The sequence below is a fragment of the Hyaena hyaena genome, unplaced genomic scaffold (assembly GCF_003009895.1).
Source record: "Hyaena hyaena isolate Hyena2069 unplaced genomic scaffold, ASM300989v1 scaffold_130, whole genome shotgun sequence".
Classification (NCBI taxonomy): domain Eukaryota; kingdom Metazoa; phylum Chordata; class Mammalia; order Carnivora; family Hyaenidae; genus Hyaena; species Hyaena hyaena.
This window is the reverse complement of record NW_024080762.1, coordinates 1,311,974-1,384,062: the sequence shown is the minus strand read 5'-3', so window position 1 is coordinate 1,384,062 and position 72,089 is coordinate 1,311,974. Positions and strand designations below refer to the sequence as shown.

Genomic DNA, 72,089 nt, shown 5'->3' with positions numbered 1-72,089 from the left:
AGTCAGCTCGTCACTGGACGAATACCTTTTAGAGTTAAGTAAGTATAAGGATCAAAGACAGATATGAGCATCAGGTGACAGGCTGAACAATTGTAGCTAAGGTGTGTATCTGACCAAGGTCAGAGAATATGTCCCAGTATTATGCAATTCTGAAAAACCTAGCTCAAAACTTCACTTTAACTCAAAGTTTAGTTGTTAAGCACCGAATGAAGTAGAATCATGGATAAAATTTGAAAGATACAGCCCACCTAGCTAGATAATTATATATACAGTATTTATTATTCAAAATCCAGGCAGATATTTAAACAAGCCCGTGCAAATACGGGTAGAAATTACTTAATTAATTATAGGATGGTGACAGGAGGGTTGATGTGATAACAGATCATTAGCCTTTTCAGTTACACCAAACTTTAAGATTAAAAAAAGAGATGCCTTACTTCAGAGAACATTTAAAATTTTAAAGTTTCAAAAAACTAAAGTGGAAAGAGTGCATGGATTGATTACTTAATCTATATTGTGCCTCAGGCATCCTGGATACATGAATATTTGTGAGGTAAAAAATAACAATAATACAGCCTAATTTGGAGAATGGGACAAGCAGAGCAATCACTACTGTGATTTATGTATTTATTGATTTTATGTTATAAAATCTGAAAAGAGAGGAAAAAATAAACAGGAGTTAAATGATTTTGAAGATTTTGCCTTAGGACTAAAAAATGCTTTTCTTATAAGATTGGTACTTACAACTTAACTTATTTTTTTGTACTTCCATAGCAGAGATAATGTAAGTTAGGAAAAATCAAATACAGTCTCTATGCTGAGCAGCAAATAAAATAGAGTTAAGAACTGTTAACTAACCTTGTGGTAACCATTTTGCAATATATACCTGTATCAAATAATCGCATTGCATATCTTAAATTTACATATGTTGTATCTCAATAAAGCTTGAAAAATAGGGGGAAAAAGACTTATTTAGTAACCATTCTATGAAGGGTTTGGGGATCCCGAGGTCTGACCTCATGTAATTTGAAGTTAACATTTTGAAATACATGAACCTTGAATTTTTATCCAGGCACATTTTAATGTTCACATTCAAATAAATCCAAATGCTGAGGAGAAAAGCTTCTGGCACTATGTTTGTTTTATGTAGAAATGGGTGCCTTTAGTATAATTAGGGTATTATTCCGTTTTGGAAATTAAGTGCATTTTCTTTCAAGAGTACCACTCAGTGCCACAGGATGTAAAATATAGGCATGGAGTATGGAGTGCATAAACTGCATGGAACTTAGCTGCAGAATTTATGGGAAAAGGCTGAGGTACATTCAAAGGCTGCTATAACATAGTCCATGAAGACCTGGATGCACATCTGACACTCTGAGTACCATCAAGGCAGCAAAGGATGATAGTGGAAGAAGAGGGCCTCCAGCACCTTCTGTCAGGCAGATCCTGTTGTGATGCTATTACTGCATTGTAAGCATTGACTGTACAAGTGTCACCAATAACTTCTAAAAGTACTACAACATACAGTGTGTTTAAAACACAGGTTACTTCAATCACAAATCTTATGCCTATTGATTAAAAAGAAGAGAAATACCACTCAGTTTCACTGGCATCAAAATTCAAGAGAGAATATAAAGTAACTATTTTCATGAAAAAGCTCATGTGTACACAATAGATTACTCCTATACGCAGATGGGAAGAAATGGAAGTCTTTGGGCCAAAGAGGCAAAACTAATAGGTTTGGTTAGGTTCTCACAGTGCTGGTCAACTTTTAAAAATTGAATTAGTTGAGGGGTGCCTGGGTGGCTCAGTTGGTTGAGCTTCCGACTTCAGCTCAGGTCATGATCTCACAGTCTGTGAGTTCGAGCCCCGTGTCTGGCTCTGTGCTGGCAGCTCAGAGCCTGGAGCCTGCTTCAGATTCTATGTCTCTCTCTCTCTGCCCGTCCCCCACTTGCACTCTGTCTCTCTCAAAAATAAATAAACATTAAAAAAATTTTTTAAAAATGAATTAGTTTGGACCCCTGGGTGGCTCGGTCGGTTAAGCGTTAGACTCTTGATTTTGGCTCAGGTCATGATCTCACAGTTTGTGAGATTGAGCCCCCCAGTCAGGCTCAGCACTGATAGCAGGGAGCCTGCTTGAGATTCTCTCTCCTCCCTGCCCCGTCCCCCCTCCTCATGTTCACTCTCTCTCTCTCAAAATAAATAAATAAACTTTAAAAATCGAATTAGTTGCCAACATTTAATATAATTAAAATATAAATTGTAATTAAATCATGACAGTCTCACCCATTTAAAGTTACCTTTCTGGTTCCTGTAGCATTTGAGTTGGTGATCCCTATTTTATGAGGGAAAAATCTAATACTTCTTTCCAGAAGAAAATGGTGGAATTTTGGAAGATTATACTATTTGCTTTGGATAGCCTTTAGACTAGGCCTGCATTGATATCAGTATTCTTAAAAGATATAGAAATCACTTTTAATTAGGGGCGCCTGGGTGGCTTAGTCCGTTAAGCGTCCGACTTTCGCTTAGGTCATGATCTCACGGTTCGTGGTTTCGAGCCCCGCGTCGGCCTCTGTGCTGACTGCCAGCTCAGAGCCTGGAGCCTGTTCCAGAGTCTGTGTCTCCCTCTCCCTCTGACCCTCCCCTGTTCACTCTGTCTCTCTCTATCCTAGAAATAAAATTAAAAAATATTTAAAAAAAAACAGCTTCTAAATATGTTTAAAAAAAAAGAAATCACTATTAATTAACTGTAAACTAAAGGATTTAATTTCAGGAATAATAAAAACACAAGCTTATAGGCTTAAATATATCAGGACAGGGGTGACCGTTAACTCTGAAGTTTTTTAAAATAATTTTTAAAATTTAAATTCAAGTTTGTTAACATACAGTGCAGTCTTGGTTTCAGGAGTAGAACCCAACTATTCATTTCTTACATATGACACCCGTGCTCATCCAAAAAAGTGCCCCCTTTAATGCCCATCACCCACTTAACTCATCCCCCCAAACTCTGAAGTTTTATAGAATGTTTAAGATCACAGAAATAAGACTTGAATAGGGCAAGCTGTCCCACACTGGTGTCAAATGTTACATTTCAAAAAAGCAAAATCTGATACCGTTTTAAAAGTTGAGTTTCTAAAGCTCTAATTTGTGTTAAAATTCAGCAGAGAGCTGAACTTACTTTAGAAGCAATATATAACATTGACGGAAAGGAATACTTTTTGATTAGTATCAAGATTATCTAACACAGATCAGTTGGTAGTTAAATACTAATAAATTGTAAGGGCCTAATGGTTCTGCAAGACAGTACATGTGCCTCCTCTCTCCAGAAAATGTAGCAGGGAGCATTTGGTGACTCTGAGTGGGAGCAGAAAGGGATTGAGAGATCTGGTCATCTAAACCTGCAAGGATTACTCATGAATGCATTTGGAGTATATGTGTGTTAAGAGCCATTACTTGTCAAGACATACCTGTGTAACACATAACTACTAAAATTATGAATTCCACTGCCAGGCAGACCTCTTTTCAACTAGATTTGCTTATCCTGCTCTCTTGAGCTGCTCTGAATCTGAACAGGTGTATAGGTGGGCTGCCACAGGTCACAGAATTTGTCAATGATGTGACACCTGAAAAACCTGTACAAAAAAGGGGAGGAAAATGATAAAATTCAGGCTGATACCACTGAGTGTGGCCCAGATGATGAGGGCAGATGGACCAGGACAAGCAGAAGCATCATCGGAAGCCTCCTTTGTACAGTTGCCCTCATCCCAACAAGTTGTATTGGATTCCAAACAGCAAGAGTGCCCCTTAAATTGTGAGCTGAGTTCCTGAACCAGACTCCAAGTCACTCATGTTCTGAACTCTGTGCACGCTATTCCCTCTGTCTAAACACTTGCTCCCTCTCACCTCCTTTCTCTATTTGACTACTTCTTGTCCATCCTTGAGATCTCAGCTTGAATATTAATATCTCTAGGAGCCCATCTTGACCTCCCAGACTAAGAGAGGTGCCTCTTCTTATTGTGCCCACAATCCCTCCAGGACTTGAAAGACCCTGGTCACACTGAATTGTAACCCCTTGTTTATTATCCCCTCATAGCTTCAGACTCAATGCGAGGGCTGCCTTGCCCACATTTCTATGCTTAATGTGGAGTAAGTTACTCAGAACATGTTGGTTGGATGGTTGAATAAACTCAACCTGTCTGCTTCCTAGCTCATTCAGGTACTCTCAACTGGCCTCTGCGTGATGGGACTTGCTAGTGTTTGTGGACAAGACTTAGAAGATGGCCAACAATAGCCAACAATGGCCTCAATGCCTAACAGCGCTTCCCAAAAGGTAGAAATCCTTGGGAAAAGTAAACCAGGGGTTCTGTATGGAGGCTGGAACTTCTCAAAAACCTGTCTGGAAAGAATGTGGTAGAAAAGGAGGACATTTGTGTAAAGGGGAGGAAGAAACTTGGAAATATCTCTTCAAGGCAAAGTAGAGGTGATAACATCTTGACCTGAAATTGAGAAGCACAGACCAAAGGTCAGATCTTCTAAAAAGATAAAAGAATTCTTTCATGGAGGAAAAAACTCCACAATGGAACTATGAAGCTACCAGAGCCCTCTTTCAGGTGTAGACAGTGAGCAGGAAGTCTGAGACGGTGTCAGAATTAGTAGGAGTCAATAAATGCCTGTCAATTAAATTCCATTCTCTCCCTGATCAGGGGCAGCTTCTTCCACCTAGCAACACCATGGCTGATCTTGGGTAAGACAGGGAGAGAGTTTTATCCATGGGAGAGAAATCAGCAGACACCAGGGCTATTGGCAGATAAACTGGAATGATAGAAGACCAAAAGTTGAGGAAAACACCAAAGAACTGACACCAGAAGCTAGCATCACTTTTCCAATATGGAAGCTGCCTGGAATGTAGCTGACTGTCAAAAAAGCACAGGCTGTCTACCCCTCCTGTTGTTAAGGAGCATTGGTCTTTATGCAACAGGAAACAGTACTTCTAAAAAAAAACAAAAAAACCTCTGAAGCCTTTCCATGGTCCTCAATAGAGTTAAATTCCTTACTATGGCCTGCAAAGTCTGTCTTACTAGACTCATCTTTTGCCATAAGTAACCAGATAGTTGCCGTGAAGAAATGAGTGGCCTCAATCCATAGTGGACTGGGTTGTCTCTGATCAGAAAAATATACAAAAGGAGAGTAATTCCAGCCTCGTTCTTCAAACAAATCTGGAAATTCCAACTGAAAAAACAGGAGTGAACTCTTTCAAGGGCAAGGTGTCAAGAGCTCCCTTCCTCTATCTCCAGCATCTTCCTGCCTCTTTTGTGTCTGGGGACCCTGGGGCCCCATCTCTCCTCAGTCTGAGCTGGGAAGGCTAAGCTGTTTCTGGTGCTGAGCAACTCTGGGCCCCGCTTTCCCTCCAACCCAAGGAAGCTCTAGTAATAAACCATAGGTAGGACTGACACGAGGAGTTGACCCACCATCCCCTACAAGGGTGATACCCTGGGGTTTGTCAGATAGGGAAGTTACCTCCTCGACCCTCACTGGCAGCCGGCTTCACTTGGATCGGACGATTCATCTGAAAGACATTGGACCAACACACCTAGTCAGCACAACTGCCTGGTCCTGGCACCCAGCTTCTCCTCCCCTGGATGTCTCAGGGTCTAAGCCCTGGCCCCTTTGAACTCTGCACTCCACCAGCTTCATGGTGGGCTATAGATTTTCTCCAAGATTCCTTCCTTAAACTGGGGAATTTAAGAGCTGCTGAAATCTGAAGGGTTGGGTCATAGAAAACTGGTGGCAAGCCAGGATGGACCATGGTGGTTAAAGAGATTTTGCTTTGGGCTCTGGGCTAGGACAATGTGCACCTGTCCCTCTGGCTCCTGGACCTCCTTAAAGGTTATGAGTGAGAGGAGTTGGGTGGGAGGGTGGAATTGATATCGAAGACTTGTGTTTTGTTCTAAAACTGAGAATAAAATTCTATATGTCATTTAGATTAAACAAGCTGGGAACTGGACTTAGTGCTGTCTACCCCAGCTCTGCCATTTAATGGTTGTATGACTTCGAGTAAGCCACCCTCTCTCAGATTCAGTTTGTTAAATGGGGGGAAGTTTTCCTAAGATTCTGTATTACCACAGTGTCTACACTCACCCCCTCAGCTTCCTCCCTGGACCCCCCTTCCCTTGAGGAGGCTGGCATTCTCCAGGGCACCGTCCTCAGCCTTGCTCATCCCTCTGTTCCCGTTCTTCCTCAAGAGTCTCATCCACACCCACAGCCTCAGTTACCATCCTCACAGGGCTGACTCAGATCTCTGCCTCCCCAACCCACACGTCCCTCCTGAGCTTCAGACCCGTGTACCCAGCTGTTTGCTGGACAGTCTGACTAAAAAGTCCCACTGGCATCTTCCACTCAACACATCCACACCAGAGCTTATCTTTTTGCCCCGACCTGATCCTTCCAGTCATCCAAGCTACAAACCTGGAAAGCAGCTTGACTCTTCCCTTTATCCCCTCCCCCGCCAACGAATTTCACCTTCTAATTCGGGGGTTCCCTGATCAAGGATAGATAAGAATCACCTGGGAATCATACCAGACTCTCAAGGTGGGGGACTGTATAATTTGTAAAATCTCCTAGGTGATTTCGACATACACCCCCACACATTCCCAGCCCCCAACCACCCTGAGAGAATTCATGATTGAATCCCCATCTCACCTTCCTCTCATGGGTGTTGTGGGGATCACATGAGATAATGGGGACGCAAAAGGTCTTTGTAAACTGCCAAAAGCTGGGTGCGTAGGAAGTGAGGAATTATTGTTGGGGGCAGAGAGCTGAGTGCCGGGAGGAAAGAACAGCGGCCTTCCCGTTATGGAGGAAGGGGTACTGATGCCCATCTGGCCTGAGAAGGTGATGATCTGACCCCCTCCCTTCAGGAAATGCACTGCTTCTGCACCAATCAGGGCCACTCCATCCTCTACCAATGTGCTCGTTGCCGAGACAACAGGCAGCTTCCTGTTACCATAGCCACAAGTGCTACCCAGTAACCATGGTAACGCCCTGGCAGTCACAGTTGAGCAATTTCCTTTGGATCAAATTTGGGGGTGGGGGAGTGGGGAGGGATTATTAAAAAAAAAGAGGAGAAGAAGAAGAAGAAGAAGGCAAGGAAAACAGGCCAAGCCTGCACCAGTGCAATCCCCCTCCCACCCAGGGCTCAGGTTCTTATACGCTCTGACACACCCACCCGCTGGTGGTGGAGCCCCTGCAGTGTACCGGGTTGTGGGTGGGGGCCGAGACACCGACAGGACTCAGGCTGCAGTCTAGAGGGGATGACTGATCAATCCAAGCAGATCAGGGCGAGCTGGGCAGGTCTGGATTGGCCGGGACCAGGGACCAGGAGGAACGGGAACCGTCCCTGGGCATGGCCACCTGTGATTGTGGAGGAGAGACCAAGAGACAGAGCCATGGAGAGCAGAGAAACAAGGAGAGATGAAGAGACACAGGAAGACAGAAACAATGAGAGAGAGAGAGAGAGAGACCTAGAAAGGGGCAAGGAAAGAGAAATACTGGTGGATATGGGAGGGAAACGAATGGATAAGGGGTCAGGAAGGGGATGCGGGAAAGTCAGGGAGGAGAGTGGCAGGGAAGAATGAAAGACGGGAAGAAGCCTGGGGTGGGGGGCAGTGAGGGTGAGCAAGACCATCATTATTTTATTAGTTCTTAAATAGACCCTGAGAATTTCTCTCTGGAACCTAGAGTGACGAGCACATGTGACAGCAGTGGTTTCCATGGCAGCTGTCTCCCTGGCTGGGTTTCTGGAGAGATGGAGCTCATCAGTGCTCTGGGGGACATCCCTTTCCCCCTCCCCTCCCCCACTCTTTCATGGAGAATGGGCATTAAGTGGTATATACATGTCCCACAGACCTGGCAGGGTCCGAGCCTCAGAGTCTTGGAAAGCACCTGGGCTTTCCACCATGCGGGCATTTTCTGAAATCTGTGAAGAGCCCCAGGCAAGGCCCTTCACAGGAGACAGCAACAACCTTTGGGAATCTGTCCTCAATGGCTTATAGAGGGAAAGACAGTGCCACAATTTCCTAAAAGCCCACTATACACCAGGCCCTTTCTGGGACACTTTACATGCATTCTCTCTAAATTCCTTCCAACTGCTCTGCAAGGTAATATCATTATCCCTATAGTACAGATGGGAAAGTTGAGGCTTAGGGAGGTTAAATCACTTGTTCAAGATCTCGTGATGAGTGAGCGGTGGAGCTGGCATTTGCCCCCAGGTCTGTCTGATGCTGAAGCCCATGTTTTTGTGTTGTGCTGCTTACCTCCATTCTTAAGACATGAACACAAGTAATGAGGCTCAGGGTGACCAGGGCCTTCGGAGGAGTGCAAAGTACAGTGTTGTGAGAGAGGCTGATCTTCAACTGGAGAGGTTGAAACAGGGAAAGCTTCACAGAGGAGGCAAAGTTTGACCCGGGCCTTGCAGGACTGGAGTCATTGGGCCACATGGAGATAATGGGAGAGGGAGAGCTGGAAGCTGAGCGCTCCAGATGACAGGGGGCGGGGGGTGGAAAGGGAACTGCAGGTCTAAGGGAGCAAGGATTCTGGTAGGCACCTGGCATGGAGGTGGCCAGGGCAGAGCAAATTGCAGTAATCTGAGTCATATAGATGTGGATTTAAATTGTGACTCCATCACTGGCAACTTCTTTAAGGTCTTTGAGTCTCAGTATTAGTAAAAGGGAGAATCATGATCCTACCTTGCAGTGTTCTGTTTGTTTGTTTTTAATGGAAGGGTGTAAAACTAAAAGGTAGCCAATGGCCAGGTTGGGGCAGGTTGTGAAAATCACAGGGAATTTAAACTTTGTTGTATTTCAAAGGCAGTAGGGATCCAGGGAAGGATATTAAGTAGGGAAAGTTCCCATGAGCTATCACTGTGCAGAGAAAAGATTGGAAAGGGAAAGATTAGAAATAGGAAGATCAGTAATCAAGGTAAGGGGCGAGGTGACCTGGACCAGGGCAGAAGGAAATGGATAAATTCAAGAGATGTTTAGGATGATTAACTGGACTAAGGTTCTATTGGATATGGGAACTGAGGGAGAGAAGGAAATATTGGCTGACTTTTAGATTTACGGCTTAAATGTTGAGGATGTTGGCAGTTTGGGAGTTTGGAGATGCAGGAAGTCCCCGGGGAGGAGGAGCCCAAGAGGCTGAGGACAGGGTCGGGGAGAGCTGGTTCTCCTTTGGTCCCCACTGGGAAATGGTTACAGAGGATACCTAGGATTTAGGTATGCTCCATGTGGCTGAAGGAGAAAGAGAGCTAGCCACATGAACTGCCTAAGCAACCCTATCCTGCCTTGTTCCTGCCACAGCCATCACAGCCAGGGGAGAGATGTGGGAGCAGGGTAAGGTAATCCCAGTTCCCCCTTTAGGAAAAGAGGGTTTTGCCTCCTTGGCCAAGAATTTGTCATGGGACCTCAGGTGAGCTCTTGACCTTGGCTGAGCACCTATTCCCTTGAGAGTTTCCCAGGTAGAGTCCAGACCCCTGTCTGCTTCAGGGCCAACTCTGGAGGGAAAATCAAAATAGAGAATGTCAGAAAGAGGAGAAAACAACTTATTCCAGGCAGTGGAGTGGGGAAGGTTGGAGGCATATGAGGCCCCGGTACTTCAGCCACCATGAGCAGGAGGAAAGGCAAGTCTTCTCCCTGCTTGACTTGTATAAAATTTCTACTTTGGGCTCAGCGTTGCCCTCTTCAGACATTTCTGTTTTGATGCCAACTATTCCTAACACTGAACACCTGTGCCCTTAGCCACTTCCACCATGGGAAGAATACTTTTCAGGATTACTGGTGGGTCTAAGAGAGGTGTCAGGGATGCAGGGAAGAGTGAAGAAGAGAAAAAGTAAGCTACACCATTTTCAGCTCTTTGTTCTACCTCACACCTTCTTCTAATTCAATCCGATGCCAGTTGCCACTGCTCTAAAGTCTATATGGACATCCTAAATAGCTCTCAAGTCTATTGTTTTCTCCCCATTCCTGCCCTATCTCTAGCTCCAGACCAGCATCATCATTCAGCTGCACTCAAGCAACAGTGTCCTAAAGGATCATCTGTCTCCAATGTTGCTTCCTCTCTCCATCCAACCATCACACTGAAGCTGGAGTGAGCATTTAAAACCAATCCCTCACTCTTTCCTGACTAAAATCCATCCATGGTGCCCCATTGCAAGCCTCCCAATAAAATCAAAGATCCTAAGACTGACAGTCCAAATTTGTAGGTCCTGCCTCCCTTGCTGCCCAAAATACACAATATTTTCCATTCATATGAAGCCTTAGACACCTTCCTTGGACTTCTTCACTGCCAGTTTTCACACTGTACCTAGGATTCCAGAAGTTGCCTTGTCTTTTAGCTTTCTAGACCCTCAAATGTGATGAAATATGGTCATGATTGGGCTCAGATAGCACCTCCATTGTGAAGCATCTCCTCTCTCTCTATTCTGATGCCTCTTTTATGTGCCTAGGTAAACCCCACTGAGATGCAAGGAGTTATTTCTGGGCTGAAAAAGCTCCTTGAGGTCAAAGCTTCCAATTCATTCACTGGGAAGCTGCTAGCACATACAGTGTCTTCGTATGAGTTACAAAAAGTCACTCCCCCCACTATGGGATGAATTAGGAAAAGAATGTGCCTCCCCCTCTGGGCTGACACAGCCCTGTGATAATGTGCATGGCTTGGTCAATAGAGCATGGCTGGATTTTAGCCCCCACTTGCCCTTTCCACCCAAGCTGTTTTGCGCCAGGCACAACTTGCAAAAGCAAATTCACTCAGTTCTGTCTGTCTCCTTCACAGTGTTTGAAGGGATGAATGCCCAAGGGAAAGGTGGTCATGAGCAAGGATAGAGACAAGTAGGAGGGCACCTTCTGGGATAAGGTTGGCCTAACCTTCTTCAGGTGGATTCTGGAGCTTAAAATGAGGTTGCAAGAAGTAGCTTCGGCTTTATAGAGAAGAAGGTGGGACAGACCACTGAGGTTTAAAGGAAGTCCTCCTGAGCAGGGAGCCCAGTTTTGATAGGTGACAGAAATTAGCAGGAGCATGTGGAGGGGAGTTATGGTGAGGTCCCAGTCCAGTAGATACTATGACATGTTCCCTAGGGGTTCAGGCTTTTTCTCTGGGGAGACAACCTTTCTTGCTCCCACAGTAACTATCTTTCCTGTCTCTAGGAGGAGCCCAAATTGAAGTCTTTCCATGCTTTTCCAGTAGATGGCAGCTGTGCCCAGGACCCAGTACCTAGAGAGAGCTGGACACCCTCTTCCCTTCATGCTGGTGGGCCTGAGGCCAGGTGACTAAAGCTGCTGCTGCCCCTGGCAGGCCCAGAGGAAAGATTGATGGCACGGACATTGCTTGGGCTGGCCAACAGAGCCATCGATTTTCATTTAGGAGAATAATTAAATATTAATTTTCACTTTGTTAAGCTGAGGAGGGTGAGTAAAGCCAATCCTGGCAGTCCGGGACAAAGCCAGGCCATGTTGGAAGCCTGCAGATGAAAGGGTGGGAGAGGGCAGATGCATCCAGTCACCATCCCCTTCAGAAACTTAGACAGACCCCCTGTCTGCCACCAGCTTGGCACAGGTCATAGGGTCGTGGTTAAGTGAATGAGTTCAGGAGTCAGACTACCTAGATCTTCCTAGATCTTTCTACGTAACCTTGGGGAAGTCACTTGTTTCCTTTGACTCTGGTTTCCTCATGTATAAAATGGGAATTCCAATAGCAATACCTTCTTCATAGAGGATCAAGTGACTTTGAGAATGCAAAATGCTAGGAACACTGTCTAGTATCAACAAATGCTAGTTGTTATTATTTCTCTTTTTCTCCTTCAGAAATTATCCCACTAATCTAGAGCCTCACAGCCCTTATCTCAGGTGCCCTCAGCCTCATAAAGTTCTCCATTTGTGGAACCCTATGGTGTGGTTTTCTTTCCTCGCAAAGTTCATCTTAATTTTTTCAGTGCTCCCATTTGCTTTCAGGATAAAGTCCAAATCTCTCATCCCGGCATCCAAAGTTCCTCTTCAGCCACTGCCCTCTGGTGGATCTTCTCTTTGGCCTGGCCCATGCTCACCCAGGCCTTCCTCCAAACTCCCAACCCCATTTCACACCCATCTTGTTCCTTCTGTCTCTGCACCTTTACCATGCTGTTTCCCACATGGAATGTTACAGTTTGTGTCAGCGACTTTCAATTTTAGCAGCAGAAGTCATTTATTCCCATGGTTGGATGAATAATAACTTCCGCTACTACTCCTACTAACACTGCTGTTACTATTACTACTGCTGCTACCACAAGCTAACCTGTACCTAGAGCTTATTGTCTACCAAGAACTATGTTAAGCACTTTACATGAGTTAGTTAATTTAACTATTATAAGAATTCTATAAATTCAGTTTTACATATGAAGATGATTAGACTGAGAAGTAAAGGCTTGCCCAAGGTCACAGAGTTAGTGTGTGGTAGGGCCTGGATCCACACCCATGTCTGTTTGACTCCAGAGCCTGTACATGCAAGCTTGGCAGCAGTAATACATTAGTGTTACTTGCTGCTGTGTCTTCAAGAGTGAGGCTTGAGTTGCTTCAATTACTGGGATTGGTCCTAGGACCTGACAGCCCACTAACAGCTTGATCAACTCTAGGTGAAGCTGGTGCCACTGCTGGACAGCTCCAATCAGAGAAATGATTTCTTTATATTGAGCTGAAATTCGTGTGTCTGTTTTTTATACCCGCTGATCCTGATCAAGCCCTCTAGAGCCACCCATAGAAAACCAAATCCCTCTTCAGAATCTGAAGGTGGTTACCTTCACCCTAGCAGTAAAATTTATTGAGATCTTCCTCTGTGCCAGGCACTTGCTGACTTCAGTTAATCCTCACAATAGCCCAGTGAGCTAAGTGTTAGTATAACTCACTTCTTATAGATGAGGAAATTGAAACTCAAGAGTCTAAGTAATGTATCTGGAGACACAGAGCTGGTAAATGACAGACCTGAGATTCAAATCTAGGTCTGTTGAGACTCAAAAAGTCGTATTTTTAATCATTATGTTATGATGCCTCCCTCTGAAAGCCCCCACACCCTATTGCCTCCAGCCAAATATCTCCAATTTCTTTAAACCATCATCCATGATATATTTTATTTCCCCATTCCATCCTGGTCTCTTTCTGATAAGCTAATGACCCTCTTAAATCTGAGGCTTAAAATTGGATATAGTCCCAGGTTTGGCATTTGAATAGTCTTCTTTTAGTAGACATATCACTCTTTTGACAAGAGAAAATGAGGCTCTGTTTTGTGATTTGCTCTTGGTGAACCCACACTAGTTCCTAACAATCACCACTCTCTTCCTGCCACGTGGTCCGCAGGTCCTACTTTGCCTTTTGTCCAGTGATTAGCCATTAGCTAAGGCCATACCAGGTGCCATTGATATATAATGGCCTAAGCGCTCATATAATCAGGTCCTCTTAGCTTTTACCAAGTGTTTGGGGAAGAGGAGGGCAAGTAATCTTGGCGAGTCAAGGCACCTCTAAAAAACATTACAGGAAGAGAATAGAGGGGAATGGTATTAAGGACTCTAGAACTGGAAAAAGTAGGATATCAGCCCAATAGGGTCTCTACACCATGTATCTGCATATAGTCTCACACCAGTGACAAATGACACCTTAAGCCATGATTTTAGCTAATGCAGACAAATTCTAGCATAACACACAATACTGATGCCTCTCTCAAAAGATGGGGTGGAACACTTTGTCCAAGTGTTAAGCCCATTTCTCTGAGCCAGAAGACTAAATATAACAAGAACTGATAGCTGCTCAGGGGATAGGTAAGCCTTGAAAAGTGACTCTGCTTCTAGTTCCTGGCCCCAACCCCGCCCCTACATGCTGCTTTGGCATGCACATAGGGCATGTCCCCAGCCTGAAGTGATCCCCACCCCCCAAACCTGGTGGACTTACCCCTGGCAGGGTCTTCTGCTCGTGCAGTGCACTCTGGGCCTTGAGAGCAGAGTCCCGGGCGCAGTAGGTGAGGAAGGCACAGCCTGGGGAGGAAGAGGCTGGCTCAGGGGGTTTCCTGAAACCCCCAAATACTCTTCCTGAAAAGATCCCATTAGTTGACAAACTCAAGGCCACTCTTCTTTAAACAAGGGCACTGCTCTGAGAAGCCTCTGTCTCCCACCTTCCCTGAAGGGAGGGGCTTCATGTGTTTCAGTCCCAGACTCTGGTTCTCTCTCATTTGCTCTTGGATTCTTGCCTAGGGAACATGTGTACCCACATCCAGCCACATGCTCATACAGTCCCACATTTCCCCTCCCCACTCCAGCTGTAAGTCTGGTTGGGGTTAAACCTCCCTAAGCGGCTTTGCCTTCAGCTTTAACCCCAGCCTCCCCCTTCCTTTTCATATTCATACTCACAGAGTCTCCCAGAATCAGCCTCAATTCTTTCCCAACTCAGTTTCAGATGAGAGGAGGCCAAAAGGAGGAAAATGGTTGGGAGCCAAGCCCAGGACCCCACAACTTCTTCTTAACACCTCCTTCCTCCGAGTTTGAAGCTGAGGAATAGGTTAATTTGAGGCTTGCAAGATGGGGCTGGCTTAGGAACTTTCTGTAGAGAAGAGCTTTCACAGACCTCCAATCCTATCCAAGGAGTTTGATCTGTCAGCTCCTCCAGTGTTTTAAGATAGAGGCTGTTAAAGGGTTATTGTGCCCCAAATCTTACTTCTCTAAAAGAGCCAGAAGTTATAGGACAGAGGAGTCTGGATTGAGCCACAGGATAAGTCCTACTGCTCTTTGTTCAGAGTCAGAAAGTGTAGCCTGCTAGGAAGCACTGAGGCAGGGACCTCTTCCTTTCCAACAGTCATTGAGCACTCACTCATTCAGAAAATCTTTGTTAAATACTTATTTGCTTATTATGGTGGACATTATAATGGGCTTGGGGATGAAGTGGTAACAAGACAGACACATTCTCTGCTCTCATGAGGATGATGTAAAGGATCATGAGGGGCATGTAATTTGAGTCCAAAGGATTGAGGAATGCTTCAAAGAACACATTGAGTCCCCAATAACAAATAGGATTTAACCAGATGACAAGAAGGGTGGTGATTTTTTAAGGCTGAAGGAACAGCACGTATGAGCAGCTTCATATAGTATGTATGAAGACCAAGGCAAGAATTTGGTGTGTTGGGGAAATGGATAGAAGACTAGTATGGTTGGAGATTGGTGAAAGGAGGCAGAGTGGACAGTGAGGTGTGCTGGGATCAGGTTACCTATAACCTTGTATGCCTCAGTCTGGATTTTGAACTTTTCCTTAAGAGCAATGAAGAGCCACTAAAGTATTTTAAGCAGGATTCTGACATGATAAGATCTGTGTTTTCAAAAAGAGCCTTCTGAGTGTGGGAATGAGGAAGACTGAAAGAAGGGAAAGTGGATGTGAGAAGCCATTTGGAGCATGATGAAGTTTTCCACTTAGACCTCAGCAGACTACAAGGCAAATGGAATCATTTTCTATGATGTCTTCCAAGTGGCTGCCCCCTGAAGGTGGGTGGCTATCTGCTATTCATTGAGTTAAAGGGATCTGAGAGAACACCTGGGACAAGATCTTATTGTATAATAGGGAAACAGAGAGTGTGTCAGTGGAAGAATATGGTTTAGAATCTCCTAAGTCCTAGACTGAGGTTGTTTTCAAGGCACTGTGGCTGCCTCCTTCAGTACCCAGCCATAGGAAGGAAAATTATTCACTCTGGCTTTTGGATGTCACTGTTGCTGGGGAGAAAACGGGGAACATGTTGACACACAGACCCTCTCCCAATCATCTTGCAAGGCAACCCTGCCTTGGAGAGCTGCAGGTTGGTTTGGGGACAAATCACCAAACACATGAATTTGTTTACATTTCTTGATCTTCTGCCACTAAGCCATATCAACTGACGTCAGAAATGGGCAGGGCTGGGGCCCAGTCTGAAAGGCTCAGCGGCCCAATTGCTGCCCAAAAGAGTCCCATGTGGACTACCTGGGATAGGGGGTGGAAGAAGGTGGGATGGAAAGACAGAGAAGCATGACTTGAGGGAGAGACAAATGAAAATTTTAAAACAGGAAGAAGTAGAACTAAATGGAGAGAGAGAAAGGGTAAGGGAACAGTTCAGAGACTGATGGTGTTTGAATGAGAAGAGTGAGAATTAAAGGTATCTTATACACTTCCCTTATTTTACAAATGGCCCAGAAAGATTAGCTTGTGCTTACATACTGAAAAAAAAATGTCTAGAAAATAAGAAAGTAAGTTGCTATGGATGGATACACAGCCAGGCAGCTGGACTGCATTAGAAGGAATCAGGATGGTATAGTCTTATTTTTTTATGCCCCTTTGATAGTAACCCCACCTCAAAGTGTGGAAGATGCACTGCTACCTAGCTGGTCCCAGATCTTTTGTGGGCATTTTTGTGAAGCTCCTGTATAAGTGTGTCTCCCAGATGAAAAGAGGTGGCAGTCTGATTCCAGCTCTCAGCCCTTAGGAAAGTACCTTTAGCTGTTACTCAGGACTGACCATTTTTCTCCTAGAAAAATCATGGAGAATAGTTGGTGACCCTTACCCCTCAAATCCTAAAACTGAAGCATGGTGAAAGTTGGGAGAGATAGAGGCCCTTGCCCCTCAAGTCCTGAAACGGAAGCATGGTGAAGGTGGGAAGAGATAGAGGTGTTTCTCCTCAAATAATTTCCATCCCCTGTCCATGTATGACATGTGACTCTGGCTCTCTTACTCCAGCTCAGCCTGGACAGACTTTTCTGCATGTAAACAAGCCTCCTCCCTCTCTCTACAGGAAGAAAGGGGTGTGGCTGGACAGAACTGTGGTGCCTGTCTCTCTAACAAGGACAGGGAGAAAAACCCTTCTGCCTCTTCAAATTGACCCACCCCAAGTTTCTGATCCACAGGCTCTACTCCAGGACCTGCCTGTGAAGGAGGGAAAGTAGGAGTCCATAAAGAGGATTCGGGAAGGGTATAGATGAAGCACCAGAGTGGAGAGATTAGAGGATGAAAGAAGTGTGGGTTCAGCTGAGAGGAAACCTGAAATGAGGGGGCACAGATGGTAGATCTTTCCGGTTGAGGTCAGGGTTCTGGACTCAAGTCAGAAGAGGCAGAGTGTTGGGATTCTGGCAGAGGGAGGAGAGATTGGGTTATTGTCAAACACGAGGGTGGAATTTGAAGCCGAGAGCCTCCTCGAGGGGAATTGGATTTTGTGAGTTAACCAGGCCCAGGTTCTGAAGAAAGAAGGAATTTAGGTTTGGGGGGGGGGGGGTTAAGTTAGCAGTCTTGCATCAAAAGAAGGCTCTGGGGGTTGACCGGGCTTGGAGGCCAGAAGGAGGGGTACAAGTCCAAGATGTGTGTGTGGATGGTTAGGCCTGAATGGGGTGGCACCAGATTGGGGGAGGAGGTCAGAAATGATTGGTCCAGGTGTGGGAGATTGGGGGTATTAGAGACCCAAAGGTCCAATAAGTTTTCAAATTTCAGGATTTGGAATGTCTGATGAGAGGGATGGAGGGAGGTCTGACTGAAAGGTTGGGACTGTTGGGATGTGAGAGGTGAGGGGTAGGGAGTTAGAGGTTAGAGTGGAGAACACGTCAGGGGATCAGAGTGATGATCAGAAGGAGGATGTCAGAGAGAAAATTCTGGGTCGGGGGTTCTGTGACCTGGGGAGGAGACTGGGCTGAAGTGGGGCTGGTATTGGACTGGTGTTGGACTGACTCTAGGTAGGGCTAAGGTTGGGGCTGCGGTTGAGGCTGGGGTTTGGGCTGGGCCCACTCTAAGCGGATTGGGGCAGGGCTGGGCTGGGCTGGGCTGGGCTGACCCCGCGCACCTTTGTGGAGGCCGGTGAGCCGGTCCTTCAGCACCGTCAGCTCGTAGATGCGGCCGAATTCCTCGAACAGCGGCTTGAGATCCTGCTCGTCCAAGCCCCGCGGGATCTGCCCCACGAAGAGCTTGATGGCGTCGTGGTCCTTCATGGGCACGGCAGGACCGGGGTTTAGCCCGCTCATGCCGACGCCGCTGTCCGCGGTGCTGAAACCCAGGCGCGGGCCGGGGCCGGCGGGCGGCGCAGACCCTCCGGGCGCCGCGGCCATATCCCCGCCCGGTCCGCCCTCCCGCCGGTCCCACCAGTCCCGTCTGTCCCGCCGTCCCCTCCCTGGACCGGTGGCGAGGGCCAGGGGGGAGGGGGCGGGGTCCAGGCGACGAGGGCGGGGGGCTGCACAGGGGGCGGGGCCCGGGTGGAGGGGCGTAGAGGAGGTGGGGCGGGCTGGAAAGGGGCGGGGCCTGGGGCGGGGCAGGACCGGGCCGCGGCGGCGGGACGCTGGGGTCTGGGTTGAGGTCCCCGCGCGGCGCTATCCGGGCTCCCGCCCGAGCTCTCCCGGAGCCGAGCCCCGAGCCCCAGCCCCCGTGCTTGGTGACGTCAGGCAGCTGGCCGCCGAGTCTACGCAAATGATTTGCATAATGAGGAAGCAGCGACCAATCAGAGCTGCAGTTGACCGGGCTCGGCCGGGGGCGGGAGGGGCGGCTGGGCTCACGCGCTCCTGTTCGCCATGGCAACCGGACCCTCGGACGCCCTGTGTGTGTCGAGTGTGTGCGGGCGTGGCTGTGGATCGCGCGTGTGCGCCTTGGACCGCGTGAGGGGAAGTAGCTTCGTCATGCGTGGTGATGTCTGCGGGAGTCGGAGCTACCCCCTCCCCACACACAGGCACACACGCAGCCACACACACCTCCAATCACTGGAGCGTTTCCTGCGGGGGTGGATGGGGATTCCTCTTCTTCATTCCCGCTACCAAAGCCAGGTCCTCCGAGGCGATCCTACCCCGCTCCATCACACATCTCTCCTCCGTGTCTTCATCCACTTTCTTACCCAACGAGCCTCAAACATGTTCATCTACCCTGCACCCCTCCAAAAAAGTAAAAATAAAATTTTAAAGAGAAAGAAAAAAAGAATAAAAGAAAACAAAACTCCAAAACACTACTTGAATACAGATTCCTCCTCAGGAAAGTAATGGAACTTATATTAGCCATGTTTGCTCAGTTGCCTCGTTCATCCCAATTCAACGAGCTCTCAAGTGTTACCCTTTTCCGGAAAAGGGAGCTGTGTGTCTGAGAGTTAAGGAGGTTAGGACAGGCCCTCCCCTAACATCTGCTGGGCCCAGGGTAAGAGAAGAAAGGGAAATAGACATACCATGTATCTAAATATCTAAAAGATACAAATCAAATTACAATTTGTTAAATATGTTCGCCTCTAATTTTCAGAAATACACGTCCATAATAAAAATGAAAAGTATGTGTAAAGCTGTTTTTTATATGGCTGAAAATTGGCAAAACATCAGAGCTGGAATCATATTACTCTTGTTTATGTCTGAGTATTCTCTTGATAGGCTAGTGATGTTTGAACAGAAGAATCCACTGTGGATAAATAACTTATAAATTCTATAATTATTTCACATAACGTTTTCTTGATTTCTTTCAATAAAATTGCTAACCTCTGCCCGTTGACTATTCCAGGAAACTTCAAGAGTAGCAGTAGCAAGTGGAATCAACAAAATATTCTTACAGAAACGTTCAAATTCAGAAAAAAATTGTGATTTTAATTTTTTTTACTTTTAATAAGTTACATTTAGTTACCTAATTATGAAACTTCCTCTTTGATCCATGGATTATTTATAACTGTATTTTTTAGTTTCAAAGTGCTTAGAAACTTTCCTCTTATTGATTTCTAAGTTTGAGTCCATTTTGGACTCAAATCTATATAATCTGTATAATTTCAATTATTTTACATTTGTTGAGGTTTTGTGACCCTCAGAATATACTCAGTCTTGCTAAATGATTTGGTGGTGCTTGAAAAGACTGTATATTCTGCTGTACTATAAATGCTCATTGGAGCCTTTTGCTTGATGATGTTATTGAGTTTTTCTATATCCTTGTTGACTTTATGTGTAGTTATTTTATCAACTGTTAAGAAAGGGGTGTTGATGTCTCCAACTGTAATTGTGAATTTAACTATTTCTCCTTTCAGTTCTATTAGTTTTTGCTTCACATATCTTGCAGTTCTGTTGATTGCTTCATACAATTTTAGAATTGCTATGTGTTCTTGGTGGATTGACTCTGATCATTATGTAATGTCATTCTCTGCTCTTAATAAATTTCTTGCTCTGGGATCTATTTTATCTGATATTAATATAGCAACTCCTGATTTATTCTGGATACTGGTTGCATAGTGTATCGTTCTCTATCCTTTTATTTTCAACCTACCTGCACTGTTACATTTGAAGATAATTTCTCATAGACAGTACATAATTGGGTCATTTTTAAAATCAAAGCTGTCAATCTTCACAGGAATTTTAATTCCTGTATTTAGACCATTTACATTTAATGTAATTATCCATATGTTAGGGCTTAAATCTGCCACTTAGCTTTTTGTTGCTGTTGTTGTTTTCTTTTCTTTTCTCTTTTGCCTTCCCTAGGATTACCTGTTTCTTATTCCAGGTATATCATACATAAATGTCACAGTTTACTGGTGTTGAAATTTTACCAGTTCAAGTAAAGTACAGAAAACTTACCTACTTTTAAGTCCCTTTATATTCCCTCATTTATAATATAATTATCTTAAATATATTCTCTTCATGCTTTGAGAACCACATCAGATGATGTTATTCAAAAACAATTTGGAAAACTGGAGATGCCATAAAGCTTCTTGTATATACCCATACATTTGTTCCTTCCATTGATCCTTTCTCCTTCCAGATAATCCAACAATTCCAAGATTGGAATAATAATCCAAGATTCCTTCTTTTATCATTCCATTTATATTTTTAAAACTTCTTTAGGTAGTTCTACTGTTGACAAATTCTCTAAGTTTTCCTTAATCTTAAAACATCTTGATTTATTCTTTCCTGAAGGAAAATTTTGCAGATATAAAGTTCTGGTTTGACAGTTCTTTCTTTCAGCACTTAAAAAAATGTTTGCCACTTTTAAAAATGGCATCCATAGTTTCCGATGAGAATCTTTTGTCATTCAATTTGTTCCCCACTCCCCACCACCATAGGTAAAATGTTCTCTTTTTCTCTGCTTTTTCTAGCTTTAGTTTTCAGAAGTTTGACTCTGATGGGTTTTGATGTGGATTTCTTCGGCTTTATTCTGTTTTGGCTTTACTCTGCTTCTTTAATCTATAGAGTTTGGCCTTTTGCTAAGTTTTGATCATTTTCAACCATTATCTCTTCAAGTACTTTTACAGCCCTTTTCTCTTCCCCCTTTTCTCCAGAATTATGATGGTAGGAATGTTAGATCTTTTGTTATAATCCCATAGGTCCTTGAGGCTCTGTAAATTTTTAAGTCTTTTCTCTCTGTTGTTCAGACTGTGTAAGTTCTATTCTGTCTTCAAGTTCACTGATTCTTTCCTCTTGTCATCTACATTTTGATGTTTGAGCCAATCTGGTGAGTTTTTACTTTGGTTTTGGTATTTTTTTTAGTTCTAAATTTTCTATGTGGTTCTTACTAATATCTTCTATTTCTTTGCTGAGACTTTCTATTTTTTTTTAATTTGTTTCAGGTGTGTTTGTTGAAGCATTTTATGATGGCTGCTTTAAAATCTTTAGCAGTTAATTCCAATATCTGTTTCATCTCAGTGTTGGTACCTATTATAAAATTCTGAGTATTTTCTTATGAAACTTTGAATATTTAAAATTTCTGTTTTAGCAGGTCTCCTTTGGCCCTATACTAGTTGAGAAACAGGGACACGGCCTTATTACTGACAGATGTGCTCTGAAGTTCAGGTTTCCTACTAGGTCTCTGCTAAAACCACCCTGAAAGGGAGGGAAAGGGGTCTTATTACTACTGGATGGAGGTAGAAACTTCCACCTAGGCCTCTTTGACACAACAAAGAGGGAGATGAGTCCCATGTAATCTTCAGTGAACCCACAGAAGAGGAGCTTGTTGGTGTTGGGTGGCGATGAAATTCCTACTTCCCCATTTGACCTTCTCTGACACCACCTTGGTGGTGGGAGGAAAAGCAGTGCCTTCTTACAGCCTATGGCTGAATCAGAATTGCTGGGGTGGTACATAGGCATAGTGTTTCAAACCTGCCCTGTTGATTTCAATGTGCTTGCAAACAAGTTTAAAAACTACTGCTATAGAACTTAGGAGTCTGTTGGTAGTAAACTTTGCTATGCTTATCTGGAAATTCAGTATTTTGGCCCACTTCCTGAATCATAGCTTAGGCAGTGAACAGTTATTTTCTCTCAACATTTTGAAGATATTCTTTCCTCATCCTTTGGTTTACATTTTTGCTTATGAGCAGTCAACTAACTTGTCATTTCTCTGCAGGTAATTGGGTTTTCCTTACTGCTGCTTTTAAGATATTTTATTATTTTATTTTATTTTTTTAATGTTTATTTATTTTGAGAGAGAGAGAGAACGTGCGCATTCATGGGGGAGGGGCAGAGAGAGAGAGAGAGAGAGAGAGAGAGAGAATCCCAAGTAGGCCTCACACTGGCAATGCAGAACCGGATGTGGGGCTCAATCTCATGAAGCTATCTAAGAGGCAGCTTCCCAGAGAACCAAACCTGAAATATCCCATTCTTTTTAGTCACTCCTTCAGAAAATCTGATTAAGATATGTCAGATTGTCTTACTTTGTCTCCCTAACTCTTTCTCTTTCACAACTTCCATCACCTTGAAGTCCTTTGATGCATTTTGGGCAATTTCCCAAGAGCTTTTTCTTTAGATTAACTCACTAATTTTATTTTCAGCTTTTTAAAAATGAGTTATTATCTTAAGATATTTCTTTACAGAGGCATCTGGGTATCTCAGTCAGTTGAGTGCCTGACTTCAGCTCAGGTCAGGATCTTGCAGTTCAAGTCCCACATCAGCTTGCTGCTGTCAGCCTGTCAGTGCACAGCCTGCTTCAGATCCTTTGTCTTTCTCTTTCTGTCCCTCCCCTACGTGTTCTCTCCCCAAAATAAAGAAATATTTTTTAAAAAGATATTTCTTTACAAAATTTTCTAGCATATTGACTTGGAAATTTTTAGTAAAATGTGTTTTAGATAAAGAGCATACAACTTTTAAAAAAGGCTTAGTGTCTTGGTTTGGTGCATCTCCTCCACTCAAATATCTAGTAACACACAAATATCCTCATACTCCCTCATGAATCAATTTTGGTAATTAATATATTCCTTTAATTTTTTGTATTGCAGTGTTAAATGTATTCGCACAATGTTTAACCTAATTTTTCTTAAATTTTCATCTCTTCTATTCTTGCAGCTATATCTTGTTTTTCATTCTTTTTTTTAAATGCTTATTTTATTTATTTTTGAAAGAGAGAGAGAGAGAGAGCATGAGCAGGGGAGGGGCAGAGAGAAAGGGAGAGACAAAATCCCAAGCAGGTTCTGTGCTATAGTGAGGAGCTCATGTGGGGTTCAATCTCACCAACAGTGAGACCATGACTTGAGCAGGAATCAAAGAGTTGGATGGTTAACCAACTGAGCCACCCAGGTGCCCCTCTTGTTTTTCATTCTTAAAGTTTTTTCTTACTCTCTTTTTTTCTTTTGACTAATGCTTGCATTTTTCCAAACAATGATATTTTTGTACTATTGACTAACTCTTTGTATTTTTTCATTTTATTAATTTCTACATTTATCTTTATTGAATATTTTACCACTTACTGCTTGGCACAGGATAGGGACTGATTCTCTAATGCAAATAGTTGCATCTACTCTGATTTTACTGGTATATCTGGTATTATCCTGATACCTCAGAGATATTGTAAATTCAGCTCCAAACCACTGAAATGAAGTGAATATCACAATAAAGGGAGACAAATTTTTTTTTGTTTTCCAGTGCCCATAAAAGTTATATTTAGACTGTATTGTACTCTCCTGTGTGCAATAGCATTATGTCTTAAAATGCATACTTTAAAAATACTTCATTGCTAAAAAAAAATGCTAACCACTATCTGAGCTTTCAGAAGTCATAATCACTGATCACGGATCACCATAACAAATATAATAATAATGAAAAAGTTTTAAGTATTGTAAGTGTTACCAAAATGTGACACAGACATGAAGTAAGCAAATGTTGTTGGAAAAATGATACCAGTAGACTTCCTCAAAGCAGGGTTGCCACAAACCTTCAATTTGTAAAAAATGCAGTATCTGCAAAGCATATAAAATGAAACATAGTAAAGTGAAGTGTGCCTGTGCATCTACTCCTTAAGATATCCTGAAGCCAGTCTCATTTATTGTAGTAACCTCTTTTGGGTTGGGACTTCATCTTTAATCCTAACTCATTTCATTTCTACCTTAGAGAAATTACTCATAATTTTTATTACAATACTTGTATCCACTCTGATTATGGAATATGTGTAATAATATTTACATGATTTTGGACAGTAGAGGGAAGTTGAAACTTGTGTTGTTTTCCAACCTGATAAAACATTGATACTCTGTTTCTGGGATGTAAAGTTCTGCAGATACGTATTAATTCAGTTATAATTTGCACATCCTCTATATCCTACATCCTTCACATGGAGTGTCATTGGGGGAGAGGTGGGTCACATTCTCCCAATTAACTCTCCTCACAGCTTTATGTCTCCATTTTGCCATATATGCACACATATGTTTTTCTAACAGTTCTTGTATTATATGGTTTGAGGCTAAGTTATGCTGAGCTTTAAGATTTATAGAGGTTATATCTGCATTGAAGGTTTACCCTTACAACATAAAATTATCCTCACAATCGGGTGTTAAGCTATTTGCATTTAACTCTAATCTGTTTTACCATCCATACTCTCTTTCACTTTTCACTTGGTCGACATATTGTTGCCCAACATTTTGTTACTGTTGCAGACTTAGAAAGGAGTGACTAAGACTGACTAGATGGTAGTAAGAGCTCACTGTTCATAAGTCAGTGTGACTGTCCTATGGGCACTGAACAGTAATAGAATCAATCCCTAAACAGGAGAGGGATATGACAAGGAACAACAACCCACGCTGAGCCAGTAGGTTTGTGCCTCATTTCCCCATCTGTTTCTGTTACTGTGGTAATAACCATGTGCCAAAATATATAGTAATCGACAATGACCATTGAGTAAGGTCCTACGGTGAAGATGACAGCTTGTTTCCAAGGAGGGAGCCTGAGAATCAGGTGGGGGACCCAATTGGTGATGTCTTCAATCAAACCCCAGGAGACCCTGTAGGCTTTCTGTGGGACCTAGTTCACATAATAATCAGGGGTGTCTGCCTACAGTGAGTTTGAAAGATGTCAAGGTTGATCAGTGTAAAAGATATGACCATAGGGTCGCAGAAGCACATGATGAGTTTTATTTGCACAATGCTTTGACAAGGTTGCAAGAGGGTAAGTGGGAGGACAATTACCTCAAGTGCTGGAGACCTTCCAAGGGCAAGTGTACTGGGGCCACAGAACTCCTGGGGGGAAGGAGACCAAAGAGAGGGTTTACATGTCTAGGTGATGTTGTGCAACAGTGGCGTGGGGTATTTATAGACCTGGGGTTTATCTTATTTATGGCTTATTTATGTCAGCTTCGGTTTCACAGGCATCGTGAAAATTAATGAAATGAAATCTCATTTAGAACAGAGTCAGGAGACCAGCAGGGGGAGTTCTCATGCTATTAGTCAATTGCAGATCCACCAGGAAGAGACACACCTTGCAAGTCAATACTACTTTAGGTACTACTTTGCTACCCTAGAAGGAGGAACAAAGGTTTTTCCCCTCTTGGGGGAATAGTGCAGACACTAAAAGACTATTACAAACTCAGCCAATGAAATGCCACTTTACTTCAAACTCCTAGTTTATTCCACAGGGGTTTTTGTTTATGACAGCTCTCCCCTTTATTTTCCAAACTTGCCTACGGTTTTATGTTATAGACTCTAATTCTAAAGTTCTTTCTTGTCCAGCAAGAAAGCAGACACAGGATTAAAATATGAGAGATGGCTAATGTCTGAGAAAAGACAAATAAAGGTCCTTGCTCCGTCTATTTATTAAGACCAGAAGGCTTACAACGTGATGGGTGTACATAAAGAGACAATGAATCTGTGAACATTAACTCATGGGCATGAGGGAAAGGAGTTTTGAAGATATGCAGTGTTAGGGGTTTGGATCAATATAAACCAAAATCCTGGAGCCAGGCATATGGGCAGAAGGTTGTTAACCGCATTCAAGAGGCCTGTTTATTTTAGGTAGCTTAGGGGATAAGACAGAGCAAGTAACCTCAGGGTTAACAAGGCACCTTTCTTTTGCTAAACAGCTCTGCCCCAAGCAGCTTCACCTGTCTATACCTGTTTACCTGTTTGGCTAATTTGGTCCTTCCTTCCTGTGAAAGCAGCTTTCTGCTATATACTAAAATAGGGAGCGTTTTCACCCTGAATACCAAATCTTGTTTACTTCAAATACCTTTGTATTGGGGCCTTTGCCCCCCCCCTTCATCTATTATGGGGGCTTTTGCCCGCCCTCTCTATGCTTATTTACCTAATCTAGTTTACCCAAACTTGGATGTGAGCATCCTATGGCTTTCTAATTCTTTATGCCTTGTTAACCCATCGATGCAAGCCCAGGAAATTCTTAAACTTATTCCCCACAGTTTCAGTGTAGTTTGCTTGTCCTGAATTGCAATTCTCTGCTATTCCTGTATAAACTCAATTTTGCTGGTAAAATAATAGGCAGTTTTATTTTGAAAGTTAATATTACACAAAGCAGGTTGTAAATTGTTAAAAACCTGCTTATTTGAGGGATCTTTAAAGCAATTCAATGTGTAAAAATGTTGCCAGTGGGCTTTGGGGCTAATAGGTCCTAGTCTGTCTGAAGAAGTAAACATAGGGGTCGTATATAGACACCAACTTTGCTTGGTTAAGGGCCCCAACACTGACACTGCAGATGTGTCACCATTTCTTCAGTGTTGGTCAATCTGGGTTTGTTCTTCAGGTACATGTATGTCTCTTAACCTGTAGCTTGAAGGCTTTTTATTTCAGAAAAACATTACTAAAGTATAGTTTTAGTAGATATTCTGTTCCATTGATTTGGTTTTCCTTTTTAGTAAATCCTGTCATACATATGTTAGGTCTTCTTTGACTATCTTCTTTTTCTATCACTTTCTCTCAAATCCATTTTTATTTCTTCCACCTTTTATTTACTTAAAAAATGTTTGTTTATTTATTTTGAGGGGGGAGGGGGCAGAGAGAGGTAGTCCCAAACAGGCTCTGTGCTGATAGTATATACATATAACGAAATAGTATCATCTCATGTACCATGAGATCCTGACCCTAGCCAACATCAAGCGTTGGAGCCTTAACTGACTGAGCTATCCAGGCTCCCCTCTTCTTTTTAAAAAAAGGCCTTCATTTAATCTTATTCGTCTGAAAATATTATGCATTGTTATTTTCTCTTATGTTCCTTCTTGCTTAATTTTCATTTCATAAATAACTTAGTTTATTCTCTTTCCTGAGTTTTGTAAACTTCTTTCAAAAATCTTATTTTTTTCCTATTCTCACGTTCCTTAATTTTTCTATTTCTTACTCTTACTGATTTTTAATAGTTTTTTTTTTCATTTTCTTAATGGTTTTCTTTATTTTTCTTTCTGGGTAAATCTTTCTGTCATGCTTTCATTGTCAGTGGGGACATTACTATATTCTCTTCTTTAAGTCTTATAGTAACTATGTATCTGATTCAGTTAATACCAGTTTCAATTGCTCATGTGTAAGTGCAGTGAATTTTTCTGGTTACAAGGAGCAATGGGAAGAATAACTATTTTACCTTCAAAGCTGCAGAGTTTTCTTTATTTCTCTTTAAAGAAATGATGAAAAGATGGCCTCTGACTTCTGAGACCTGCATCTTCCACTGCCCCACCCACTTTTTTCAGGGCCTTCTTTCTTTTGCCCTTATTGTCTCTGCCCAGCTCTGTTTGGATTCTACTCCCATCAGTTTCTCCTCAGTTTGGGCTTTGTTCTGGAAAGAAGTTTTGATTTGTTAGTATCAAGATATTATAAGGGCTCAGACCACCTCAACATCTCCAGAAATTACTGCAGACCCTTGGCATTTGCCTGCAGATTGAGTCTGCATGACTTCCTCCCAGTTTTGGTGCTATTCTCAGATTGTACTTAATCATTTACTTCCTATCAGTCACTTGTGGGTTCTCCTATTCTCAAGAATATTATACCCCTCATTGCCTTCCCTTTGTATTTTCCTGTACAGATGCTGAATTCATGTTGGTTGTATAGGCATTGATTTATCCCCAAATGCTAGTGTTTTGGAGATTGTAGGGTGATACCTTATTTTAAAACAGCTCTATTGAGGTATAATTGAATACATTAAAATGCATATATTTAGAATATATAACTTTTTAAAAAGATTTTAAGTAATCTCTACACACATCATGGGGCTTGAACTTACAACCCCAAGACCAAGAGTTGCATGCTCTACCAACTGAGCCAGCTAGGCACTCTAGAATATATAATTTGATAAATGTTGACATATGGGCCTATAAAATCACCACACTCAAGACAGTGAATAGATCCATTACATTCAAAGGTTTAGTTATGTTTCTCTTCTGCACCTTCCCACCCATCCTATCCCCAAGCAATCACTGATACATTTATTTTTGCTAGTATAGATTACTTTGTACTTTCTATAGTTTTACATAAATGGAATCATACAGTACATACTCTTTTTTTCTGGCTTCTTATTTACCAAATTATTTTTAGAATCATCCATATTGGTGTGCATCAATAGTTCACTCCCTTTTATTGCTGACTACTATTTCATTGTATGTATATATCACTATTTGTTTATCCGTTCATGTTTTGATGGTCATTTATTTCCAATTTTTGGTCCTTACAAGCTAAGCTGCTATGAATATTCATGTATAAGTCTCCTTATAGGCATATATTTCTTTTTCTCTTGGGTCAGAACCAAGGATGGTATAGAATGACTGGATCATGTCATAGGTGCATGGTTAGCTAAGAAAATTTCAACCTATTTTCCAAAGTGGTTGTTATATTTCACATTCTCACTAACAGTGTATGAGAATTCAAATTCTACCACATTCTTGTCAACAGCTGTTATAGTCAGTCTTTTAAATTTTAGCCATTCTAATAGGTATATAGTGATATTTCATTGTAGTTTTAATTCCCACTTCCCTAATGATTAATGATGTTGAGAATATTTTCATGGGTTTATTTATTTATTATTTTTTATTATAGTTTATTGTCAAGTCGGCTTCCATATAACACCTGGTGCTCATCCCAAGTGCCCTCCTCCATGCCCATCACCCCCCTTCCCCTCCCCCCCACCCCCATCAGCCCTCAGTTTGTTCTCAATATTTAAGAGTCTCTTATGGTTTGCCTCCTTCCCTCTCCTTAACTATTTTTTCCCCTTCCCCTCCCCTATGGTCCTCTGTTAAGTTTCTCCTGTTCCATGTATGAGTGAAAACATATGGTATCTGTCTTTCTTTGCCTGACTTATTTCACTTAGCATAACACCCTCGAGTTCCATCCATGTTGCTACAAATGGCCAGATTTCATTCTTTCTCATTGCCATGTAGTACTCCATTGTGTGTGTGTGCGTGTGTGTGTGCGTGTGTGTACCACATCTTCTTGATCCATTCGTCAGTTGATGGACATTTAGGCTCTTTCCATGATTTGGCTATCATTGAGAGTGCTGCTATGAACATTGGGGTACATATGCCTCTGTGCATCAGCACTCCTGTATCCCTTGGGTAAATTCCTAGCAGTGCTATTGCTGGGTCATAGAGGAGCTCTATTGTTATTTTTTTAAGGAACCTCCACACTGTTTTCCAGAGGGGATGCAGCAGTTTACATTCCCACCAATAATGTAAGAGGGTGCCCGTTTCTCCACATTCTCGCCAGCGTCTATAGTCTCCTGATTTGCTCATTTTAGCCACTCTGACCGGCGAGAGGTGGTATCTCGGTGTGGTTTTGATTTTATTTCTCGTGGCCTTATTTAAAATGTACCACAATCTCTTCTCCAATAAAAAAAAATTGGGTTTTCTTATTGGTATGTTTTGGGAGTTTAGATATTCTTTAGATAGTGTCAATCCTTTGTCAAATTTATGCTTTCCAAAGATTTTTCTGGCAGGCTGTGGCTTATATTTTCATTCTCTTAACAGTAACTTTTAAAGAACAGTTTTTAGTTTTAATTTTTATGATGAACGATTTATCAATTTGTACTTTAATGGGTAATGCTTTTGGTAGCATATCTAAGAAATCTTTGCTTAAGCCAAGGACACAAAGATTTTCCATGTTTTCTTCTATAAGTTTCCTAGTATTCAGTTTTGCATTTAGTTCTTTGCATAGTTTTTAGTTAATTTTGGGGTATAGTGTGATATATGGATTGAACTAATTAAAAAAATATATATATTGCTAGCACCATTTGTTAAGAAAGGCTATCCTTTCTTCACTGAGTTGCCTTTGTCAAAAATCAACTGTATGTATGTGTGTGTTTATTCTGGACTATTTGGCTCCACTGATCTATTTTTATCTCTTTATGCCAATACCACACTGCTTTGACTACTGTAGCTTTACTGTAATTCTTGATAATTCCAACTTTGAGAACTCCAACTTTGCTCTTTTTCAGAGTTGTTTTGGCTATTCTAGGACCTTTGCACTTCCATATAGATTTTAGAATTAGCTTACCTATTTCTGCAAAAAAGTCTGCTGAGATTTTCCCTGGGATTGTATTGAATCTACAGATCAATCTGGTGAAAAACCAATGCCTTAACAAAACTGAGACTTTTGCTACTTGAAGAAAGTATGTCTTTCCATTTGTTTAGACTTTTCTCTCAAAAATAGTTAGTAGTATTCAGTGTATTGATCTTTCATATATTTTGTCAAATTTCAAATTTTTAATTGCAAATAGTATCTTTCAAAAAATTGCAATTTCTACTATTCGGATAAAAAATGTAATTGATTTCTGTATATTGCTCTGTATCCTGCAATGTTGCTAAATTTGGATATTAGTTCTAGCGGCTTTTTTATAGATTCAATTGGATTTTCTCCATAAACAACCATGTCATTGGCAAATAAAGACAGCTTTACTGCTTCCTGTTTAATCTGTATGCCTTCAATTTCTTTTTCTTGCCTGACTGTACTGACTAGAACTTCCAGTACAATCTTTGTTCAAAAGATGCTTTAATATTTCTTTTCATTTGTATTTAAAAATAAATCATCAAGCAAATAATCACAGAATTATAGGGCCTGACAAAGTTTAGCTTTATCTAGTCCAGTTTCCTCTTTTTATCTATATGGAATCCAGATCTCTGGCCAGAGTTCTTTCCCCTACATAGTGGCAATACTCAAAACGATCATATATGATATATAAACTCTACCTTGGGCACCTTTGGTTTTAGTATATGCTATATTATTAATATGACATATAAACTGTACCTTAGGCACATTTGTTTTCAGTATATACTATATTATTAATGTCTATAGCATACATCTGCAAGTAAGCATCACCAAAACTGAATTCAGAAAACTGGAACATTTTATTGTCCTCCACTGTAATCTTGAATACAAGTTGTGAGAATGGAAATCCTTGCTTTGTTCCTAATATTAGGGAAAACATTTAGTATTTCATCATTAAGTTTGATGTCAACTGTAGATTTTTTTTGTAGATTCTCTTTATCAGGTTGTGGAAATCCCTTCCTATTACTATATTTGTTGAGAGCTTTTATCATAGATTTGTTTCCTATTTTGTCCAATGCTTTTTTTCTGTGACTAAGAATGTGGGTTTTGTCTTTTATTCTATTAATATGTTGTATTATATTAATTTTGGATGTTCCTTTTTTCCTTGTATGTGGGTGTCCAGTTGTTCAAGGACTTTGTTGAATAGACTAGTGTTCTCCATTGAGTTGCCTTCACTCCTTTGTTTTAAAGTTCAGTTGACTATATTTCATTAGTCTATTTCTGGGTTCTCTATTCCATTCCATTGATCTGTCTGTTCTTTCACCAAATACCAAACTGTCTTTATCATGGTGACTATAGTAATTCTTGAACTTCGACATTGTCAGACCTCCAACTTTGTTCTTCTCTTTCAATATTGTGTTGGTTATTCTGGGTCTTTTGCCTTTCCATATAAACATAGAATTTGTTTGTTAATGTCCACATAATAACTTGCTGAGAATCTGATTGTGATTTATAGATCATATTGTGAAGAACTGATAATATTGAATTTTTCCTATCTAAGAGCATGGAATATCTCTTAAGTATTCTTTGATTTCTCCTTCACAGTTTTGTAGTTTTCCTCATATAGATCTTGCACATATTGCTAAATACTTAATTTTTTAGTGCTAATATAAATTGTGTTGTTTTAATGTCAAATTCCTATTATACATTGCTGGTATATAGGATAGCAATTGACATGTGTTTATTAATCTTCCATCCTGAAGCCTTACTATAGTTGCTTATTAGCTCTAGTTTTTTTTGATTCTTTGGAATTTTCTTCATAGACAATCATGCCATTTGCAGTCTTATTCCTTCCTTCCCCTTATATCCTTTTCTTGTTCTTATTGCATTAGCAAGGGCTTCTAGTACAGTGTTGAATAGGAGTGGTGAAAGGGGACATCCTTGCCTTGTTCCTCTTATGGGGAAAGCATCTAGCCTTTCACATACATCACATGAAGTATGATGGTAGCTGTAGTCTTGTAGATGTCCTTCATCATCCCTCCTCTTCCTAGTTTACTGAGACTTTTTATCATGAATGGGTCTTGGATCTTGTCAAATGCTTTTTCTCTATCTGTTGATACGATCATATAATTTTTCTTCTTTAGCATGTTGATGCAATGGATTGCATTTTTTTTCAAATGTTGAACTAGTTTTGCATCCTGGAGTAAATCTTATTTGGTTATGGTGTATAATTCTTTGTATACATTGTTGGATTTGATTTGCTAATATTTTGTTGAGTATTTTGCATCTATGTTCAGAAGAGATATTGGTCTGTAGTCATCCTTTCTTGTAATGTAATTACCTGTTTTTGGTGTTAGGATAATGCTGCCCTCCACTTTCAAGAAGAAATTGTGGAGAATTGGTGTCAACTTCAATATATGGTAAAACTTACCAGTGATACCATCTGGGCCTGGTGCTATTTTGGAAAAATATTAATGACTGAATCAATATCTCTAGTACATACAGGCCCATTCAGATGATCTAGTTCTCCTTCTGAGAATTCTGGTAGATTGTGTCTTTCAAGGAACTGGTTCATTTCATCTAGGTTATCAAGTTTGTGGGCACAGAGTTATCTATAATGCTCCTTTATTATCCTTTTAATGTCCATGGAGTCAATAGTGATGGCCCCTCTTGCATTTCTGCTAAGACTAATTTGTGTCTTCTCTTTCTTTCTTGGTTAGATTGGCTGGAGGTTTGCTGATTTTTTTTTCATGTTTATTTATTTATTTTTGAGAAAGAGAGAGAGTGAGGGGAGGGCAGAGAGAGAGGGAGACAGAGAATCCCAAGAAAGCTTCACACTATCAATGCAGAGCCTTATGCAGGGCTCAATCTCATGACCGTGAGATCACGACCTGAGCTGAAATCAATAGTTGGACACTTAACCAGCTGAGTAACCTAGGAGTCCCAAAAGCTTATTTAGATCTTTCTTCTTTTCTAATATATACATATTCAGTACTCTAAGTTTTTAAGTACTGCTTTTCCTGCATCTCAAAAACTTTGACATGTGTTCTCATATTCATTTGGTTTAAAATATGCATTTTCTTAAATTTGAGAGAGAGAGAGAGAGCATATGCAAGCAGGGGAGAGGGGCAGAGGGAGTGAGGGGGGTGGGAGAGAGAGAGAGAGAGAGAGAGAGAGAGAGAGAGAGAGAGAGAGAGAGAGAATCACAGGTAGGCTCCACACTGTCAGCACAGAGCCTGATGTGGGGCTCAATACCATGACTCTGGATCATGACGTGAGCCAAAATCAAGAGTTGGACATTTAACCGACTGAGTCACCCAGGCACCCCAGTTTAAAATGTTTTTAAAAATTTCTCTTGACCCATGGGGTATTTAGAACTATGTTGTTTAATTTTCAAATATTTGGGGATTTTTGACATTTATTATTGAATTCTAGTTTAACTCCATTGTGGGCTGAGAGCATACATTGCATGATTTCAATTTTTAAAAATTTGTTTAGGTGTGTTTTCTCTCTCAGACTGTGGTCTAACTTGGTGAATGTTCCATGTGAACTCAAGGGGAATTCATAAATCTAGTTGACTGATGCTAAATTACGTTAAATGATGTGTTAAATTCTATCACTATTAATTTTCTACCTGCTGAATTTGTCACTGAGTTTTCAATCAATAAAGTTGAAGACTCCAACTGTAATAGTGCATCTGTCTGCTTCTCCTCGCAGTTTTGTTTCTTTCTTTTTTTTTTATGCCTTATTGTTAGGGCATACACATTAAGGATTATGTCTTCTTGGGAACTTGACTCCTTTATCATTATGTAATGCCCTCTTTTTTCCCTAATTTCCCTTGCTTTCAAGCTGGCTCTGCTGAAATCATATTGCTTTTTCGGTTTTTCTTTCAATCAGTGTTAGCCTGGTATATCTTTTTCCATTCCTTTACTTGTAATCCACCTGTGTCTTTATATATAAAGTGAGTTTCTTATTGACAAATGTAGTTGGGTCTTAGTTTTTTAACCCTGACAACTTCTTTTAATTGGTGTATTTAGACCATTCATATTTAAAGTGATTGTTGATAAAAGTAGATTACTACCTAACATATTTGTTAGTGTTTTCCATTTGTTGCCTTTCTTCATTTTTTCTATTTTTGGTATTTTATTTTTTTGTCTTTTATGGTTTTAATTGGGCATTTCATATTATCTCTCCTTTATTAGCCTATCGGTTATACTTTCTTTTTTAACCTTTTTAGCGGTTGCCCTAGGTTTTGTAAAATACATTTACAACTAATTCAAGTGCTCTTTTGAATAACACCATACTTCTTCACAAGGAGTCTAAGAGCCTTATAACAGACTATTTCCAATTCTTCCCTCTCATCTTTGGTAACATTGCTGTCATTTCATTTACTTACAAGGCATATTAACCAAATACACTGTTGGTGTTGTTATTTTGAATAAACTGTTACCTGTCAGGTAAACTAAAAATAAAATGTAACGTCTGGATTTTAACTGGACTCACATTGAATCTACAGATTATATTTAAATCCTTACAATTTTGGGTCTTCTCACTTATGAATTGGTTACCTATCTACATCTGGGTCTTCTTGTGTCTTTCAGAAATTTAATAATCTTTTCTATAAAGTCACATCTTTTAGATTTATTTCTAGGATCATAAAACTGTTGACTCTTGTTACATGAAGCATGCAATTATAGGAGGCAATGTTATATTTTTTTCACTTACGCCAGTTTGAGATGTTTCCTTGCAACTACGGGAGTCCAGATTAATACCGGTAGAGTGTCAGGGAATGATGGAGAACTCAAGAGATACAGCACTTCGAAAGGGAAAACTGGCATACCCTAAGTGAATTGGACAATGGGGCAGTCTTGAAAAAATTAAAAGCAGAAAATTGATATATCATACCTATATGTGTACAGAAAGAAAGGAGCCATCTGTAAGGAAAAGGTTTGTAGAGGAAATGGACTTGAACCCAGATGTAGCTGAGTACCCAGCTTTATTTGTGTCTAAGTGTAGTGTCCAAGAGAGGAAGAGTGCAGTGTGGGGCAGTAGCCAATGAACCTGGTGCAGTGTAGTGTAGAATTAACTAGGTGAGCTTTGATCCATATTGCCTAATACAAATCTTGACTCAGCCTAGCTCTGTAACTATTTAACCTTTCTGTGTCTGTTCCCTTATCTAATAAAAGTGAGAATAATATTGATACCTAAGTCACTGGTTAGGATGAGGATTAAATAATATCCAATTAAGTACTTATAACAATGCTTGACAGAGAAAGCACATAAAAATGAAGGGGCACTGTTCCCCTACATGGATCGCCACAGGTATCTTCAAATTTCTGACTTTTGTGAGTCTAGATAAACATTCACACAGTTTTCTCAGAATTCCTATGGTCAAGTATCTTCTCTTTTATAATAGATTATCCAGATACTTCCATCATGTTTTCTTACATTCAGCAGCACACATAGCACAGTTAGAAACGCCCGTTCCCAGGCCATGTCTGCCTGTCAGCTGGTCTAGACATCCCTTCTAAATTTGCAATAAACTATAAAAATTTATTAACAATGAAGAAAAATTAGAGGTATCAGATACTCCAAAGGAAATGAGATTTAAAATAAATTCTAGAAAGTGGTTATTTTGGGAAGGGACTGGGACTAGGAAAGGGGACATATATAGTATCTCATCTCTAAAAAAAATCTGAAGCAACTGTAACTACTGAGATGTGATAAAGCTGGGTGGTGATTATATTGTTTATTATTTTGTTCTCTACACTTCTGGTTGAACCACTTGAAGTCATTAAGAAATGTTAAGTAGTTACTGTGGTAGAAAAGACATAACATGAATGTGGTTGGAGTACAGTAATTACTGTGAAAATAAGCAAGACTCATGAACTTCATTTTAAATCTCATTGAAAAGTGCAGGAACACACAAACACACACACAAGGACTGCTTCAAAAAGGATTTTTAAAACAACCGTGAGGACTGTGAATTTCACTGAAATTAGTTCGTATGTATTTATGTTATATATTTATTAACAGTTGGAATAAAAGGATACTAATTTTCAATTTTTCAGAGTTTATTTATAAAGAAAAAAATACAGAATGATTTTAATAGACAAAGTACCCAATTCCTTCTTATTTTCTTTCTTAGTGGGTGGGGGGGGGGAAGTATATAAGACACAATTGTTGTGACCTGTATTGATTAATCTTACAAGTGATGTTGACAAAAACTATAAAAATCTAAGCTTTAGAGAACAGTCATGTTGCCACTGGGAGTGTATATGTACATTAGTGTAAGTTAAACTCAGTCTGTATCCATACAATCCTTTTACACCCTTTTGCATTATCATTTGGCTTTCCTTAACCCCTTCCGTTCTCCACGAGATTTTAAGCAGGACGGATACCTGGCACATTCTCTCATCTCCTGCCAAAGAGAGCGGAGGTGGAATGTTCTCCCAGCCTCCATTCTCCTTTACTTTTATTCCTGTTAGGCCTGCTTTGCATCCTTGCTAAGATTCATAGGAGAGCAGGACTCTGCACTAAGATGAAGAATCAGGAAATCAGTCTGGGCACTTCCCTGCCCCCTGGTGGTGCACAGGGAACACAAGCAGGCCGGAGCAGTCTGGCTCTTTGCAGGGTGGGGCACTAAATTCACAGACCAAGTGAGACAAGAGGAGACAGAGAAGCAGCGATTCTGTGCACTAGAACAGACTGGATGGTTGCTGCAGGCATCTTCTCTGTGTCTCTGACCTGTCAGCAGTATGAGGTCTAATGAGAATCTTCAGGTAAGTGCCCTCATGATTAGTGGGCCCCCAGGAGCCATGGGGAAGGTTGGGGAACGGCATATCCCACAGGTGAAAATCTTGACCGGCTACATTGATTTTTTTAATTATAAAAATAATAACATTATAGTAAATATTTATAATAGGAATAAGAAATCATAGAAACTTGCTGCAACAGTGTTTTCATGGCCTCCTCCTTTATTGACTTGAGACTTACAACCTAAGTGTCTGATCTTTTTATTTAACATTATCCCAAATGGTAACAATGGTAGTTATGATTAGGAAGAAAACAGGGGCATTTGAAGTGAGAAGCATTTGTACGGTGTTGTTGCCTGGGACCACCCCACAAGCTTCTCTGGGTAATGGAGGTAAGGGGGCTCCTTCGATAGTGGAGATGGTAGAGGCTTAGCTTGTATCACTCTAGGCCAGAGCCCTGGGCCTGGCTAATCTGGGCTGTGTGAAAACCCTGTCCCCAAGAGGATTGTTGCTAGAAGTTTCCCACCTTGTCCCTGTAAGAACAGTGCAAGAATGTAGGGCTGGTGTACCTCCAACCAGAACCCCGAGGGAGCATGATAAAGGGACTGAAAGATGCTGTTTAAGGACGAAATTTTACTCAGATCAGTTCTCAGCCTGCCTTTCCCAAGTTTCTGTATCCACCAGACTGGAAACTTTCTGAAAGAAATGCCCGAGATTTCTCCATTGCCCTTTTAGCCCAGGACCAGGTAAAAGAATTAAATAATGATCAACAAAATCCTCATCTAAAACAGTTGTTGTCTACTACTGCCCCAGCCTCTGGGCTGCATCATCGCTTCTGAACATGAAACCACCAAGGCAGTCTGGCCCAACAATGAGCCATTTCCTCCTAGGGAAAACTGGTCGCATGTGCAAAGACCCTCTTCCAAAGCCAAATGCCCACTTCCTGGCCCTCAGGGACTTTCCTCTCATTGGTCTCAGCTGGGCCATCAGTTCTTTGAGAAGATGCTACTGGGCTGCAAATGGGTAGGAGGCAGTGGGTGGAAACTGCTGGGATATTGAGGAGTTGGCAAGGGCCTCTGGGGACCAAGTCCTTCAAATTCAACACCTACCAAGACCATAATATATGTTCAATAATATTTAAATAATGGTTGCATAAAACTAAATTAACAAGAAACCTATGATACTCTATGTACAAAACCTGAAAGACTCCACCAAAAAATTGCTAGAATACATGAATTCAGCAAAATCACAGGATATAAAATCAATATACAGAAATGTTGCATTTCTACACACCAATAATGAAGCAGCAGAAAAACAAATCAAGGAATTGATCCCATTTACAATCACACCAAAACCAGTAAGATACCTACGAATAAACCTAATCGAAGAGCTAAAAGATCTGTACTCTGAAAACAATAGAACACTTGTGAAAGAAATTGAAGACCACACAAAAAATTGGGGAAAAAAAATCCCATGCTCACAGGTTGGAAGAACAAACATTGTTAAAATGTCTATATTACCCAAATCAATCTACATATTTAATGCAATCCCTATCAAAATACCACCAGCATTTTTCTTCTATAAATTTCTTCAAATTTATATGGAACCACAAAAGACTCCAAATAGCCAAAGTAATCCTAAAAAACAAAAGCAAAGCTGGAGGCATTGCAATTCCAGACTTCAAGCTGTATTACAAAGCTGTAGTCATCAAGACAGTATGGTACTGGCAAGAAAGCAGACATATGGATCAGTGAAACAGAATAGAAAGCCCAGAAATAGACCCACAACTGTATGGTAGCATAATCTTTGACAAAGCAGGAAAGAATATCCAATGGAAAAATAGACAGTCTCTTCAACAATGGTGTTGGGAAAACTGCGCAGTGACATGCTGAAGAATGAAACTGGACCAATTTCTTACACTATACACAAAAATTAATTCAAAATGGATGAAAGACCTCTTTGTAAGAGGTCAAAATCCTGAAGGAGACCAAAGGCAGCAACCTCTTTGACCTTGGCCAGAGCAACTTCTTTCTAGACACATCTCTGGAGGCTAGGGAAACAAAAGCAAACATGAACTACTGGGACCTCATCAAGATAAAAAGCTTCTGCACAGCAAAGAAAACAATCAACAAGACTAAGAGTCAGTCTACAGAATGGGAGAAGCTCTTTGTAAACAACATAGCTGATAAAGGGTTAGTACCCAAAATCTGTAAAGAACTTATCAAACTCAACACCCAAAAAACAAATAATCCAATTCAGAAATGGGCAGAAGACATGAAGAGATGTTTTCCAAAGAAGACATCCAGATGGCTAACAGACACAAGAAGATTCTCAGCATCACTCATCATCAGGGAAATACAAATCAAAATCATGATGATACCACCTCACACCTGTCAGAATGGCTAAAATTAACAACACAGGAAACAACACATGTTGATGAGGATGAGGAGAAAGGGGAACCCTCTTACATTGTTGGTGAGAATGCAAACCAGTGCAGCCACTCTGGATAATAGTATGAAGGTTCCTCAAAAAGCTAAAAATAGAACTATCCTACGACCCGGCAATTGCACTACTAGGTATTTATCCAAAGGATACAAAAATACAGATTTGAAGGGCTACATCTACCCTGATATTTATAGCAGCATTATCAACAATAGTCAAACTACGGAAAGAGTCCAAATGTCCATTGACTGATGAACAGATAAAGAAGTGTCATATATACATATGGAACACTACTCAGCCATCAAAAAGAATGAAATCTTGCCATTTGCAACAACGTGGATGGAGCTAGAGTGTATTATGCTAAGTGAAATAAGTCAGTCAGAGAAAGACAAATATATGATATCACTCATGTAAAATTTAAGAGACAAACAGATGAACATATGGGAAGGGAGAAAAAAGAAAGAGGGAACCAAACCATAAAGATAGAAAACAAACTGAGGGTTGATGGAGGGAGGTAGGTGGGAGATGAGCTAAATGAATGATGGGTACTAAGGGCACTTAGTACAAGGGCACTTGTGATAAGCACTAGATGTTATATGTAAGTGACAATTCACTAAATTCTACTCCCAAAACCCATGTTACACTATATGTTAACTATAATTTAAATAAAGATTTGAAAAAGAAAAACAAAAAACAAAAAGCCCAAAGCAGAAGAAAAGCTCTAGGGATGGGAAGTGTGTGAGTATACATGGGGGAGAGCCTTTGCTACTCCCAGAACATCCTCCCACTGCTGATAATGCTGTCTTCCATTCACGTAAGCCTTGGAGGTCCAAGTGACCTCTGCACTGGGAGGGAAGTGAGAAGACTGAGGATGGGGGTATCTGTTTAGACTACGTGTCAGGGGTGGGAGAGATGTCACACAGCTCATAGGCTGCACAGGGTTTCATTCCCAGCCCTCAACTTACAAATTCCTCCAGGGGTGGACACTGAGCCCAACCTGGCTGGGCCCTGATGAGTCTGGTCACTCTTGGGAGCAGAAGGCCAGTGCAGGCAACTCCTTACCCCAGAACCACTCACACTTTTCTTACACAGGTAATCCATGTTCATTATGGAAAAAAGCCACATCACTCTTTATTGGACGCTAGCACCAACACCAGCCCCCTTCTCTCCAGGCATAGGGGCATGTGGGCAAGGGGCTCCGTCCCCCGGCTGGGATGCAGTGGAAGCCTGCCCCCACTACTACTCTCCTAGCGCCAGCACCCTCTTCAGTGCCTGGGGCTGCTTGCTCAGGTTTGTTCAAACTCCTGCTCACAGTAGCCTATATTGAGGGGTTGGGCCTGGACACCTCGCCTGCAAGAGGACATGAAGAAACAGGACAAGATGAGCCGCTCAGACAGGGGTCAGTCTGAGGCTCCAGCAACACCTCCACCACAACCAACAGTCTCCCCTTCCCTTATTTCAGTGGATTTCAAACTGCCACTGTACACCAGAATTACTCGGGCATCTCATTTCCAGAGATTTCTTGCTCGGCCTAGGGTCATGTGTTGGCAAGAGTCTGCATCTGAACAGTTGCCCCAGGTGATTTTGACACAGGGACATCCAGGAATTTGAGGGGACACCTCCCTATTTCTAATCTGCTTGTCTCTGTACCCGGGTCCTAAATAACTCAGGACCTTTAGAAAGGAGCTGATGCCTAAGGGGTGCCTAGTGTTCTTGGTCCACTGAGCCCCCCTTTAATGACTCCAACGCTCTAAATGCAGTGGTGGTGGGGGACCAATATGCTGTCCTGTCCCTGCAGAGGTGTGGACATGAAATCCTTTTCAGCCTCACAAGTTCCAGGATGTGACCAGTCTCCATAGGGGACCTCTGGGCATGCCTCCTCTATTATCCAAATGAGCAACGTGCTTAGAGATGGTAAGGAACAGGCTCAAAGTTGCCCAGTGAATTTCAGGCAGTTGAGGCCTAGGCCTTGCCATGGCTGGCTCTCAGCTCTGCACCAGGCTGCGTCCATCAGTTCCTCAAGACTTAGTCAATGAATAAATCAGGGAAATGACCACCTTATGCAGGCCCATCCCCAACACTGGCACAGCTGTCATGGGAGCCCATAAAGGCATAGCCATGGCTAAGCACAGAGACTATGAAGCTGGCTTGCATCAAATCCTGGTTCTGAGTGATTACTTACTTAACTTCTCTGTGCCTCAGTGTCTATCTCTGAAGTGGGGATAAAACTACCTACTTTACAGGGTTGTGGTTAAGATTCAATGAAATAAGGCCCATAAAAAGCTGAGAACTGTGCCTGCTGCACAGTAAGTCTCTGTAAGCGTTAGCTATTCTTAGTATTCTTTTCCTGTCAGTAAGCCCCCAACTTGCCCACCCATTGTGGGAAGGCCCCAACATGGCTTGCTTACCTTAGTAGCTCACAGCGGAATTGTGTCAGACGTTTTAAGGCAAAGTCCAGGAGAGTCACCGACTCGTTGCTCCACAGCCTTTCAGCAACAGCCCCTGCCCTGGGCCTGGAGGGAAGGGTCATGTACCAGGTTGGCTCCTGTATTCCCTGCAAAGGTTCTGGACACCCACAGGCTACTCTCTCCTATTTAGGCACCCTGGACTCAGGGCCAAGGTTATTCAGAGCAACAACCTGGCTGGAGGGCTCCTAGGGACTTCTAGAGCTCACCTCCATCTTCATTAAGATATGGACCCTTGATCCCACTCTCCTCCTCTCCCAAAGATATGGAACCAGAGTGAGTTGTAAAGACATCATGAACTGTATTGACAGGAGTAACAAAACGTACAATCTACATATCCAGCCAGGCTTAGTGAGGCTGCTGGGGAAATAGCACTAAGGAAGTCTTATCGCAGGAATCATGGACTTAAGTGCTGGATCCTGAGCAAGTCATCTGTGCTTTCCAGGCCTCAGTGTCTCTATCTGTGAAGTGGGGATAACAATCTCTATCCTGTGTCCCTAGTGGGTTGTTGGAGGAGTGTATAGTTACATGAGTATTAGATACAAACAGAAGGATCACTGCAATGCTCCTTCTCTCAGGACTGGAAGGAGGTACTTGCCGGGGGTGACTGGACAGGAGTGAGTCTATAAAGGAAAACCCATGCCCACAAGCCCAACCACCCACATCCTCAGGGAACCCTTACCAGAGTCTGGGGACCAGATTTGTGCTGTCCACATACTCTCCCCACATACAGGCCTCTCCACCGATCACTAGAGCCTTCTGCTGAGTGCTACCTGAGGGAAAACAAGCAACAACAGGCTGCTGGGAATGAGGGGAGTAACCCTAGGGTATCCACTGAACCACCTTTCCAATGTAGCCGTCTCTTCAGATAGGTCATCTCATCTCACCTGAAGGTCTAGCCCAGACCCTCCTGTCTCCCGCCCTGTGCACCAGCCCAGCCTCCTGGGGTCAGCAAGGAGAGCTCCCTGCTTTCACCTTCAAATGCCAGAGGCTCCACCATGTAGAGATCTGTCCAGTCAGGGCCATAAGTTATGTGATTCAGGTACCAGGGGGCAGAGAGCAGGGCACGCAAGCCAGCTCTGGTGATTAGCTCCAGCTCCTTCAAATAATTTACTGGTACCTCTTCTCGCCATACCTGGATGATTGTATCTGGAGGAACCTGTCACAAAAGGTCAAATGGCAGTGATGGCATACAGCTGAGGAGATTTCTGGGCCACATTCTTATGCAAGCAAACTAGGCCAAAGGGTATGTGCCTGCTCTGTTCCCAAGCAGCAGACTATTTCCCCATGATTCCTAACTATTAAGCTCCTAGCCCAGTGCAGAGGCCAGGGGTTCTATCGGCCCTAGGAGTCCTTCCAGCTGCTTCCTCCTCAGTCCTTCTGTGGCCTCCTTGTCCACAATGAGATAGTAATACTGTCTGGGAGCTAAGGGAGGCAAGCAGTGGGGCCCAGGAGACTTGTCAAGAGCTGCCATATCCAAGAATCTCCAGATGTTTCAGAGGAGGAGATAAAGTTCCCATAGAACCCCTCCATTTGGCAAGAGGCTGGGGTCTAACTGATCAACAATGAAGGAGAAGGGAGCCCTGCTCTCAGACCTGGGAGACCCTAGTCTATGTTCGGAAAAGAGAATCCAACCCAGCATGCCAATCTCACGAATCCCAAGTAACCTATAGCAGCAGAAATAACTCTTGATCAGTTTGTGGTGAGGAAAGATAGACAGAAGCACTGACACTCACACCCAGGGCTCATACCTCTGTGACCTTTCTGGGGGGGAAAGGAGAGATGGCCCCCAGTGCTCTGAACATTAAAGCCTAATCCAAACCCCAGGAGGACCAGTCTGTGCAGACGCAGGGAAGGGCCAAGAGACCAGAGGGAAGCACTGCAGGTGGTTCCTTCTCTCTATGCCCCTGGCTCACCTTCACTTTATTATCAAACACCTCCTGCCACACCACATAGCCCTTGCCATAGGCAGAGACGATGTTCAGCAGTCTGGAGAGTGAAGAAAGGGTCTGGTCAGCTCAAATAGGTTCTAGGCCACTGGTGCCAGTACTCTAGGGGTTCAGGCTGCCTAGGGGCCCGTTCCTAATTGAGCAGGGTCTTCCCCAGCTGGGAGCTGACTACTCCAAAGCTGAAAAGATAGAACAAAGTACCCCTTTAGGGACCCAGAGGGTGGTCAAGCAGGGCCTGGTCCTGGTATGAAAGAGAGGACCCCACAGGAGGTGATCCCAATGGACCTTGCCCACCCTCTTTCCTTCCTCACGTTTGGATATAGAAGGACTCCAGCTGCTTGAAGTCATTACCAAAGCCTTTCTTCTTCATAAAGGCCTGGATATCTGGGTTGGACCTCCTGAATCCCAAGAGAAAATGGAGATTAATTCTTTCAACATCCTCAAAGCCCGGAGCTTGGCGATTAGTCATCTGGGTTCCCATCACTTCTTTTTTTCACCTGAAAAACTAATCAACTTTGGATCTCAGAGACCCCAAATATGGCAGGTGTTGCTGAACAAAGCTGTGTAATGAGGGCTACTGACATAGGCTGAGAAAGGATGAGTTTGGACCTGAAGAGCTTTAAATTCAAACTCTCAACAAGAACACATAGTAACCTATCTGGACTACAGCATGTGGGTCTGAGGTCTTGGTCTAGGGCTCTGGCACACTGGATTCTGGCTTCTCTGTTTAATCTCCTACCCAGGCATACTCTGCTTTTCCCTTAACATTTATTCTTTGTTCCAAATGGGTACAAGTGTTGCTGTTACCTGGTGCAGCTCCCTCTCACAGTTCCTCCTGGAATGTTTTCTCCCTCCTCTACTGCTCAAAAAAGTCAACTATTTCCCCAGATCCAATTCTAATGCCCGCTTCTCAGAGAAGCCCATCAACCTCTCTTACGCTAAGTAGATCTGAGGGTTTGAATCTTACAGTTTAATGCCTACCAAACAATTTCATACAGTAGTCTCAAATCACCTGTGTCTTCACTCTTCAACCAGACTATTTTAGGTCTTCAAAAGCGGGAATTTTTTTTCCCTATCCTGGATTTCCCCAGGACATTCTGTGCCCATATCTGGTTCTCCCATATGTATCTCAAAGATATGACAGGAGGAAGGGATAGTTTCACATTCACAACTGTGCCAAAATCAGGTAGGGCCTCAATACAGGGGAAAGAGGAAAGCCCTAAGACCTGAGCCATCTGGACTGAGGCAGATTGTTCTCAGAAGTTAGCCCTGAGGAGTAGCTGAGAGAGACAGCCTCTCAGGAGCTAACCTCTATTCTGAGTGAGCAATTCCACAGGTAGGGATGGGAAGACCAAAGGGATCATACCAGCAGGTGAAATCAACCTCATCTCCTCCAAGGTGAAGATAAAAATCTGGGAAGACAGAGCTGACCTCCAAGAAGAACGTGCTCATGAATTCATAGGTAGTGTTGAGAATGGGATTTACTGGTCCAAAGGTGCCAGAGGGATGAGACCCAGAGTAGCAAGGAGTCAATAATCCAGGGAAACCTAGGTCGACAGAGAACCCCACATAAGTGTCACAAATACATAGACCTCCACACAGTCATATACTTAAGGACATTAAGTTGCACAAAGGAAGATAACTGTGCTCATAAAAACAACACGCACATAACCAGGGACACCAGGCACTCACATACACTAGTGATCATGAACTTTTAGTCACAAAGAAATAAAAATATATCCACTATCATCCAGTCAGAGGCTGGATGTCTGGCCATCTGGATCCCTATCAAGCTATCAGCTATCAAGATACATACTCTTGCCTTAACATATTGCTTCCAGCAGGGGTCACCCTTGCTCCCAAAGGCTGCTCTCCTACTGCCTTTAGGCAGGAAAACAGAGAGCCTGATCCTACCAAATTGGCAAAATCTTTTCTTCCACTCTACAGCACAACTAACAAGAGCATCGTTAAGACAAAGGCATCTGAAAAGAATATGCCCAGAGGTTAATAGTAAGAAGTGGCCTCCTTGGTCCAAAATAAATTCTGCCTATCTAAATTTCCAAGTGGAAGTTGTTGATGGAAAACATTCTTCCAGGGACCAAGGCCGGGCACACCACATCCAAGAGTCAATGCCCTGAAGCCCATTGAGGGGGACCAGTAGACTCCCTCTACACGACATTACTCTTACCTGGTCCCCAGGACAGAGTGTGGCCAGGAGTGTCAAACTCTACCAACACACGGATACCCCGAAGCCGTGCATACTCAATCACCTCTTTCACATCCTGTGCTGTATAGACATGGGTGACAGGATTGTAGGACCCCTGAAAGGCAAGACACCCATAGCAATCTCATTTCCTGAAGCCTAGGAGGGTAGAAGGTACTCAAAATGCCTTCAGGAAACCTACAGCTCTTCGGTATCAGGGACTATCTCTAAGGACCTTTATCAGAATTTCCCATAAGCTATCACATCTATTGCTTTATCTGAGTGTCATAATGCCAGTGAGACAACAAGATAGGTAGGTAACACAATATAAAGAAACACCAGGAGAGATGATCTCCTAATTGTCACAGAGAAAATTAATGGCAAAGTTTTGACTCAAACTTAGGTCTCCTGATTCCAAATCCAGTGCCCTTCCTCTAAGTCAGCATGTCTCTAAAGCTGGCTGGTTAGGATGAGAGCCAGTGTCCTTGCCAGCAGGGCCATAGCCAGGCTCAGACATCAGCCCATAAACTTGGTCTTGGAGAAATTGTGACATACCTTTCTGGTGAGCTCTGGAAAAGTGAAGCTCTCATATGGGAAGGAAGAGTCGTCGACCAGATGCCAGTGGAACACATTGAATTTATTGTATGCCATGACGTCCTGTAGACCAGAGCACATGCTGTGAGCCCACCACAGCCTCTCCACTTTCCCAAGGTAGGCATTCTGGCAGGCTGCTCCACATACCCCAATAGGCTCAGGCTGCCCCAGCTTCCTGGTAAGTGTTCATAGGGTCTATGTATCAAATCTTCCCACCAGGGAGTGCCTGCCATAGAGGGAAAACCTAGCACATTCCATCTTCCTGGGCACACCCAAAGATGGCTGAGGAGGCACTGTCTTCTCTTTTTGAGATGAATTTTAGCCACACTGAGAGGATGGCTGAAATTATGTGGTACACTGGTCTTCCCAAAACACAATACCTTGAAGACTAATACTTCTTCCTGCCATTTGTTTTAGGTTGTCTGACTAATGTTTATCCAAACTGTGCAGTCTATTGTTGAATTTAATAATCTGATAGCCCATAAATCTCAGAGCCAGGACTGACAGATGTATCCACTGCTTTGATTCCATCAGAGGAGCAAAAGAAAAGGTAGATACATTAGTTGGATCAACAACTGTAAGATAAGTTTGCCCATCAAACTCAAAACAGGAACATCGCCAACTAAGGCTTTTGAACATCTTTCCTATAACTTTGTCCTAACTAAGCTAAACTGCTATGTCAAAAAAGTCAGTTCTCCAAACCACCTTCTGCATTCCTGGAGATAACCTAGACATTGGTCCAGAGTAGCCAGTGAGGTAGATTTAAATCACTTCTCTTTTTCGGTCTTAGAGTGGGTCATCTTTTCCATTTTTCCTTAGGAGTTCCTAAAGTTACATACATTCCTCCTGTAACTCTTTAGGAATATGGCAGCTGGTCTATCCCTTGCCCCAACACCCCAGAACACTAAGGGCAAAGATGGCCTTAAGGCCTGGGTACCAGAGTGTCCAGGATGCTAGTCAGTGGCAGGTAATGGCGAGACGTATCCAACAACAAGCCCCGGTGAGGGAAGCGGGGAAAGTCTTCAATCCTGGTCATGTTGATAAAGAACTGTGTGGACCAAACATTAAATAAGTCAGGATTCAAAGGGAACTCACCATGGGAACAGAGGGGGATGAGGAAAAGTCTCCTAATCTTTCAAAATCCAATCTATGACTGTTCTGTAGAGTAACTGTCTCCTCAAATGCCTCACACCTCTACCTCAACGACCACCGGCAGGCACCTGTCAGAGAGTAACAGTCCCATGCTAGCCAGATACAGGTGTGTGGGACAGCTATACAAATTCTGGATTTTCACTTTCATCTGTTTCCTTTTTTTTTTTTTAAGTTTATATATTCATTTTGAGAGAGAAAAAGAGAGAGGGGGATAGGGAGGGAGGATGGGCACACATGTGCATGAGCAGGGGAGGGGCAGAGAGAGAGGGAAAGACAGAATCCCAAGCAGGCTCTGTACTGGAGCGTGGAGCCCCATGTGGAGCTTGATCATAATCTGGGCTGAGATCAAGAGTTGGACACTTGGGGCGCCTGGGTGGCTCAGTTGGTTAAACGTCCGACTTTGGCTCAGGTTATGATCTTGAGGTTCTGTGGGTTCGAACTCCGCGTCGGGCTCTGTACTGACAGCCAGCTCAGAGCCTGGAGCTTGTTTCAGATTCTGTGTCTCCCTCTCTCTTTGACCCTCCCCTGCTCACGCTGTCTCTCTCAAAAATAAATAAAGCATTAAAAAAAAAAAAAGAGTTGGACACTTAACCGACGGAGCCTCCCAGGTGCCCCTGTTTATTTATTTTAACACAGTGTGGTCTCAAGGTGGTTACTCAGGGGAACTGAACTACAGTGATTCCAAACAGGCCAAATCTACCAAACCAGTTTCTACCTACACCTCTTTCTAACTCTTGCTGGGGCCATCTTGAGCCACCAGCACTCTGTCTAAGGCAAAGTAAGTTATTCTCTGGACTCTCAACATTGATAGCCAACCTCAGAGATTTAAAACGAGGCTTTTCGGAGGGCCCCCACTCACCGTGCCCTCAGGAGATCTCCAAATTAGCTGGCTAAAAGTCTCCAGACCTATGGCGAAGTAGAGACACAGAGTAAAAGCTTAGAGAGGTGGGAATAGAGATGCAACCATTTAGAGATGCAACCATTTGGAAGGTTCCCAATGTGGCAGAGGAGAATGCCTGGGCACATAGTAAAAGCAGATGTAGTGCAGGCTTAATGAGTCTCCACACTGATGCAAACAGGATATTAGGAAGCCAGTAGCTGTTTTTACTCTGTATTTTATTTTGGGAAGTAGCAGCGTAAGGAGTTTGAGTGCCCCTCCTCGAACACACTTCAAAACCCACAGGCCTCTTACCCATATTTCCCAAGCCTTGAGCTCACAAGAGTATTAAGAGAGCCCAAGATATGTGCTTGTGAGGGGAGATGCAGGGACAAGCCAGTTCACACAGTTAAGGCTTTCGATAATTAATACGGATCAGGAGCTAAGGAAACAGAGAAAAAAGGGTCCTCAATCTATTGCCCCTTCTATTATCCCACATTGAATTGTGAAAAAGTGATCATAAGCTTAAGTTTTTAAGGAGCCTGGGTCCACAGCTGGACCTAGAAGACAAAGTATTGTCCACCTTTCCTCTTCAGAGCTTGAGAAGGGAACCAGTTACAGGGAGAGAGCTAAGGTGTGGCAGGCAGCAAATGCCCCAGAAGGACTGCCCCAGTCCACTGGACACAGACTTCTAGATTCTGGCAAGGCCAAAGGTAGGCATGTGAAGTCCAGAGCACTGTATGAACTCAACAGCTAGAGACCCTCTTCTGAAAACCTAGCAGAAGCCCTGTGAAGGATTTCCAGAGTCTCAAAATTTCCGAATGAAAGAATCTGAAACCGTAACAGTTGCTCAGCATCTGCTTTGAGGCAGACTGCTCCTATATCATTTTGGCTTTCTTGTACCCTGACTCTGACACCTGGAATTCTGGAGTCCCAGATTTTCCCTTATCTCAACCTGATTTATCATTAGCACCTTCACAAAAGGTGTAAGAGAGCAGAAAGGGGAATCAGCATGATGTTTCTCCAAGATATAGGAGAGGGAAGAGGAGGGGTAAGTGAACAAAGACAAACCAAAACAAGGTTTGAAATCCTGTTGAGAATTTCTCTCATTCACCAGCAGAAGTTTTACAAAAGTAGTAGAGATATCTGGCTAAGTCTACATCTAAGGACCAAATACCTTTTCAGTACACCAAGAGGCACGGCATGGGTCCATCACCTGTTAGCGAGGAAAGTCTTCATGTCTCCTGAAATAATCTAGTTCTACATGTTTTACTACTACTTCTTTTTTGAAATTTCTTGTGATATGGCTGTCCTTTTCAATGCACCTTTTTAATAATGTGTTTAGTGAAAGCTGAACAGGCAGTGTTGTGGTGGGGTTTCCAAGTAGTCCCCCTCCCAGGCAGCTGTCCACTGCGGCATCCTGAGCATCAACCTGCTAGGCCTCGCAATGCTGCCCCAGAGCACCTGCCCAGGCTGACAGCCATCAATCTCTTGGGACAGCTGTAAGGAGAACACTCCCTTCAGGGAGATGGGGAAACACTCCAATTGATCTCCGTAAAGAAAGCTTCCTAAAGTGGGAGTATGTGCCGGACCCTCAGCCCTGTCCTCCCAACCCACCGATGCTAACCTTCCCGCATCACCCCCCTCTCTCCATCGCAGCATCAGCTCCCATGTTACCTCGGAGAGCTCCCCAGACAGTCTCAGAGAAGAGGAGACAATGATTATCATTTACGACCAGGGTGTCTGAAATGACAGAAATGACAGAAACCCTTGGTTAAGGATTCTACTCTTCAGATTACAGATCACATGTTCTGTGTAAATCCCTGGATTAAAAAACAGCAGCAAGATCCCATATTTTTCCATTCAAAGAGGAGACATCCCTAGAGGAGAGCAGCTGCAGGTCAGCTAGGCCTTGGGCTAGAGTGGGAGGGAGGTCACCCAGCAGCTCTGCAGGCCTTACAAGATAATGCACGAGGGGGTGGGGCTAGAGCAGAAAAGCACCACCTGCCTTGTGGTTCAGTTTCCTTCCCCTCCAGAAACACGAGTTCCCACTAGCCCTTAGCTGAAAGTATGAAGGGGACAGGGATGCTTGGAGGCTCATGTCCAGGTTACAATGTTCCCAAAGCCTTTGTAATCACCCTCCTTTCCCTTCGTCTTCAGGTTTCATTTAGCTACTTCATCCAAGAATGTGAGGAGGAAGCCAAGACTAGAATGTTCACTTTGGAGACTGAGAAGTTCCCAAATGCTGCTGCTCAGGGAGGACAAGAGGCATCGCAGGGCTAAGGATTTGGCTTTATTTCAGTCATTATGTCTGAAAACTCTAGTATTCCCCAAAACTCCTTCTCTCTTAAAGAAAATCAGCAAATTCCTAAAATGGCATTGGAATTATATGCAGTTCAGAAGACAAGTGTCCTGGGGACTTGGTGAAAAATCAGTGTGACATTCCACAGTCAACCTTCAGACACTGGTTAGAGTATATACAAAAGATTCACCTTCTGTGTCTCTCAGCACTTAGTGACCTTGGGTCTCCACAGTCATGGAGGCCTCTGGGCCTAGCATCAGGAGCCTAGGCCAGGCTAACCAGAGTTATAGCTCCAGACAAGTGCTTGGTCTTCTAGAACAGTGAATGAATGGGGTGGTACTTACAATTTTCCACCGACTCCAAAGAAGGAAGCTGGTCACATCCAGGAAGGACCACATGGATAACCAATGAATTCTTCTCCGGTTGCTGTTTTCCTGCAAGGACAGGGTAAACTCAACGTGGCTGACCTGCCACCAGAAGCAACAGGCAAAACCAAGGTCTTACAGGAAGGTCCCTAACTCTAGTCCCTTCTGCTCACATGTGTGTGGGAAGAGGCAAGGCAGGACAGGACATGTGCTCTTGGCACAGGCACTGCCTCATCACCTGTTCGACTTTTTCATTTTGGTTGTGCTGCCCTCTCTCCCATAACCCACCCTGGCCCACGTATCAAAGATCTGGCAGCAGCTCTTTGTAGCCAGGCCTCTCTATTTCTAGTTTGGGTACAGTAAGCACATGATTCCAACACCTCAACAACTGCTTCTTTTGAACTGGAGACAGCTCGAGAGCACTTCTACCTGAAGGGTGGTCTGCACATTAGCTACTGACTTGCAAGCTGTGCTACTGGTTGAAAGGAAAGATACTGTTAGAAGGCATATACGATGCCGGAATGTAAATCAACCATGTCAGAATAAACACACTGTTCAGTTCTACCATTTTTTCATTACACATTTTTTTTGGACGAAGGGAACAGTATTACATTCTGGTGTACCTCTCCTCTCACTGCAGACTGTCACTTGAAGTAACAGTGTTTTTGAGGGCTCCAGGTGAAGGGTTTCCCATTTTGTAAAAGCTCAGGAGCTGATGCAGGAGATGAAGCAGATGACAGAAGGATCTCCTATTCAAAGGAGGCCTGAGATCATCTAGCTGGTGCCCCAGTTACCCTCCCATCCTGCTTCCTTCCCTCTTTCAAACAGGTTCTCTGTCTGAGGCAGACTTCTACCTAGCAGTGGAAAGCCACCCACTATGAGCCAACATCGAGCATAGTTCTACAGATGCCACCTCTCCCCACTGGAAAAAATAAAAGCACCAAAGCCAAGATACTAACATGCTGCCCCTTCCCCTCCTCCTAATGGTTCTTTTGTGTGACCTTTGAGGTGGTTCTGATTGTACGGCCCTAAGCCTGAACCCCAATGAACTCCCCCTTTCTATTCTTTTCTGGAGCCACATACATCCACACTGCTACCATGAAAACCATGACTTCCTATGGAATCACAAAGTCAGGGATAGGAGAGCCTGGAAAAAGACAGGGAGAGAATTCAGAACCAAACTGGATCCCTTAATGGTATCCATCTGTAGGCACAAAGAACCCAAGAGCCTTGAGCTATTTCAAGGAAGCCTGCTCAGACTGCCTGAGCACTACCACATGGCCGCATCTCAGCTTGCGTCACCACCAAAAAGCAAGCCAATAAGAAGCTCATTCCTACCACCATGAGCCAATCTATTCTTTCGCCTCCCTGTAAATAACCTGTATCCCACACGAATACCTGCCCTAAATCCTACAGGGAGAAGGAAATCCGAGGCTACTCTGGGCCAGGCCAACTCACAACTCCATTCTAAACCCTGAAATCTCATCCCCAGCAAGAGAGGACAACCGGACTGTCAGGGCAGAGGCTACCTTCAAAGCAGAATCTGTAGGGCCCTCTCAAGCTCCCCAGGCAGACAAATCATCTCTACAAATCCCAAAGACCAAGGAAGACTTAACTGAAAAGGAGGAGTGAAAAACAACCACAAAAGAATATTCCTCCTTAAATTATGCCCTTATCCCTCCCCTCCTCACCCCCACTCCAATCCCACTCATCACAGTGCCCTGATATCATTGTGTCGCATCTGCACATCTATCCAAAAGAGGGCAAAAGTGTTAATTCCCTGGACTTCAGCCTACCAAGTTGAGAAGAAATCACAACTATCCGTGTACGACTGCCACGGTCACTGTCCTAATGACACGAGAGGCTACACAAACACTAGGTTTATCTGCACAATTGCTTGGAACATAAGAAGACCTCTAGCTCTGTTTTTTGTTAGTATATTTTTATTTTTCTAAAACACACCTGCACTCCATCCTCTAAATCCATAATCTCTTTGGGGTGAGGACAGTACACCCATTACAAGATCTGATGAAAATGGAAATGAAAGGGTTTTTTTTCCTAGAACAATACCCCTAACTAAGGGCTTGTTCCTCCACCCCCTGCCACTAACCTTATGGTGAAGATTCTCTGTCCTAAATGTTCAGTGACTCACTTGGGTTTGGGGTGATAAAGGAGATACAGTCATGGCTGCTATTTAAACAAGCTATGAGGGGGAAGGTCCGGAGGCAGTGGCAATGTGAGAACTGGCAAAACAGGAGGGACACCGGGTCATTTAAAAGGATATAAACAACGTATCATCATTGTGGTTTTCCACCTCCAAGTTGCTGCCCTGAAGCAAGCAGGAAATAGGCAGGGGACGGGCCAGCTGCCTCTACAGGCACCCGCACACCCTGCACTGGGAAGAGCTGAGGGGTACGAAGCACGGCACAGCACACTCAACAATGAGCCTGGCTGGGACAACAGGATATTCCGAAGTCTCAAGTGCTCAGGAAGAAGCATGGCAAACAGAGCACTGAGCAGGGAAATCAGAAAAGGTTGGTTTTGTTCTGGTTCAGCTGCTGCTAAGCTGAGTGAGTCTCAGGGCTCTTTTCTCCCCTGTAAACAATGGCCAGGTAGGACCAGATTCCAGCTATTCCTCTAAAGGGTTAGTACTCCCTGACTCCATACATGGATAATACGCTCCAGGGTCCTAGTCCGTGACCAGCACCTATCTCCAGTGCGCCCTCATCGCCCTGCTTACATGTACCCTTGCTCTTTTCTTCTGGTTCACTCAACAGTTCGCATTTTTCTAAATTTGAGAAGGTAAACAAAATTAAAGCAGTACAGAAATATTTACAACAACAACAAAAATTAATTACCTTTGGCACCTTTCCCCTTTTAGCATAATTTAGCCTATTCCTCACAGACAGGTCAGCTCTGGATGTGGAACCCTGAGACCCTTTTTCTACCAAGGTCCCACTGTTGAACTTTCTCCAGACGCCAGTGCTATGACCCTTCCATTACTCTTCTGTTCTCAGTCCTCGCCCATCTTCTCTTCCCTTCCTGTTGGCCTGGGTGTGCTGGTTTCTCACTTCAAACACAATCTAGCCAATTCTCCTAACAACCTGTCATTTTTATTCTACTGCATGCAGTGGGCAAAACTCTCAACTCTAGATCAATCTCACATCCGCCTTCTGTGCACCAACCCTGGCTACTGCATCCCGCTGGAGGGAAGAAAGAAAATCATATAACAATAGGATTGGGCCACTGTAAAATCATGATCTGCTACCTTGGCTGGGCCCTAGATGCTGCCCTGAAAATCTTCCATCTCTACCACTCCTTTCTTCTATTCTCTGCAACAGCTAGTTCAAACTTGAGCCACTTTTTTCAAGTCTGTAACTTAATAACCACCAGCTTTACTCTCAGCAATCAGAAGAGAACTCCCATCCATCTCTATCTTCTCCTCTCCTCCCTGACAAAAACATCTGCAACAATGCCTGGTCTTTACCTTCTCCTACCTGGGTGGAAGGTTTCCTTTCACCTATGCTCTGGATCTCTCCTGAGGCTCCTCTTGTATAAATGATTGCCACTTTCCCCCAAATCTTCAAGTTATTTCTTTCTACTGATTCTTTCCCATCAGCATTCAAATATTTGCAAGTCTTCCTGATTTCAACTCCATGTCATCTCCAATAGGCTCTTTCTCTTGGCTTCTGTTCACAAAGAAACTCTAAAGGAAATGTAGCCCGGGCAGTTAGGTGCTGAACTTCAAAGCCAGACAGATGTGGGTTCAAATCTTAATTCTAACACTTTCTAGCTATGGGACCCTGAGTCAGTTATTTCCCCTCTGTGCTGCAGTTACGTCATCCGGAAAAGGGATCATGATTAGCAACTACCTTATTGGGTTGTTGGGAAGGCTAAATGAGTCAATACATGTAAAAGGCTTAGCCAGTGCCCAGCACATAAGTGCTCATGGAGTTGGCCATCCTTAGTCCTCTCTTGGTAGCCACCTCTGACATTCTATCTACTCCTTAGTCCACTATAATATGACTTCCTTTTCCACCACTCCTCTGAAAATGCCTTCTTCACCAAGGTCCTGTGGTTCTGTAACTAAATTCAAGGAATCTTTTTCAGTTCATTCATTCATTCATTCAACAGTTATTTACTGAGTGCTTACTATGTGCCAGGCTGTTCTAAGTGCTGGGGACACAGCGATGATCAAAACAGACAAAAATCCCTGCTGTCACAGAGGTAATTTTCTGGTGGCCCCTCACTTCTTCTAGGACTTCTTGGCAGCATCAGACATCCCTGATGTTCTTTAAACTGAACTCCCTTCACTTAGGTGACACAGTTCTCTCTTAGTTTTCCTTCAGACTCCTTGAATATACGACCTCATTCTCCCCTTCCGTTGCCAACCCCTACACACTAGTGTTCCCAGGGGTTTCCAGGCCTCCAGACGTCTCTTTGTCTCTTCACTTACACTCTCCACAGGCAATGTCATCCACCCCACAGTAGGTTGATGATTCTCAAATCTACCTTTCCATGCTAGCTCTTCTTCTGGGACTTGGCTCACAGGCCTAAACTCAAATGGCTTAGAGGCCCTTCAAATCTTAAATACGAAATTGAAATAACTCTTCATTCCTCTTCCTGGCTGATCTTCTCTCTCAGTTTGCTAACAGTATCATCTATTGATTTATCCTGACAGAAACCTCCTCCTTGTCCCATCTTTCTGAGTACATCAAAAACTCATTCACCCATATCTGTGGACTATATACTCTGTGTCAAACACTGTACTAAGCACTGAGATTACAACACTAAAAAAAAAAAAAAAAAAAAAAAAAAAAAAAAAAAAAAAAAAAAAAAAAAAAAAAAAAAAAAAAAAAAAAAAAAAAAAAAAAAAAAAAAAAAAAAAAAAAAAAAAAAAAAAAAAAAAAAAAAAAGACCCGATTAAGTCTTATAACTACAAAATCCTTATTATCTCATCATCATGACCATCTTCCCACCTCCACTGGGTCAATGCCTTAATTCAGCTTCTCATAAATTCTCACCTGAATGATGACAAAACCTCCCCGTTGCTCTCCCTGCCTCCATATATACCCATTTCAATCTACTATCCTCTGGGATCTTTTAAAATGAAGATCTTTGCTCTGTTCCTGTGCAGGGAGTCTCACGGTAACACAATGGACTCTACAGAATCCTGAGTTGCCACATTTTCTCCATACTTTCTTTGCACATATTGCTTCCTCCAAGTGAAGCAAATTTGCATTGCCTCCACATCTCACCTAATTATGAAACAGCCCTGGTTTTCCTTTTATAAAGCTTTTCTATCATTCCCCCACCATTTCCTAAGAGACTTTCCTATGAGATCATGAAGCAATGTATACATACATTTTTCATAACACTTATCTTAATATATGCTGTTTATTTGTCTATCTCCTCACCGAGGCTGTAAGTTCCTCAACAGCAGGGACCAATCTCAGTGCCTTTGTATTTCCAGTGCCTGACACACGGTAGCCATTCAATAAATGTTTGCTGAAAAAATGAATGATGCTAGAATTAAAAAATGCACATTTAATGTTATGTATGCATAATACTTGTGCTACATGATAATCAGGCATAAATGGCAAATAGTTAATGGAGAGATTACTTATATACACCCAAACCTAGTATTTGTCAAGTGCTGGAATTAGGGTGGGGGATGGTAAGAAGACACCCAGACATACAGAAAATGTCTTTTCAGACACTACTTTGAGGACACTTGGTCCATTAATCCAAAGATTCAGGTCTTTTTACTTCTCTTGAAGGGAGAGCTCATTCCTGCATTAGGGTACCCAGAAACTATGTCTTTACCTTACTGCCAATAGCTTCCCCCTGCACTAACCTGCTCCTCCTCAAATCAAAACATTTCCATCATATCAATGCGTTTAATTCACAGAATTTTAGCAGCATAGAGAAAACATTCATTTTGGTTATAAAGTGGCATTTGCTTTGGCTTCTGGAGTGGAAACTAGGGAAGTCAACCCAGCCTTTGGCCCCCTCCTACTCTTCCAGGTGTACCCTGCCCCCTGTGTCCTAGTATTCTCCTAGGCTGGTGCCAGTGTCGGTTCTGCAAGCCCACATTGTTCCCCTCTCCCTTCCACCTTTATATATGTCACATCCAGGCCTTCTCTCCCCATATCCAAGCTGATGAAGATCCTAGAAATCATTCATTTCCCATTCATTTCTTCATTCCAACCAGGATATATTGAGCATTTTTTGGTACATCAGGACCCGTGCTAGGTGCTGGGGCAGTTAAAAATAAAAACAAGCCCTGGTCCCTGCCCTTGAGGAGCTCACAGTCTAGTAGGAGATATTTGACAAATACAAACAACAATTATTAAACAGTATGATAAGGGCTAGGGCAGATATTAAAGCTACCTCCACAAAGGAAGGGATGCGTCACTTTGGAGAAGACCTCTGAACAGAACCTTGAACCCTGAGATGGTGTTTGCCAGGCTACCAAGAGGAGAAAAGGTACTCCAAGCCTCAGAAGTAGCCAATACAAAAGTTGTGGATAGGGGAAGAGGCAAGGGCACCCCTATCAAACTTCTTGCCCCAGGGAAGTAGGAGTCTGAGAACCCAACTGCCCTGAGCCTAGAGTCTTTCCATAGTGCTGCTGAATTCAGTCTGGGCCAGAGGGCCTCCTGCCTTTTCACCCTCTAGAGACTACTACTACCTAGTGAGAAGTGCAATCGATCCAGCCCACAAACAAATCCTGAATGTTCTCCCTTCCACCTTCTTTTGTAAATGTTGTAGTTAAAAGTTTCCATTTTCCCTCACTTTTAAAACTTAATCTGTTCTCCTCCTCTCTCCTCACCCCTCGCCCACAAGAGCAATCCCCTGTAATTCTAGACACCAAAAGATAACTTTGGTTAACATTTTGCACAGTCTTTCAATTTTTTCCTAAATACATAGATTTAATATTTTTAAAGCAAAAATGAGATCCTAAATATATCAGTTTGTAACTTTTTTCCACTTACCAAGATGATTTGCAGATCTTTTAACGTCAATATATATATAGATCTATATCTTTACTTGTAAATGCTGAATAAAATTTAATTTTTCAAGTATACTTGAAAAAGTTGAAAGTCCTAACTTTTCTCCTCTTTGTGGACATGATAGAATGCTTCTAAGTTTTTGATCTTATAAGCAATGTTCTCACACACACACATTCTTTTTTTAAGTTTATTAATTTATTGTGTGTGTGTGTGAAAGAGAGAGAGAGAGAGAGAGAGAGAGAGAGAGAGAGCGAGCATGTGTGCCAAGGAGGCGCAAAAAGAGAGGAGAGGGAGAGAATCCCAAGCAGGCTCCACAATGTCAGCATGGAGCCCATTGCAGGGATCAAACTTATGAACCGTGAGATCGTGATCTGAGCCAAAAATCAAGAGTTGGATATTTAACCAACTGAGCCACCCAGGCGCCCCATATATATATATTCTTTTTTAAAGCACTTGTTGAGAGATTTCTGTAGGAAGATTCCTACAGATAGAAATGGTAGACCAAAGATGAAAATTTTCTGTTATGACACCACCAAATTACTCTTCCAAATTATTGTACTAATTTATATCTGAACAGACATACATGGGTCCATCTTTTCACATCATCCAAAACTAGACTGTCTCAATTCCTTTTCATCTGTGCCAGCTTGATAAAAAATTATACCACTGTATTCATCCATATTTTAGTTTTCAATTTTTTTTAGTTTATTTATTTTGAGAGACAGAATGCGCAAGTGAGCAGGGGAGGGGCACAGAGAGAGAAAGAGAGAGAGAGAGAGAGAGAGAGAGAGAGAGAGAATGCCAAGCAGGCTCCATGCCACCAGCACAGAGCCTGACACGGGGCTCAAACTCACAAACTGTGAGATCGTGACCTGAGCTGAAATCAGGAGGCAGACACTAGGGAAGCCTGGGTGGCTCAGTTGGTTAGGCATCCAGCTCTTGACTCCAGCATGGGTCATGCTCTCAGTTCATGGGTTCAAGTCCCACATTGGGCTCTGTGCTGACAGTGCAGAACCTGCTTGGGATTCTCTCTCTCTGTCCCAATCTCTCTGCCCCTCTTCTGCTCATGCGCTGTGTTTCCCTCTCAAAAATAAATAAACTTGAAAAAAATTTTTTAAAAGTCAGACACTTAACCAACTGAACCATCCAGGTACCACTCAACTGTATTCTAAATATAATGACTGAATTTGAGAATCACTTTGCATTTACCGGCCAAATACTTTGCACTTTTTTTTTTTAAATGTTTTATTTATTTCTAGGAGAGAGAGAGAGACAGCGTGAGCAGGGAAGGGTCAGAGAGAGAGGGAGTCACAGACTGAAACAGGCTCCAGGCTCTGAGCTGGCAGTCAGCACAGAGCCCGACGCAGGGCTCGAACCCACGAACCGCGAGATCATGACCTAAGAGAAAGTTGGACGCTTAACTGACTAAGCCACCCAGGCGCCCCACTTTGCACTTTTTTTAAGGCTCTCTTGCTTTGATTTTTATGTACTCAAATCTGTTTGTCTTTTCCTTTATGGTTTCTTTTATCTGTTTGCTTTAAAAGACTTCCTCTGCCTCTGGGGACATATGAACATTCTTCTAATAATTTTATGGCATAGCCTTTATCTTTAGATTTTTGATCCACCTGGAATTTACTTTTGTGTTTGATATGAGGTATGGATTTTATTTTATTTTTTCCAAATGGATAACCAGTCATCCATCCACACTTATTCACTAAACACATTTTTGGTTTTGATTAGAAATATTTCCTTTACCGGGGCGCCTGGGTGGCTTAGTCGGTTAAGCGTCTGACTTTTGCTTAGGTCATGATCTCACGGTTCGTGGGTTCGAGCCCCGCGTCGGGCTCTGTGCTGACTGCCAGCTCAGAGCCTGGAGCCTGTTTCAATCTGTGACTCCCTCTCTCTCTGACCCTCCCCTGCTCATGCTCTCTCTCTCTCTAGAAATAAATAAAAAAAACCTTAAAAAAAATTAAAAAAAAAAAGAAATATTTCCTTTACCATATATTAAATTCTCCCATGTATATGAACTTTTGCTTGTCTCTGGAGCTTATTTTCGTGGCACTCTGATAGTCAGGAGGATGTGTGATGTCATACTGCTACAATCTCTTGTCATTCTGCCCAGTATATAGACACCTCTGCTCATTCCTGTTCTGGACCTACACTCCCGTTCCTATAAATGTTGTTTCCTCTCCTCCACCAAGCCACCTGGACTACACATCACCTACACATCAGCCCTCTGGAATCCTGTTCCATGTTTATTGAACTACCAACATCCTCAGTCTCTTCTGCTTCCTCCCTAACTGAAGCCTGGCTCTCCCAGGAATACTATTTTGCTTACAACTTGCTCTGAGAAACAGCTTCTTCTCAGCTGCTTCCAGGACACCCAGCTCCTACCATCAAGTGAAAAAAACACCTCTTTTCTCTGGCTCATGGCCTTCAGTTGTAATATCTTGAGCTTCTCCTGGTCACCAATACTCTGCAACATCCTGGTCACCCCTTTATTTACCCAAGATTTTAGATCATGTTCCTCAATAATCGTCTCCATTCCAAGGTTGGCTATCATCTTAGGTGATTTCAACACTCAAGAGGAAGAACTAACCACATTCTAGCTTAGCAGTTACCCAACAACACCTTAACACCCTCCCATGGTCACCTTTTGAACCTTCTTGTCCCCTGGAGGTGTTCCAACTCATTCCCCCAAGCTGATGTACCATATAGGTAACTTGCTGATCCACCCTAGATATGTGTGCTTCAACCACAATGACACTGAGTTTCTTAAATATATGGCATGAAGGCTTCTTTCCTGAAAGCTCTTCCCACGTGCAGTTCTTTCCATGTGGGTTACTACTAGCATCCCCACCAAATCCAACTTTCTAAGATGACTGGAAAGCTCTTTATGGAAGTCTTCTCAAAATGTACTCTACCCTCCACTCCAACACACACACTTGGGTCAGGTGTTCCCAGAGCACCTTATATTTATCAGCAAAAAATCACTGTACTGATACTTTACTGTTGGTCTGTATTCCCACTTCCAGAGACTGTAAATTTTTTAAGGATAAGGACAGTTCAATTCATATTCTTGGACAAGTGCTACTGACAAATTATAGTTGTGTAAAAAATACTACTTGTACTAAGGATGGATGGAAAGAAGGAAGCTGGCCAGAAATACTACTGGAATCTGATAATGATGGGTCCAGGATCAAAACATTCATAACTGGAGTGCTAATGATTAAGCAATTAAATGTTAGAAGTTACTACCGGAGGTAATTAATGCTAAAGTATGGTCAAGGCTTACTCCTACTGAAGGCCAGTAGTTTTCCAAATTGTTAACTGGTATAATACTTGGTGAAAATATTTATGACTAGTAGATTGCCCCAAGGCTGCACATTGAAAAGAGCAAAATCTTTGTAGACAAACAGACTTGACTGGAATTTCTGCTGCCCCACTACCAGCTGTGAAACCCTGCACATGTTACTTAGTCTCTGTGAGTCTCAGTTCTGAAAGATGGGGGTAACACCAACCTAGTAGAGCTGTTACAAAGATTAAAGGGCATAATATACAGCAAGCGCCAGACACTCAGTAAATGCTAGTTTCCTTCCCCCTTCTACTTCCTTTTTCTTAAAAAGTCAGTTTTGCCACTTGGCCAGAGGAGCCTAGAGTCTGGGTACCTTGTGGTATAACCATACCATCGGAACAGCTTCTGTGAGGGCTCTTCACGAGTTTCTCACAGAAGCCTGAAGGCTCTACTACTGTGTGATGCCAACCAGTATGGCAAATAGGCTGAGACTTTAACATATAAAGGGGACATGAGCTTAGAACTCTGAATCTGCCTCCAACTAGGACTGTGGCTCTAGTCCAAAGACCAAAGTCACTAATGTGGATCTTAGTACTAGTTACTACCAGGACAAGGTCAAATATGACAATAGGTATTTCATCTAGTACACAAGGTAGCTGGTAAGCCATCTCCTATGCTCCCAAAGCTTTACACAAAGTGAAGGCTGCTTAGTGACACCAAAGGTGGTAAGCACCCAAACTTCCTGCATCTAAGCATATGCTTCCAAAGGAAACAGTTCTACACCATACCTAATCACCTTCAGGAAATGGATATAACAATAGCACACCACTATTGGCTAGGAATCAGGGCTGAGTGCAAAGCTAAGGAAGCTTAAGCAATAACAAACGCTTAAAGCAGAAGCAAAGGAAATGAAAGAGAGCAGTTGACAGAGGAACGGGTTATATTCACTATAGCCAGGAATTGAGGAGAAAAACAAGTCCATGTCTCTATTAAGATGGATTATAGATCTGTAGACCTTGAGGCAGATCACAGAAAACCCTTCACACATAAAGCTATCACCTCTATAGATCCAACTGGCTCTAGTCAGCTAACTTCACATTAGTGGTCCACAAAGGTGGGAGAAAACTCCTAATCCAACGGGCTAGACCTCTTGGTGATGCACACCTACTCTTACCATTTATTTCCACGGCCAGCAGAGGAAATTTAGGAAGATGCAGAAATACAAAAGTGACCTCTTCCATTTCCAAAAGAAGTACTAGTGGGCAAAAAAAGCGCCTTTTCTTCTACGTAATCCACAGGAAAAGGATTGAGGTTTATGCCTTTATCAGGCTAAGAAATTGACAATGTGCCCCAGCAGAACAAAGCAGAACAAAACTGTGTAGCCATAAGAAAAAAAAGAGTTCACACTTGCTGATAAAAACAAAACACAAAAACAAAGTACCAAATGGCAAAACACTTGCAATGCTCTGCTTCACTCCTCTGTTTGGAGTTGAGGCGGTCAGGTGGAAGCAGATAGGAGGAATGGCAGCTCTGAGGCTCAGACTCAATTTTTATTGTTTTATTTTAAAATCACCAATTTCTTCCTTGTATTGTATCTTCCTTCAAAGGTTGTAAAGACATTCATCACTATCTCCCTGTTATCTTCAGAAATGTTTGGAATGTAGAGCAATTAAAAAAAGGAGATGCAACTACTTGGAAATGAGGTGATTTGCTTGAGGGCACATAGTTAAACAAGTGATTGATAAACATTCTCTGGCTGACCGTTGAATAAATCTTGTTCCAGACCCTGAATCTAGTTTTCAAGCAGAATATCCAGGGGAAGCAATGATAGCTCAGGAAATAAGACTTGAATTTTTTATGAACCAGGCCCAAGCTACCTACACACATCCTGATCAAGAAGAGCTTCAAGAAGCTCAGTACTATCTCCGGCTATTGGGAAAGCATTATGATTTAATAATGAAGAACACATAAAGTTGTGCGAAGAGAGGCTGGTTGAGATTGGAGGCCATGCTAGGCTAGGTCCTGGAATTCAAAGTAGATCACAACCATTATTCTGGCCCTCACTGAAAACTGTTCTCCTGCTACCCATCCCTTTCCAAATTCTTATATTTCTCCTTATATATCCCTCCATTCTCCACATATCCCTCACAAGAAAAGTAACTCAACTACAAAACACTCTTCCTGCATGGTTTTCTTCCTCTTTGCTTTAAAACAATAAACTTAGGTGCCATCGAGGCTTCCCAGGAATAACTTGTCCTTGTCACAGAAAAGAGTAAAGTGTACATGGCCACTAGTGCAATAAGAGTGCAGCACTAATCAGCATTGCTCCTGCTTCCCACCCTAGCTGCTCAGCCTTATCTGTTTCCCCGGCTACACTCCCTAGATGACTCCCAAGGCATCTCCAACTTTGCATAAGAGTAGTTTGAGTTGGTACCACAGCATAGTGCAGTCCTCCTTTCCCTGGAGTCATATGCTAACCTGCACATCATGTCCTTTATGATGATCTTAGACAAAATCATGGCACTTTCTACTTTATACAAAGTAGCCCTTTTAAGTTAATATATCCAACAAATAAGTATCTATTAAGTTTCAGACATTGTAATAGAAGGAATAGCCAAAGGAGATATTTTAGGAGATTTAGATTGTAATGAACTATGCCACTTATTAAATTAGTCACTTGTTTCATATCTGAGAATGAGCAAATCAAATATTGATAATGACTGCAGAAGGGTCCAGATATTCATATAATAATCTTCCTTCATTCTAGAATAAATGGAGTTATTCTGTTCAGGGACGATGGTATCCTAATTAACTCCCAGAGATGAGTGTGTGAATATCACAACTGGAGGCAAACTTCTTTTTTCTTATTTATTTATTTATTTATTTATTTTTAATGTTTAATTATTTCTGAGAGAGAAAGAGAGAGAGCGTGAGCAGGGGAGGGGCAGAGAGAGGAGACACTGAATCGAAGCAGGCTCCAGGCTCTGAGCCAGCTGTCAGCACAGAGCCCAACCCAGGGGCTCAAACCCACGAACCGTGAGATCATGACCTGAGCCGAAGTTGGACACTTAACTGACTGAGCCACCCAGATGCCCCTGCATGTGAACTTCTGATAGCCAGTAAATACTACGGCTTCAATCAACTGGTTTCAGAAAAGCAAAGAAGAATTCAGTCAATGGCATGAGATTAATCTGGCATTAAGTCTGGCATAATCAGACTTAACACTTTACCTGAAAAATGTGGGTTTTATTAACTCCACCAGGTATCCAAAAAAGTATTTGTGGCAACATCAGACAGGTGCTATCCCAAGGAAGCAGATCTTGATTCGTAAACAAGATGTGACTCAATAATCAAAACAGAGAAGTGGGTTCACTCAAATATCTAGAGTTTAAAATAATTCCATTTAACAGGTTTAACAACATGCAACACACACCCTCTAGTTGGCAGAAACACTTCTCAATGACAAAGACAGGTAGCAAATACTAAACACCTCCATAGACCATTCAGCAATCAGTGAACGACAGCTAACCCTTGAAGGTGAATTCAGAATCAAATCAAACCTCAAAGACAGATTTGTTTTTCAGGGAAGCATGGATTCCATTGAATTCCAGGTTCAGATCAAAACGAGAAGTTGTGCTACATTAAGAAACTGGCCCAGAACCTACAAGGAAGTTACGTGGAAGGAAGAGATGAAAAGCCCTTAGCTAAGATTTAAATTGCATATGTTGTTTTCTTTACTAAAATCAGTGCCAGGTGGGCCTTGCTGATGTTACTTTCCCCTTCAGGGATTCATCCTTGTTTTTGCAGAAAAAGGATTATAGTTGAAGTCACCTGAAAGCTTCCTAGGACACTAATGTTTCAAAGGGAAGGCTCATAAGAAGAATAAGGAAGTTACTTCTGTGTCTTCAGTAATGTTCATCCAAACCAGTTTTCATTATCTCTCAAGGGATAAGAACCCTCAAATACAGCACATTCATTCACAGTAAGGTAACAAATTGAAATAAGCATCTTATTTACTTTCTTATCTGTCTCTCAGTCTTTCATTGGGTAATTTACAGGACCCATTGTCATAAATTGTCCCCATTTCTATTTTCTTCATTAACACTAGACCTATAGCAATGGAGATAAAGGCTTAATTTAGAAATACAGGAATTACACACCAGAAGACATACAAAATCTGAACACACCCATAACTAGTGAAGAAATCGAATCAGTTATCAAAAATCTCCCAACAAATAAGAGCCCTGGAACAGATGGCTTCCCTGAGGAATTCTACCATACATTTAAAACAGAATTAATACCCATTCTTACCAAGCTATTCCAAAAAATAGAAATCGAACGAAAACTTCCAGACTCATCTTATGAAGCCAGCATCACTTTGATTCCCAAGCCAGACAGAGACCCAGCAAAAAAAGAGAACTACAGGCCAATATCCTTGATGAATACAGATGCAAAAATCCTCAACAAGATACTTGCAAATCGAATCGAACAGCACATAAAAAGAATTATCCACCAAGGTCAAGTGGGATTCATTCCTGGGTTACAGGGCCAGTTCAATATTCGCAAATCAATCAATGTGATACATCACATCAACAAAAGAAAAGATAAAAACCATATGATCCTGTTGATAGATGCAGAAAAAGCATTTGACAAGATACAGTATCCCTTCTTAATAAAGACCTTCAAGAAAGTTGGGATGGAAGAAACTTACTTAACATCATTAAAACCATCTATGAGAAGCCTTCAGCTAACATCATCCTCAATGGGGAAAAACTCAGAGCTTCCCCCCTGAAATCAGGAACACGACAGGGATGTCCACTCTCACCACTGTTGTTTAACATAGTGCTGGAAGTCCTAGCATCAGCCATCAGACAACAAAAGGAAATCAAAGGCATCAGAATTGGCAAAGAAGTCAAATTCTCACTTTTCACAAACGACATGATACTCTACATAGAAAACCCGACAGACTCCACCAGAAGCCTACTAGAGCTGATCCATGAATTCAGCAAAGTTGCAGGATACAAAATCAATGTACAGAAATCAGTTGCATTTTTATACACCAACAATGAAGCAACAGAAAGAGAAATTAAGAAACTGATCCCATTCACAATTGCACAAAAACCCATAAAATACCTAGGAATAAACTGAACCAAGGTTATAGGATATCTGTATGATGAAAACTATAGAAAACTTATGAAAGAAATTGAAAAAGGCACAAAGAAATGGAAAAACATTCCATGCTCATGGATTGGAAGAATAAATATTGTTAAAATGTCAATACTACCCAAAGCAATCTATGATAAACATTCAATGCAATCCCAATCAAAATTGCACCAGCATTCTTCTCAAAACTAGAACAAACTATCTTAAAATTTGTATGGAACCACAAAAGACCCAAATAGTCAAAGTAATATTGAAGAAGAAAACCAAAACGGGAGGCATCACCATCCCAGACTTTAGCCTCTACTACAAAGCTGTCATCATCAAGACAGTATGGTATGGGCACAAACACAGACACATAGACCAATGGAATAGAATAGAGAACTCAGATTTGGACCCAAAAGTGTACAGCTAACTAATCTTTGACAAAGCAGGAAAGAGTATCCAATGGAAAAAAGACAGCGTCTTTAACAGATGGTGCTGGGAGAACTGGACCATACACAAAAATAAACTCAAAATGGATAAAGGACCTGAATGTGAGACAGGAAACCATCAAAACCCTAGAGGAGAAAGCTGGAAACAACTTCCTTGACCTCAACCACAGCAATTTCTTACCTGACACATTCCCAAAGGCAAGGGATGCAAAAGCAAAACTGAACTATTGGGACCTCATCAAGGTTAAAAGCTTCTGCACGGCAAAGGAAACAATCCATAAAACTAATAGGCAACCAACGGAATGGGAAAAGATAGTTGCAAATGACATATCAGATAAGGGCTAGTATCCAAAATGTATAACCAAACCCCACACCCAAAAGCAATCCAGTGAAGAAATGGGCAAAGATATGAACAGACACTTCCCCAAAGAGGACATCCTGATGGCCAACAGACACATGAAACGATGCGCAGCATCCCTCCTCATCAGGGAAATACAAATCAAAACCACACTGAGATACCACCTCTCACGCCAGTCAGAGTGGCTAAAATGAGCAAATCAGATTACTCTAGATGCTGGCGAGGATGTGGAGAAACGGGCACCCTCCTACACTGTTGGTGGGAATGTAAACTGGTGCAGCCCCTGTGGAAAACAGTGTGGAGGTTCCTCAAAAAATTAACAATAGAACTCCCCTATGACCCAGCAACAGCACTGCTAGGAATTCACCCAAGCGATACAGGAGTGCTGATGCACAGGGGCACATGTACCTCAATGTTCATAGCAGCACTCTCAACAATAGCCAAATCATGGAAAGAGCCTGAGTGTCCATCAACTGACAAAAGGATCAAGAAGATGTGGTTTATCTATATGATGGAATACTACATGGCAATGAGAAAGGATGAAATCTGGCCATGTGTAGCAACATGGATGGAACTTGAGGGTGTTATGCTAAGCGAAATAAGTCAGGCAGAGGACAGATACCATATGTTTGCATGTATAGGAGGATTAGGAGGAGCTTAATGGAGGACCATGGAGAAGGGGAAAAACAGTGGGGGAGAGAGAGGGAGGCAAACCATGAGAGACTCTTGAATGCTGAGAACAAACTGAGGGCAGATGGGGTGGGGGGAAAGGGATGGGGGGTGATGGGTATGGAGGAGGGCACCTGTGGGGATGAGCACTGGGTGTTATATGGAAACCAACTTGACAATAAACTATTCAAAGAAAGAAAGAAAGCACAAGAATGGTCTGTACTGTAGGAAAAAAATCATTTTCCAGGAAATTTGCATTGATATAATTGCAAATGTACTATTAAATTCCATAGTGAGAATCAACAACGGCCTGATTCAATCAGCTACGCATTTGCAACAGCTTTGAGATGAAAATTAGATGAATTTTAACAGTAAATTGTGAAACCGAAAGTGTTTATAGCAGTCCTACAGCTATGTATCATCATATTTCAGCTGATTTCATTTGTAATACTCACTGAACCCGAGCAACATAAAAAAGTTTAGTTTTTTCAGAAAAAAAAAAAAAAAAGAACTACCCTGATGCTGAGACTCTATTTCTTTCCCTAAATTATCTGTCACTCTCTATACTATCTGTTTAATGAAATGCCTTTAATTTTATAAATCAAATGAGAACATTTGTGAAAGTAATTTAATCACACTTGGAACAGAGTACAAAATGATGCTAATCATACCGCCCAGTCATAAATATGGCTTCCCCCATGGTCACCTGAGAACTAGATTCCAAAAACAGTTTCAAGAAAACTCTAAATTTTAAGCCCAGAAAGTAGAATTGTATCCTTATCTATTGCTGGCTCTACTTACCAACTTTCTGTGAAATAATACTCAAACAATTTTCAGCAACTGACTTAAAGAAAACTGCCAGCTCCTGCTGTTTTAGATGAAACCAATATCCAGAGTACTCCTGACTTCAGTCTCACTTTCCCCAACCTCACTCTTCCCCCTCCTCCTCCCCCAACCCCCCTCCCCATCTCACACACCCCGGAAAGCACTTTGAGCTCAATCATAACCATCTGTACCTCTGCTCAAGCCTTGCTTCCTCCCTAGAATACTCTCTTTTCATTCCCGGCCAATTACATCCCCAACCCCACTGTAAGTGGCTGCTCAAAATTCATTTCCCTATGGAAGTGTTCTCTGATTTCTCTCACTGGGCATGCTATGTGTCGGACACTTTTGTATAATTTTGCACAGTTTTGCACAGATCAATTCATCTGTAATGTCTTGCCAATTTTTGGTGTCAGCTCTGATGTCCTCTACCCAGCCCCAGTCACAGCCTCACTAGGATCCTGCGACACTTGCACACGGTCGGAAGGATCACCTTCGAGGTGTCCTGGCACAGTATTTTCAGCAATTTGATATCCTGATTGAACTGTAGTCCTGCGGCAGGCATTTTTGGTGAAACAGAGCCAGGGGGCAGGATTACGGAGAAATCCTGGCTCCAGAAGTCAGCTCAGCGGAGTAGGGAATGGAGCTGGGGACGCTGAGATGACGGCTGGAGAAAAGGCGCAGAAGTGGAGGCCAGAGGGTTGGGAGTAGACGGCAGGGTCGGGCAGAAGTCAAAAGGAGGGCGTGTCCGGAGGTCTGGGGAGTTGCCCCCCGGGCAGGACCTCTCAGAGCCGGGAACGAGGCGGGGGCAGGTCCGACTCACTTGTGCGTTCAGGAGGCTGCCAAGAGCCGGAGCCGAAGAGCAGGTCGCGGTAGCGCTGGAAGGCCTCGTCGAGGACGGAGCAGCCCGGCTGTGCGGCCGAACGGACGTGGTACTGGAACCGGAAGTTGTACGGGAAGATGGCATAGTGCGAATCGGAGGTTTGGATGTACTGGGGCCAGGGCCAGAGGGCCTGCGCCCGGCCGGCGAACGCTGCCGCCAGCAGCAGCGAAAACCAGAGCCCGGAGCCCGCCATGGCCCGCCGGTCTCCGCGCTCCCGGCCGGCTGGGCCACGTGAGCCCCCGGTCAGCTGAGCGGCGCCCGCGTGACTATCCGCGTGCCACGTGACCGGCAGCCCCTCCCCCCCCTTCCTTACGCTGCGACCCCGGAGGACCAGCTCCCTGTGCCCCTCCTCTCCCGGCGCGGTGCGGCGGTGACCGAGACGGCCCCGCGGCCGCGCCTCCGGCGACCTGGACCTAGAGGCGCGCAGAACGGCGCGGGCGCCAGGTGGGGGGCGGCGTGGGCGTGCGGGAAGGGACAGTCTCCCAGGCTGAAGCGCGAACGAGCTGGGAGGTGGAGGACGACCCGGGCCCAGGGAAGTTCAGAAGCAGGAAGGCGGGAGGATGAAAGCCACAGGTCGTGGTGATGTGAAATGCTGTGGGGGTGGGAGGGGGCTGGAATTGGAGAGTCTGACTGGCTCTGCTTGAGAGGGATCACGAGGTCACAAAAATGTGATGTATTTATGACTGGAAAAAGATCTACTTTTCAGAGCGAGCTGGAGACATCCCGTTCCATGCTTCTAGTGTGGCCTCTTCCCTTGATGGTTGATAATCTCTTAGTAATTGCCCCCAAATCCCCTCCCCCAAAACAGTATATACTTTCTGCAAGCATTTAGACCCTGCTTAGACTTTGGGTGCAAGATTGGGAATACCCCGAGCTAAAGACAGGCCCCTGCAGGGGCTTACATAGCAAGCCCAAGAGTCAACACTGTATTCTGTGGGCAATTGAAAAGCATCCCAAAGACTTGCATTTTAGCAATGTCGTGTTGAATGGTTGCATGAACAAACCAGTTAAGGGACCCTTTTTGTTTTCTTTCATAGTTTATTGTCAAATTGGTTTCCATATAACACCCAGTGCTCAGCCCAAGTGCCTTCCTCCATGTCCATCACCCTCCTTCCCCTCTCCCCCGCCCCAATCAGCCCTCAGTTCTCAGTATTTAAGAGTCTCTTATGGTTTGCCTCTCTTCCTCTCCCCAACTATTTTTCCCCTTCTCCTCCCCCATGATCCCCGGTTAGGTTTCTCCTGTTCCACTTATAAGTGAAAACATATGGTATCTTTCTCTGCCTGACTTATTTCGCTCAGCATAACACCCTGGAGTTCCATCCACGTTGCTGCAAATGGCCAGATTTCATTCCTTCTCATTGCCATGCAGTATTCCATCGTATAGGCAAACCACATCTTCTTGATCCGTTCGTCAGTTGATGGACACTTAGGCTCTTTCCATGACTTGGCTCTTGTTGAGAGCGCTGCTATGAACATCGGGGTACATGTGAAGGGGCCCTTTTTTTATTGGAGGTGTAAGATAAGAACAGCTTGAACAGCTGTACAGCAGGAAGAGGACTGTATGTAGATCCAGGAAGTGATGGGTATCCAGAAACAGAGGGGTAAATACAAGAGCATTAGGTCAAAGTATGACTTCAGGACTGAGCATGTGGGAAGGCACCCTTTTACGTGACATTCAA

At 42.8% G+C, this 72,089-nt stretch overlaps 2 protein-coding genes across 5 annotated transcripts in view; both read right to left on the bottom strand.

The window, feature by feature from the left end:
* Positions 1–18,112, bottom strand: part of CELF6 (CUGBP Elav-like family member 6) — a 30,037-nt gene extending 11,925 nt beyond the window's left edge. For all 4 annotated transcript variants that reach the window (XM_039237867.1, XM_039237868.1, XM_039237869.1 and 1 more), the window contains exons 1-3: positions 17,851–18,112; positions 13,965–14,047; positions 5,518–5,566 (exon numbers count right to left, since the gene is read on the bottom strand). In XM_039237867.1, the coding sequence (XP_039093798.1) occupies positions 5,518–5,566; positions 13,965–14,047; positions 17,851–18,112 (394 nt within the window). The remainder of the gene's footprint in view (positions 1–5,517; positions 5,567–13,964; positions 14,048–17,850) is intronic.
* Positions 18,113–40,968: 22,856 nt separating this feature from the next.
* Positions 40,969–70,646, bottom strand: HEXA (hexosaminidase subunit alpha). The gene is made up of 14 exons (XM_039237871.1): positions 70,351–70,646; positions 51,756–51,845; positions 50,787–50,852; positions 49,092–49,138; positions 48,018–48,128; positions 47,042–47,143; positions 46,472–46,604; positions 45,650–45,830; positions 44,595–44,681; positions 44,251–44,323; positions 43,310–43,493; positions 43,017–43,107; positions 42,278–42,382; positions 40,969–41,219 (listed from the first exon to the last, which is right to left on the bottom strand). The coding sequence occupies exons 1-14, from the start codon at positions 70,601–70,603 to the stop codon at positions 41,156–41,158; spliced, it is 1,587 nt and encodes a 528-aa protein (XP_039093802.1). The 5' UTR covers positions 70,604–70,646; the 3' UTR covers positions 40,969–41,155.
* Positions 70,647–72,089: the final 1,443 nt, after the last annotated feature.

Coding starts and splice junctions, on each gene's coding strand:
- HEXA (XM_039237871.1), bottom strand. CDS start 70,603: ATGGCGGGCTCCGGGCTCTGGTTTTCGCTGCTGCTGGCGGCAGCGTTC. Junction 47,144..48,017: donor CTAGCATCCTGGACACTCTG/GTACCCAGGCCT, acceptor TCTGGTCTACAG/GACGTCATGGCATACAATAA. Junction 43,494..44,250: donor TGTTTGATAATAAAGTGAAG/GTGAGCCAGGGG, acceptor CTTTTGTGACAG/GTTCCTCCAGATACAATCAT.